This window comes from Azolla caroliniana, unplaced genomic scaffold (genome assembly GCF_043228905.1).
Source record: "Azolla caroliniana isolate FFs.n. ecotype wild unplaced genomic scaffold, voAzoCaro1.0.p SCAF_12, whole genome shotgun sequence".
In the NCBI taxonomy this organism is placed as follows: Eukaryota; Viridiplantae; Streptophyta; class Polypodiopsida; order Salviniales; family Salviniaceae; genus Azolla; species Azolla caroliniana.
The window spans coordinates 3,874,662-3,946,750 of record NW_028230447.1 but is presented as its reverse complement, the minus strand read 5'-3'; the positions used below and the strand labels follow the sequence as shown (position 1 = coordinate 3,946,750).

Below are 72,089 nucleotides of genomic sequence, written 5' to 3'. Positions count from 1 at the left end.
TTTTCTTTGTGACCGGCATGCTTTAGTAGAGAGATGCATATGCACGAGAGGCAAGTCAGTGTAACCGACATGGACAAGTTGTGTAGGTTGGTGCATTCAGTAATTGATGGCAGGAAGCATTATCAAATGGTGCTTCACATCACAGCATGAGATGCATCTCGGCCTAAATCTCTTGACTATGTCAGCATGCAGATTTGTTTTGCTCCACCGAGTACTCTTTAGATGTCTTTCTCAATTTCAAGCCCATGACCACAAATGTGGATGCTGATTACCCTACTTGCATTAAATAACATGGGGGTGAAGATGTGGTTGGGTACATTCTATAAATTGGAAACGATTAGATTCGGTTTGGGAGTCTCAAACCAAACTGTTTAAACAGAACCGAACCGAATCGCCAAACCCATTCAAACCTAGCTGTTTGAGGGATATTCCTACTACAGGAGACAATTTTGCCTTTATTTGTTTCTTATAGTTTGTTATTAGCATGCCAAGCTTGGGTTGGTGGACAATGCAGATCAATGTCCTCTACTTTCGCCATACACATGGACTCTCATCAAGCTCCCTAGTTCAAATGCTCTCACCTCAGTTCCAAGGAGCAGCATGGAGCATGTAAGATGTGGGTGTTTGGACAGCAAGGTGGCATCATAGGAAACCTTTTGTACCTTGTTGATGTACTTCCATCTAGAAAGGGGGTATACCTCATCCCAAACCTCCATCCGTGTAGCATGACTTGGATTACCAATGTATCAAATATTTTCATCAACCATTTTTAAGGTCACTGAGTATGCCTTTAGATTTGATATTGTTTGTCAAATCGTATTTCAACTGATTTTATCAACATTCTGTTCAGTAAAATTGAAACATTAACTTTATCCTACATCTCTCTACTTCTCAATGATGACTTCATCATACTAAGCAAGACTCAGTTTGAAATAATCATGAATATTCAAGTTTAGAAACGTTTTCAATTGTTTTGGGTTTTTCTAGGCATTTTACATCATGTATGCGAAGTGTTACACAAAAAATATAAGAAGGAAAAAAAGATATTGGATGAAGGCGATCTTCTTATATACAGGATGTTGGATGACATACAATGATATCAGATTGCAAAGCTTCGAAAGCCTCGAAGCAAGGAAAAGGCGTGTTCGGAAGATCCAAACTTTCACAAATAGTCCTCATTTGTGAGGCAATGTTTTGATTATCCATAGGCATAATACTAGAACAAGTTGAATGTGAAAGATGTTTATCTTTTTTCCACATTGCCTGTATATAATTTATATGAATCTCAGCCACTCTTTATAGGCTTACTAAGTGCAAGTCCCAACACTCAGCCCTTTAATCGTGGTGCTTCTATGGAGAATCATAATAAATGAAATTTTCTTTTATCTACATCAAGGGGTTCAGCTTTTTTTTGCTTACATTGATTGAAGCCATTGATGGAGATATTAAGGCTCTTCCATAAGCAACTGGTAGTGAGAGGAGCTTTTTCCACTTCCCCACATATGCACGCATCGTGAAGTTATTATAATCATTGGCCTCAATCGAATCCAAGATTTGCCGATACAAAATCAATGAAGCCCATACCTGAATTAAACGAAGCATGTCTTGTTTTTCCTCACACTTACAGAATTGATTTCAAGAAACTTTTCAACATAAACATTGAACCTTAAACAAAAACCTGAAACCAGGTTGAATCCAAGATTTTGTCTAACAATGTGATTATTCCAAGAGGAACAGAACATGAATTGATTTCAAGAGTTTTATTTTTTATTTTTTATTTAAACCCCCCAAATAAACACCGAAGGACCAAATGCTAAACCCTAAACTTGTTTTGACATAAATAAAATGATTTATAAACACAAGACATACCGGCCATCTACTGTCTTTATCGAGCTCAATTACACCTTTCTCAGCTTCGTTGAAAAACATGCGCGCCCTCTCGATTTGATTTTTCATGAAGGCCCTCCATTTATCTGTGACTTTGCCAGCAAAAATATCTTCCTCACCAATTCCAAATTGTGCTAGTTCATCCTTTGGGAGATAGATCCTTCCACGCCGAGCACTATCCAAGAACAAAAAAGAAATAAGTCTTATATCTTCAAGGTGGACTTCTCTTCACCAAACTGACTGATCATACAATTGACCAAAACCTCAAACGAGTGAATGAGTGCGCATACTCTTCTCAAACATCTTGAGTGAGTGAGCATACTTTTCTCAAACATCTCAAGAGAGTAATTCGTGAGTGAGAACATACTCTTCTCCAACATCTCTTAAAATGTTTGTAAGCTGGTTTGCGATTCCTAACATGAGGCCCGAATTGTAGACACTTTCTACACTTGCTTTTGACTCTGGTGCTATACCCATCACTGGCACACTCATCAATCCTACAGTCCCAGCAACATAGTAGCAATAAAGGTAGAGCTCATCGAACGTCTCGTATCGTGCTTTTACAAGATCTAGTCGCATGCCATCAATCATGTCACGGAATGGCTGCACAGTTCCCCAAAAACGATATTGATTTAATTATTATTTTTTAACCTCAATGCATCAATGCACTACGAGATATGTTAAACTTGTTACAAGCATATGTGGACTTATGAAATCATTTAGTCAATCCATCAGCTACATTAGATAAATTCATGAAGGACCATAGTTAGGTCCATTAGGTCAGTTAATGCATGTAAGAAATTAACCTGGATATCAATGGGGAACTTTCTGACTACATCAGCAAGGGCTGCATCAAGCATATCATATGGTTTACCCTCGAAAACATCCTCCAATCTCTTCTCCCACCGATCAAGTGCAGCTGGAGTTATGTGGGATGCATTTGGACCATCCACAAGCTCATCAGTTCTCCTACACCACACTAAACATTCATAGACACAAAACCAAAATCAACCAAAATCACACAACCCCAACTTCCTAAGATTGCCACATATCAAAATGAAATGCCCTAAATTCAGAAAGACAAATTTCCCTTGGGTGAGCAATTGCATATACAAAAGGCACATGTACATCAAAATGTCCTAGTACCTTAAATTCTATACAGAACAAGGAGAAAATAAATATCATCCACAATGACCAATCTATTTTGAGTGTCTGGAATTATCTACATAAAAGAAGTATATGTTCAAATGTTGTAAATCCTTACAATATTTTAAACCTAAATCTGAATCCATAAATCCTATACTCTTTACGTTTAAAATCCTTATTCATATATTATGCATTCACCAAAATGAAACATACATCATAAAGAATGCAGCAAGGCAAGCCATAGGGTTTTTACCATAGATAGCCCAGATTGCGCGTTGTCGCTCGGGTGTCATCAACATTGTACCTATTCACATAAAAAACACATATCAACAATCACATGTATATCATAAATGAAGGAGACAATTTCACATTTCCAGAAATATTCAGGGCCCAATTTTACATTTAAAGGGTTTAGGGTTCAGTACTATGGATTAGGGTTTAAGGGTTAAGAATTTAGGATTCTAGAAGTTTTAGGGGAATTAGAGTTAGAACTTAAAAGAAGAATGTTTACCCACCGAGGCTGAAAGTTTTGGCATACTCTGCGCAAACCTCTCCACATCGAGCATATGCATCATTCAGGACTTGAGCCGAAATGTCAGAGAGAGGACCCATGGAGCTAGCTATGGTAGTGGGATCATCGAGAACATCCTCTCTTCCCAAGATACCAATAGAGCTGCTATCACTGTTAGTTTCTGTTGTAGTAGCTCTCTTTGACAAGAGGGCAGCTTGCTTAAGGACAACATCATATACTCTCTCTTTGGCAGACGATCGGTTAATGTAGTTGGGCGTTGGGAGAACGTGGGCCCCGTCTGCGCTAACCGCCTTCACCACTGGATTGCTCCTTGATCTCTTGGTTATAATGGTTTTAGTGTGTTGAAGGAGCTTGATTGTACTTACACTTCCTCTGACATGGTGCTGAATGTGGGAGCAGGGCAGGACCTGGGCAGCTGGCATGGTCAAGAACCTTAGGTGGTTCTTCTTCTTCTTCTTCTTCTTCTTCTTCTTCTTCTTCTTCTTCTTCTTCTTTAGAAGAGAATGGATTCTCCACAATCTCAGGAGTTCAGTGTGAGTATTAGGGATTAGGTTTAAGGGTACTGCAGAGTATGGGTGTTTCTGTCTGTCTGTCTCTGGGAGAATGAAGAGAGGAAATGATGATAAGCTTTTATGGCTTTTCTCTTCCAATCACTCTTCTGTCTGTGTCTCTCTCCATATCCACATGGATTTCCCTTCTTCATTCTCAGCCAATCAAAGCCAAACAAAACACAAAAAGAAGAAGCTCTGCTCTGTTCTTCACCAAAACCTAAAAGCTAAAAAAGAAAAAGTGTCCCCCAATTTCCTTGGAAGCCTTTGGTGCTTTTTCGCTTTTTTCCTGCGATTTTCTTCGGGCGAAGGAGAAAGCAAAACAAAACTACGGTCGGCTGATGGGCCGCCTCCACCTCTCTTTCTCTCTCTCTCTCTGTGGGCCAAATTTTGGTCTTAGAAGACGTTAATATTCCTTTCTTTCTTTTCGTTTTATAGTCATATGTATCAATAATGTTGTATGGTCTTGGTCATATTTGAACTAGAGCCCTTGAGAACAAATACATTAAACACTTCAACTAACCAAATGGTTTGCTCTCTCTCTCTCTCTCTCTCTCTCTCTCTCTCTCTCTCTCTCTCTCTTTGAAGAGAATTGCGTCGATCCATTGGCTACCACACGTCTCTTTCACACTTGAGTCTCGTGTGGACAAGCTTTCCTGACCACCTCTCCTGTTGCTTTCAAGCCGCATCGCATTTTTATTTTACCCTTTTCTGTGGACCACAACACCCCCCCACACATTCTGCATCTTCGAAACTGTATTGCCCTCGTGCACATTTTCGATAGAAATCCGAGAGCAATGTCTCTTTTTTAAGCTAAAAGAAACACCCGTTTCTCCTCCTGTCTCATAGTCAAGTATCACGTGGACAACTGTCCTCGTTCACTCACCTTGCATGCGGTTTCCAAGCTAACCAAACGGTTTGTGGCCAAAACACCCTCACATCTTCTTCGCCGACTTCATTTGAAATTTTGTTGCCCATGAAGACATGGATTGATTCATATGAAATGTAGTTGGATTGATGAAAACCATTTTATTGCCTACTAGCCTGAGTAGTTATGCCGCTACACTTGCCCATTGTTTTCTGCTTAGGTATAATGTGAACAAACATTTTTATTACCTCTGGTTACCAAGACGGTCACATTATTGACACACACATACATTCCTTTAAATTATTATGATGACATATTTTCTTCCAATGTTTTTTCTTTTACTAGTAGACTATGTTCTATTGGATGAATATTAAAAAGGCAAAAGATTGAGCATGTTTGAACTACTTCACGTGGAGGAAATACTTGCCACATATTCATTTGCATTTTCTATCAAGTTGAGAAAAAGCGACATTGCCCACAAGCATCTACATGTCCGTTTTCAAGCCAATTATTATGAAGCAAAAGTTAGCCACAAGCTAAGGCCATACATTCCTTCAAGTGATGCCACAAAAAAATCGGTCATTTTCAACCTTTGGACGTACAAGAAGAAAGTTGCTTTCGATATGTTGCATGTTGTCAATATTCCGAGTTAGTAAGATTTAGTAATAGATGGATTTACTATCTACATATTGTTGGAGTTAATGAGAGTGAAGGTGTAAGACTAGGTAGTGAACACCCCACACATTGGCATTGCAACAAAACTAGGTAGGGTTAATGAGTAGTTTTTGCGGAACGCAAAATTTAAGTGAAAGAAAACAATGATGCATGATAGAGAAGCAGAGAGAAGAAGACCGGACAGGACAACAAGGACTATACCAAACCAACTACACAATTATTCTTATTAATACACACAAGACATATGTTATGAGACCCCTCCCCCATCTTAAGCCTTACTTTAGATCATTTTATAATAGGGCTGAAGGAGGGTACACAATAGATAGGTGTGACAATTATCCCCTCCACCCAATGTGCATTGATTACAACAATCTCCTATCAAAGGCCAAATAACTAAGAGATAAACCTATTATGCCTATCAGTGACTTAGATCCACCTCCTCAATTTGCTTAAATACAATCTGCCACCTAATTGGGCATGTTAAAAAGATTACAAAGAAAATGGGGTTTGTGCATATTCACATCACATCAATCCACAACAATGGGTCTATGAAGACCTCTTGGAGCAACGTGATGCGGCCGAGTAGTTGTTTAACACCGACAACAGAAAATGCACAATAGAGAAAAATATAGAACAAGCAGACGCAGAGAGTTTTTGGCGGCATAATTAGTTTTGCATCACCTTTGACCTATATACATCCTACTATTTGTGGGAATTACAATTTTGGCCTTTCACACTATGTAACAATCTCCCACTAAAGGCCAAAATATGGCAAAATTGATGGGAAGATTGTAGAAGATTTAAACCTCCTACTTGATGAACATGCTACACATATATGCACAATGGAAATTTTGTGTAACCTGAAGAACTAAGTGATTCCCATCAAGTGACAACAATGCTCCAACACATAATGCGGTAGAGCTTTGGACAATGCATCTACAACATTTTGTCGAGAAACAACCTTCTCAAGACTGATGCAACCAAAACTATGCATTCTTGGATGAAATGGTATTGCACTAGAATGTGCTTGGTCTTCACATGATACACCCGATTTTTAGCCAACACAATGGCACTTTGACTGTCACAAAACAATGTGTACAAGCTGAGGTATACCTATGTCGCAGGCTAGCCTATAAAGCCATACAACTTCCTTACATGCCTCACTAGTTTCAATATACTTTGTTTTTGGAGTGGACAAAGGAATACATTCTTTCAAGAAACAACCTTCTCAAGACTGATGGAACCAAAACTATGCATTCTTGGATGAAATGGTATAGCACTAGAATGTGCTTGGTCTTCACATGATACACCCGATTCTTAGCCAACACAATGGCACTTTGACTGTCACAAAACAATGTGTACAAGTTGAGGTATACCTATGTCGCAGGCTAGCCTATAAAGCCATACAACTTCCTTACATGCCTCACTAGTTTCAACATACTTTGTTTTTGGAGTGGACAAAGGAATACATTCTTGGAGGCGAGATCTCCAAGATATGGCGCCTCTTATAAACTAAAAGATGTACTCTAAAGTAGACTTTTGACTATCAAAACAATCAGCATAATAGAGTCCATATATCCAATAATAGATACATTTCTGCCACCCAAACATAGAAAGTTATCCTAATGCCACTTAAATGTCTCAATATCATCTTAATTTCCCAGTGTTTCTTACCATGGTTGATAAAAATCTGCTTAGAGCCCCCACTGTGAATGCAATGTCTAGCCTAAAGGCTATCATAACGTACATGACGCTACCAACGACTGACTGGTAAGGAATTTTGCCCATGAACTCCTTTTCATCATCAGATTTGGGGCATTCACTTTACTTAATTTTACATGCATAGATAATGGTGTACTCAAAGATTTTGCACTCTTCATATTAAACCTCTTGAGTATTTTGGATATATACTTAAATTGAAACAAATAAATGCATCCATTACTAGTCCTACCATGAGTAATACACATGCCAAGAATGTATTTTGCATTTCCCAAAATTTTCAAGTCAAATGTTTGACTCGGTTTTTTCTTTAGCTTGGACATGTCATACTTGTTTACCGACGATGATCATGCCATCTACATAGAGTATTAAAATCACATATGTGCTATCTAGATATTTCTTCATATATAGACATGAGTTTTCATTGCTTCTATTATAATATTGGGACCTCATAAACGCATCAAATTTTTTATACCACTTTTGAGGAGATTGCATAAGACTATACAAACATTTCTTAAGTTTCATACCAAATGCATTTTTCCATGAACCTTGCCTTGTAACCCTTCAGTTCTTCCATATAAATCTCTCATCAAGATATCCATGCAAAAAAACAGCTTTTACATCCATTTGAAATAAGTCAAAATCTTTTTTTCTAACAAATGAGAGCATCATGCATGACATAGTCATCTTGACTACTGGAGAGAAGATTTCATTGATCAACTCCTTGTTCTTGCTAAGAGCCTTTTGCCACAGTACAAGCTTTATACTTAGGAAGAGCATTATCAGATATATATTTGTACTTCTACACCCTTTTTATATGGCAATGCTAAATTCATACCTTTTGGTGAAGGCACCAAATCTTAAGTTTCAATCTTATGAATACTACCCAATTCACGATGCATTGCATGCTACCACTTACAATGATCATGAACTATTATGGCTTCATGATAACATGATGGTTCACCGACATCTATTAGCATTACAAAATCAGTAAATTTGCTAGGTGGTTTGGAGACATATTATCGTAATGTGGGAAGTGAACATGATTAAACAAATTAAATTAAATATATATAAAAGATTGAATGACAAGGCAAAGATATGACAAGAAGGACAATAAGATGAACTTAAAGAAAATACTAATTAGATCAATCGTCAAAGAGCTTGTGATATGAATGAAAGGGCAAGGGTTCAAACCTCATAATGGAAGATGAAGAGACAAAGTTGATCTATAGTAAACAATGTGTATGGTCATGATATGTGATAAAAATGAAAAAGGGAGATAAAGTTCCTCTGTAAGTTTTTTTTTTCCATAAAAATATCCTCCATTGGTATTAAAATGAAAGTGGCCAGGGGCATTATACAAATAGAATATAATCTATGCCATCTCAACAATTATAGATCATCCGAGAACGGACCAAAGATAAGTGATATCATTTGGCAAGATACCTTCTTGCCTGATTCGATCAAAGCATTTTAGTGCCTTGTCATGAACACCGTACTCTACATAGCCTTGTTGAGAGTGCAACCATCATTTTCTTAAGTGAGATAGGAAGATTTCTATTTGATTTATCCATTACATAGAATAACTTTGATGACCTTTCCCTTTGAAGGCCAAAATCACTATCTAAGAAAGTTCATGCATAAGTTGAGCCTCCACGTCATGATACAAAAAGAAACTTTCTGGTTAGGGCCCTCTTAAAACCTATAAAAGGGATAGGAGAGCTCATTGTTTGGGTTACAAATTTTGTATCAAGGCAGAAGCGTTGTTGAAATCTCAAACGAGCTTGGAGTAGGGAATCATTGATGATAAGAGGAAACAAAGTTGTCTTGATGGTCTTCTAAACAAAACTTGAGAATATCCCTCGGAGTCCTAAGTTCTACCACAAATCTTACATCTCTAAATTGCTTTTTCTATCTACTATTTCTAAGCCACTCATTGTAACGGAGTCGAGTTGTTACTCATTGTATGATTCTATTTCATGAGTCGTCACTGAACTTCGTCATTTGATTATTATATAATGTAGGTTCTATTAAAACTATGATCTATTATTATTCACTTTCAAACAAGGATTGTATTAGAGTTTTCGGTTTGTAATTTCAATTTCGAGGCAAGATTTGTGAAAATACGAGTCCTCAAATTACTACTTCGCAAAACTCACACCGTTGACAATAAGAGTTTGTAGTGAAGTTCGTGCTAGATCTTCCGGAGCGCGATTCTAATCATCAAGTCAAAAGTTAGTGAATTAAACATTCTACTCGTCCAACCTTATCCACCTCAAATCTTCTCCTCTTCCAATGTCAAGATTGAGAATAAAATAATAATATGTGTATATAGGATAGGCCTAATATGCCACATAGATGTATTTGTATCAGGAAAGATTTGACCACGTTTAAGATTTGAACCATTGTATTTACAAATAGAGTAACTATGATTAAGTGCTGCATTTCTAATAGATAGAATTTACGTATGAATACATTGTAAAAAACCCACTAAGGCAAACCGTTAGGACACTAAACCAAATATGTATAGGTGTCACAAGTTGCTTGAAGTTTCCAACACAAAAATTCAAGCGCACAACCCATCCTCTCTAGTTCAAGTCCCTAGTGGTGTCATTCACGTTTCACACACATGTGCATAATTTCACGACAATGCATAGATCTCCTTAATGTTTCCTAAGCTTGAATACCATCAAGTTGTGCATGGGAAACATCTATCTTAACATCACGATGGTGAGCATCATCATTCTAGGCATTATCATGCTAGTTAGCAATATTTTTACGTGGTTGACCACATATAGAAGCATCTACATTAGTGGAAATGTTTTTTTACATTAAAAAAATGTATAATATCCTTAAATAACACTTTTCTCACTTTGACTTCTTTTATGGGTTACTTATACTTTGATTCAAAACAACATCGCTACTTCTGACTATAGTATGTGTTATGTGTGTCAAGATCCCATAAGTGATTTCAAAGTGCCCATTTATTCCATAACCAAGAAGAATGCAATTTGTACATTTATAATCCAATTTCTATCTTAGTTATTTCGAAACATGCACATATGCTTCACATCCAAAGACTCTAATATGATCATAGTGCAATGTCTTGCTTGTCCACAATTCTTGTCCCACTTCTAGGTCTATGGGCCATGGTTATGTTCAATGATAGGGCCTTGACACAATGTGCTTCGTCACTTTCTTAGATGATGCCTCTAGGAAAGTTTGGGTCTATCTGATTAATGAAAAGTATGATGTATACCCTACTTTCATAAAATGCCTTGCTTCGGTAGAGTTGGAATAGGGTATAAAGCTTAAGACTTTAGGTTCAAACAATGGAAATGAGTATACCCACTCATCCACATAACCATTGGATCTTCCTCACACGGATGTTTATGCCCCTATGCCCACAAGATCTTCGGGTGGTGTAGTGTGCTTCATCACCTTCATAGATGATGCCAGGAAAGTTTGGGTCTATATGATTAATGTAAAGGATGATGTATAACCAACTTTCATAAAATGCATTGCTTCTGTTGAGTTGGAAAAGGGCATAAAGCTTAATGTTTTACATTTGAACAATGGAGGTGAGTATAACCCTCATGAATTTGGTGACTTTTGTAAGTTTAGAGACATTCAGAGAGAGTTTACAACTCCTTGCACCCCCTATCCAAAACAATGTTGTAGACATGATGAATAGAACCATCCAAAATAGGGTTGGCAAGTTTAAAGTGAAGAAGACAATGAGAAGAGGAAAATAAGAGAGAAATACGAGGAAATTGACAATGTATTAGCAATGAGAACAAGGGTTACAAGAATATGCCCAAGACTTGCATTGATCTGGAATGGTTCATCAATACTAGAATACATGCTTATATAACATGGTTTGGACACGTGCATGCTCGCCACCTCATGGGGATGCATGATCGATCGCCACTTGGCATTCATGCAAGTATGACACTTGGCAATCATATGTTAGCCCATGCGAGGTGGTGAGATTTCACAGTATTGTATATTTATTCTAATGATATAAAGAAAATTATAAAAATATTATGTATAATATAATCCATCCTAGTAGTTGAGGTTAAATATCTTTTTTTAAGAGGCCATTGGTTCAAATCTCTATTATGAGTTTCGAGTTTTGGTATATGTTTATAACACACTGCATCATCCAAAGATCTTGTGGGCATAGTTCCATAAACATCCATGTGAAGAAGATCCAATGGTTGAGTGGGTGAGTTGATGTGGGTCTTATGTGCATTTCTAGTTTTGCTTGCTATGTTGGCAAAGTTCACAAAATGCAAAATTAGAAAATGACAATTTAGATAAGTGGCCAAAATGGGAACGAATTCCTATGCCATTTTGTGTCATATGGCCTAAATGACCAATGCAAATACATGTCATAATTATTCTATGACAAATAAAAGATGTTCCTTATGATGAATGAGTAGTGGATATAGGGAACTGACTTTATTCCCCTGGTATGCAAAAAGATTGGGAAGCAAATATTACCTTACAACCATTGTCATCAACTAACCAACATATATCAAACTTTGTTGGTTGGGGGAAATGACATACATTTTCATGTTATAGTAAGTACTAAGAACCATCACTAAAACGTATTGAAATATCTCCAATACCAATCACATCACATTGATGTGAGTCTCTAAGTCTAACTTTGCCAAGTGACTTGGTTTCTTAACATGTGAACCACTCTCTATATTGAGTCACATGAAATGATGCATCAAAGTTCTATAGCCATATATGGGAGGCAAATAATACCATATTCACCCCAACATGTGTTCTAGCATCATCTAAGACCAAAATATCTTGTCTCATCACATGTTGCGTTTATTTCCTCTATCTCCACTGATGATGAGGATGTAATCATAAACTGAAATTTTGTTAATGTTGATGTAATCACACTTGCTATTCTCTCATTCCAAGAGAATTACCTATATATGTTACATGATACTTCAATTATTGAATTTGCCAAGAAAAAGAGAATTGCTCGTAAGAATTTTAATAAATCAGTTTACATTTTTTTACTTGTCCTTAATACATGTAGAGTAATAGGAGGATCACCAATAAGAATTTTGAAATGAGAAGTTTGCGTACATTAATGTTCACCTCCTTCTCCATTCATTTAACTATGTTAATTGGAGATGCCTTTGAAATATCTTACTCATTCTCCTATTCATTACTAGATTATTCCTAACTTCTATGTATAATTCCATAGATAGAGCTCTATCTAAACCTAGCTTCAGTTCTGTTCAGTGTTGATTACATGTTATCAAATGTTGATTATGATTTACTTTAACTATTATTTGTAGTTTTATTTTAATTTTCTCCATTTGTTTAAAGTACTTTATGTTCTTTGCTGTATCACCCTCTCTCTCTTCGTTGCAGCATATCTAGTTTTTAAATATTTACAAGATGTGCTTCAACAATAATTTACATCATCTAAATGCAGGCTAATGATCCCAATGGGTATTGCCCCTAGGTGCTTACATGGCCATGATATTTTTTTAAGAAGTTTGTCTCTTTTACCTAATGATTTCGCATCCTTCTTTTACTATACAGCACATAGCATAACACCTTGAAGTCATAAGTTAGAGTAGTACGAATGCATTACTCTTAATTTTTTCTTATACAACTATCATTTCATTATGTTATCCTAATTAATAAGTCAAGTTTCCTTTTTATTTATTGCTTATTGCCATGTTGACATAAATTGGGGTTCTAGTGAAATCACCACTGACCCATGATGTGTATTATTACTTTAGATCAGGGAATTAGAATTTTGGTTTGTCAAATTTTTGCATAAACACACATCATGCAGACATATTACTATATAGTTGCAAGCCCATAGGTCTCCTTCCCTGTTTAGTATACTTTAAATAAGTATTATTCATTGCACATCAAACATGCATTCCAGTTTTATGAATGTGCTTGACTGCAAGCCTCCACTTTGGAATTTTTGTGAGGCCCATCCCTACTCTAGTTTCAAGTATTAAGGTTCTTTCTAAAGAATTAGAAAGAAATAGAGAAAATGTATACTCTTTCTTTCATGTTCCTCACTAATTCCGTATGTTCTCTTTCAAAATAGTACTCAATATATAAAATCTTTCTGTGTGCTATCTAAATAATTTGGGAAACAACGCTATTATCACTTTATTTATACCTTTACAATTTGTTGACAAATGGAAGGTACAATCTTAGTTGAATGTGACAAGACTAAATCTTTTATTCATAGGGAAGCCATTCATCACCTTGGACAAAGCTTATGTCTACGAATGGTGCAGCCTCGGACCCATTGAGTTGATGAGACCAAGATACACGCCCTAATGTTTCAGAACCTGGACCAGTGCAATTGAACTCGCCGTAGTAAACCGTTCTACAAAGATGCACAACAAAGAAGAGATTAAATGCAAAGAATTATGTAATGCTGGCTCTTCTTTGCAAATGTAGTGATTGAATCAACCTTAGAAGCCTATAAGAATGACTTGCAGTCTCAAGTGGCAGAACATGAGATTCCAAATAAATTTGAGAACGGACAAACAAATGAATTTCCCAGGAAATAACCAAGTAGCAAGTTTTGTTGAGTAGTATATTTACTGATTCTACTTAATGTGAGAGCATACCCAGCTCTACTTTCTAGACCATTTTCCAAGTGAACAGTGAGAATCAAACCCTATAAAATTCAAATAAACATATTCCCCCATCAATCTAATTAATTGAACATGCAGAAGACCCTTTGGTTCTGTTCCACCATAGCGCAATACCAAAAGCAATCCATAACGATCCATATTGGTTTTACATGCTGCAGATCAGATTATACATTAACGAGTACTTACCTTTCCTTGCTTGAATCTCCCCAATTATGCCATCCATTAGGATCTATGTTTGCGTCCATGTAGCAAGAGGCATAGACTACCCGGGAGAAAGGCCCCCATGCTCTGCCCAAATACACGTCAATATCTTGATTGCTGCCTGTGATGTTGCATCCCACAAATGAGAATCCTGTATCATCGCTTGAATTTTGTCTCTTCTGTGCTGTTATAAAGCCAGATCCTACTGAATAAACCTCACATTCCTGCACTAGACAAGTCATTATCAAATGCCACCTCAAATAAATTATTCCTATTCCATGTCACTGGCTACCATAATACGATCACTACTAATTGCAGGAGGAGCAGAAAGATCAAATGCAATCTCTGAGTTCTCTCGTTAATTTTCGACCCCTTGTTTAAAAAGCATTACAACTCGAAAAACAACTAAGCTACCTTTTTACAAATACTCGAACTTCTAATTTAAGCGATCATAATTCAAATATTTATAGCTCTATTGGAAAGCTTAGTTGAAAGGCTTTAAACGTAGGAAACTAAGCTTCTTTTGAATGACTACTTCACAATCCTAATTTAATCATAGTTATAATTTCTGTGAATACTTTTTCTTTTTTCTTCTCTACTATGTTTTCTCTCTATAATTAGTTTCGAAATCATAATTCACCCTATGTTTGGAAATAAGAGGCAGTACATTACATTGTGATCCACTCTTTACTTTTAAGTAGATTCATATGCAGATTTATGGAGATTGATGGCACAGATTAATTACTCTGTATAGTGACAGTCCATCACCAAATATAAAATCAATCGATCCTTCGATGTAGCAGTTCCTGAAGTAATGGCGACCTCTATGATCATACAAGGTATCCTGTTTTCCTCTAAACTTGCAATCATAGAATGCCACTTGATCCCCTGAAACTTGCAATGCCACAGCTTGTCCACCGGTCATACCACCATCAGGAGCAGGTGCTGTGTTCTAATTGAATTAAGAAGCCAATATAAATATTTGTAGAGAATTGCAAAATTAAACCTACCATGTACAGAAATGTTCACATAATTTACGTGAAGCATCAATTTACTTCAAATAGTTTACAATCGGACAGGATGTTTCATGAGTAAAATATATGGCCCGTTTCTCAATACAAAATTTCGAGAACGTTTTCTACTTGGTAAAATATATGAACTGTTTCTCTATTCACAGAAGTAGAGGATGTTCCTTTGGAGATTCCCTACAGCTGTCCAAGTTTAAATAGATAACTTTCTGTTATTTTATTACATGGAGAAAGCACGCATGTGCGGTATACATATCTTAGGCTCGACGCAAGAAGATGTAGTTATTGTGCCAAATTGGTTATAACAGCATATAAATTCTGTTGCAAAACAGTAATAAGCTCTAGAAGTAGTAATGATATGGTGATGAGTCAGTACAAATAGTAAGCACTCAGGCTTAATGCAAACCAGTAATTAGCTATGGCAATGAGTAACTGGATTCTATCTAAAACAGTATATAAGGCTTAAACACACAGGCTAAAATGTAAGAAATGTCAATCAAACATGGAAGACAGTTGTAATGAAAACCAGGATGTCAAAGCCTCTAGAGACAATGTAATTGTAAGCTTGTGGAAGATGATATCATTTTTCACTATGGCCCATAGCATAAATTTTGAGTTAAACCGTTATAATCGAGTCACAAAAGACAAGGAAAGTTTTTTCAAATGCATTTAAGTTTAAGTATTAGGTCAATTAATGCCTTACTTTTTGTTCTATTAATCCTACGACTCCCAGAATCAAACAACTTAGGGAAGTGAAGTGTTAATAAAGTTGTTTGTGAGTGTGCCATGTAATCAATCATTGGTTAATGGCACATTACTTAATTGCAATGTATTCATTCTTGTTGTATGGTCTAAATAATATCGATCATGTGGCACACTAAATAAATATGGCGAAATTATTGGCACATTACTAAATCAGTGCCATTTTGCTTTACCAATGTAGATTAGCTAGGGGTTCATTACTCTTGATTAAGCAGCAGCACAATACTAATTAACACCTATATCTTGATTAATTGCAACACATTACCTGATTAAGGCATTTGATTTCGGTGGTTTCAGAATTAATTAACCAAGAAGAGTGGGATGCTGGAAAACACAACAGAAAGTGTGGGATTTTTGGCATATACGTTTAAAATAAGTGGCATTTCAAGAAAGTTCCCCTTAAAAACATTCCCTACCTGGAAAGTTAAACTTCTGGTGATGAGATTGACTCCATTGACGGCACAAATACAAAAGAATGTGTGGAATCTTGGCATGTTACAATTTTCCTTTATAAATAATAGAGCTCCTGACCTGGAAAGTTAAACCTCTGGCGATGAAATTGGCACCATTGACCGCAACAGTTGCACTGTGGAAGGTGCCTAGAGGTCGACCTGGCCCAAACTTTTGAGACGCGGCCGTAGCAGCAGTATCATGCCAGCTGATCGTTGTCTGATCACTCCCTAAACCTTGCAGCCTGATGAAAGGTTTATTGTGCGGGAAAACTACCTTCTCTCTGTGAAATATATATGCATATGTGAAGCAGTTTAATCAAACTGAGCAGAAAATTAGGTAATTTCTGGTGAGGTTTCTATACCTATATTAATTATTGTGATACAACAAAGGAAGATAAATTAATTAGGAATGAGTTAAGTACATTAACGTGACATTGGATTGGATAATCATCAGTTTAGATGAATGCGTCAAAAGAAAGAGTTCCAGAAAGTGTGACATTATATTGAATAATTAGTGGTTATTAAGTACGGATCAAATTTCCTAACTCCTGACTAGGTTCCTTTATTTATGTTAATCATTGAGGAACAACACAGGAACATAAATCAATTAAGAATCCACTATGCCAAAGAACTACACATATCATGACATCACATCGATTAATCACATGTTTAATATAGCTGAGCTGTAACTTTGGTAATTTCTGACTAGGTTTCTTTATCAATATGCGGCACGGATGACCAACAAAGGAAGATAAATCACTGCGAAAGACATGAACAGAAGGAACTAGAAATAGTGCATTTAGCACTGAAATGGGCAAGCAGTTAACAATGGAGCTCAAATTTGGTAGAAGAACAAATAGGAATGCATAAAAAAGGACTAGTACAAAATGCAATAAGGTTTTCTGTGGGGGAGGTAAACCACATTTTCTGTGTAAAATGAAGCAGTTTACAGTGGAGATCAAATTTGATAACTCCTGAGATTTCTTGATCTTTGCTAATTATGGAATAGAAATGTATTAAGAGAAAGAACTACACAGTACAGTTCGTATACATTAAAGGACAGGCGACCTTCTCTCTGTGAAATTATCAAGCAGTTTAAGATGGAGATCAAATTTGGTAGTTTCTTGATGTACTATAGAGCATACGCACCAACTGTCAGGAGATTGAAACCAATACCTACACTGAAGATGTCGTGGCTTATGAGGATGCGCAATAAAATCATGTTATACGAGATTTCCCTGCAAAAATTGCAAGATGATATATAGTATGTTGTATAAGGACCATACATCACTCTTGGTCCCCGGCCTAAATTCTTTCCTTCTGATTGCTTCTCAATTTTTCAAAAAAAAAAGTGATTTTCTTCAAGAATTGTCAATCTTCACATGGATATGCCACCAAATCCATGCACATCCTATATTAAACACGGACATGGATCAATGCATCGTTGTTAAAAACGGTGATTTGCTTCAAGAATTGCCAATCTTCACATGGATATGCTACCAAACCCATGCACATCCTTTGTTAAACAAGGACATGAATCAATGCATTGTTGTTAAAAACAGTGATTTGCTTCAAGAACTGTGAATCTTTACATGGATAAATCAATGAAGTTCATACGCATTTTATATTAAATACAGACGACAATCCATCCATATTATGGACATTGCAATGTGGAATTATTTCTACGCATCACAATTAACGCAGCTTGATTTTTCCATGATCAAATTTTCTCTTCGCATCTTTAAACCTTTACCATTGATCGGCCTTTTTCTGGAAATTTAATCTAAGATAATAGAATAGGAATGAAAGTGAAGAGTTTACATTTTAGAAATGATAATTAATAAGAGGGAAACTTACTCAAAGAGACCTCCTGCGACAAGAATAGTGTAGATATGTGTGTTGTTGATAGGAATGGAATTCACTGCTGCCTGAATGGTGCGAAAATGACCAAATCCAGACTGATCTACAATGATGAGTCGGGTAGCGTTGTAGAATCGAGCATCCATGGAAGCTCGAGAAAGACGAAAACCTGCACCTGAGTTGTGATAGAGATTATTACCATCAGTTCTCGAAATAGCACTAGACATTGGCGGTGCAGATGAACCATATGAGTCTTCGTCGCTGTTTTCTTCTGCGGGATATTCATTACTGTAAATATCGTTGCCAGAAGGCGGAGAAGCTATTGGCGTACTATTATAGTCAAGGTCGACATCTTCCTGAGAGGAGCTATGGAAGCTTGAAGTAGGCTTACCTATAGGAATGACGGAGGAGGAAGAAGAAGCAAACGATCCTGTAGGTTCTGCAACATTAGAAATGGCTCTTCTGTGTGGTGTAGAAAAGGAAGGTTTTCTTCGCGGATCAAGGTCAAGCCTGCGCGGATTCGATGTTAGAATGGACGAAGTTGACTGATTGATCTGCAGTTTCTGATGGATGTGGTGATGATGATGGCTATGGCTATGGCTATGGCTATGGCGATGAAGATGAAGATGAAGATGAAGCTGATGATGGAGATCCCTTGCAGCAGGTGGGAGGTCACGGAGAAGGAAGAGAGGGTGCAAATGCAGAGAGATGAGGACGACCAAGATCAGGTAGAGCATGATGATCGACATGATCGTCTTCGTCTTCGTCTTCTTCTTCTACTCCACTGTGTAATTTTCATCGCCAAGACAAACGAGAGGAAGAAGAAGAAGAAGAAGAAGAAGAAGGTGGTTAAGAGCTTCTGAAATGCTGCCATGGTTTTTTGCAGACTCACACTCTTTTTCATTCCTTCTTTGTGTTCGTCGTATCTTTTCCCCCGGGGAAGGAAGGTCTTCAGAGTTCAAAAAATGTTTATAAAAAAGGTCAGGTGTAAATAAGCCCCCTTTCCCATGAGACCCCCCCCCCCCCCTTCCCACCTAATTGCCATCTAAAACACACAAAACACGCTGGCCCTTCCCCGCGATTGTGAAGGGGTTTAGGGTTTTAGGGTCTAGGGTTGATCGTGATCGACCGATCAATCGCTTCACTCGTGTGTTTTGCAGCACGTTTTGGCTATACTCTTCACACGGCCAAATAAGAGCACCGATATGATTGATGATACAAAGAAGCTTATATGAGTGATGATGATGTAAGGACATGACGAAAGGCACGTGTTGATCATTCGTTTTCCTATCTTATGAATTGTCACCCTCCACATGGCCCGACAAATGAGATAGCTCGAGTAACATAGCAAAACCAATAGTAGGATGTTGATACGATTACTAATACAACGAAATTGATATATGCGATGATGTAAGGACATGATGAAAGTCAAGTGTTGATCATTCATTGCCTATGGTATGATTGTTACCCTCCACGTGAGATAGCTTCACTAACATACCATATCAATCGTAGGAAACCTTGTAGGTTCCTCTTTGCATGAATACATGAGTCTTGGCCTTGTCCCAATGACAACCCTTTGACCATTGTTGTGGCCGAGTTAACATATTTTGTCATTTTCTCCACATCAACTCATGTAACTGGCTTGTAATATGGACCAAGTATTGACGACCTTGCCGGCTCCATTTGGTCTTCCCTAGGACCCATTCTACTTTGTTTGGAGTTGGTGAGTGTTTTCCTCTTGCGAACCACTTGGAATCAACGGCTCTGTTTAGCTTGAATCGAACCATTAAACCAAATTTAAATGGTTTGGTAGTTCGGTTTAGTTTAGGCTTTGGTTTCCTTAAATGGTTTGAGCTCAGTTTGGGATGGCTCAAGTTGAGCCGAGCAAAACCAAAGCGATTCCTAAACCGATTAAGGCTTAATCGGCTTGGCTAAACCGGGCCCTAAACATATTTAGGCTTACCCGATTTCGCCAAACAGGTTAGCCTTAACCGGTTTAGGAATCTGTTTAGTTCATGTTTGGAAACTCCCAAACCTATTGGGACAAAACTGAACCGTTGTGTATTCCTACTAACCGCTTTTTTTTCATGTCCCCCCAAACCAAATCATATTAGTTGCATGTGCCAAGTATTTGATGACCTTATGATGCCATTTGGTCTTCCTTAGGAATCATTCCAGTTTTTTAGTGTTGGGGAGTGCTTTCCTCTTGATCACCACTCAATTTTATCTAAGCCAATTGTCAGTTCTTCCAAAACCACATAGCCTTACATAACCAAATTTAACCACAATGTACCTTTTTTCTCAACTTAGTTTGAGCTAAGTTTGCACGAAATTGCTTAAGCACATTTGGAGATTATTTAATTAGAGGACTTTTTCTGTTTGCAACTAGAAGTTCATCCACATATCTTCTTGAACTTGGATGGTGATCTTTTGAGATTTATCGCAACAACAAATGAGATCCCATCCTTACTTAAATGTTTGCCTCTTCTTTTGCAAGAATCTCTCTCTCTCTCTAACGCTCCCTAGCTCTCTAACAACTGTCTGTTGTCTGTCATTGCCTGACGCTGCCGTTGTAGCCGTCGGTGTCAGTCGTCGTCGTCGTTGCTGTCGTCAGTCATCTATCGTCGGGCAATGAAGAAGCTATTGGGGGTACACAAGTTAGTCTCTTACTCTATGCATACGACATCGTCTTGCTCTCGGAGTCTGAACACAACCTACAAAAGCATCTTAATGCCCTAGATGACTTTTGCACACAATGAGGACTGATAGTGAATCTAGCGAAAACGAAAGTCCTTATCTTTCATACATCGCCACAAGTTAGGAGTAAATGTCACCTACTCCTCTCTAATAAACCACTTGAGGTAGTCGGATCATATATATACTTGGGAGTCACTTTTAGTGCTCGTTCGGGTAAATTCTCGATGACCCAGGCAACCAAAGATAGGGTAACGAAAAGCTATGTGTCATGATATAGCAAGAATCGAACCCATGACCTTATGCTACATGGGTCGAGCTCTTACCATTAGACTATGAATTGTAATACATAGAATCATAAGTTAGCATTCCCACTTTCCCATCACCCTAACTTGATTTGGAAAGCATATAGGCATTCTTATTTTCATTTATGCTTTATCATAGAAAATTGATGTATATTCCAAATCTCTCTAGAACATTCTAGAAGCTTCAGGATTATTCCTGAGAACACTATAAAAAAGGGCATTAGGCATTATGTTGAACCAAATTGGTTCAACGCCAGTCTTAAGCCTTTTAGCCACCATTGTATATTCTCTTCACACAATACATATCTTTCTTATCATCACTCTCTCCCTCTCTCGATCTCTCTCTTTCTCTCCGTCTCGCTCACTTCTTCCTTCTCTCAAAGAAGTTCTACACCTCTCATAGTACTAATCCTTCGTTTAGTACTAATTCCTTCTCTGTCTTAGTATTGTTCCTGACAGTTTGAACCAATTTTCCTACCTTCTGTCTCTCTCATTTCCTACTAATCTCTTATTCCTCTTTTCTTTCATCCCATGGCCACTGTTAGCGCTGAAGAATATCAATCTGTTTTCTCGGAATTTCAATGCTTGAAAGAGAAGTTCCATGCTTTGGAACAAGAAAACCAATGGTTGCTGGGGGATCTTCAGCAAATCTCCTTAGAAAAGCAGCAAACGCAACAACAACATGGGGAACTTGCATTACGCGTGCAACAACTCGAAGCAACCATCGTAGCGATGCAACAACAAGGGCCCGGAACACACGGGATTCATAAAGAACCGAAGATTGGCCTTCCCATGAAGTTCGATGGAACGCGATCGCAGTTTAGATCCTTAACCAGGTACAATTAGTTATTCAAATGCATCCTTCCCGATATCCCACCGATGCATCATGAGTGGGTTTAGTAGGCACTTTGTTAAGTGGCTCAACGTTGGCATGGTTCGTGCCACTATTAGAGAAGGAATCTCCGTTACTCAACAATTTTGAAGAGTTTCTAGGTGAGTTTAAAGCATGTTTCGGAGATACTGACAGCATTAGGGCCGCAATCAACAAAATTCGGCGATTAGGCCAAGGTGACCGTCCAACCTCTGCATACGCTGCAGATTTTCGCCTACTCGCCGCCGATATCCCTTGGGATGATCAAGCGTTGATGGAGCAATTCCGTTATGGTTTACGCAACGAAGTCAAGGATTTACTCTTGACCTTCCCCGAAGAGCCAAAGTCCTTAACAGAAGTAATCAGTTGCGCGGTGAGATGTGACAACCGCCTCTTTGAGCGATGTTCGGAACGACAGCTACAGATGCCGAGGGCAAGATCAGAGCCCACCTACGCCTCAGTGGTAGCAAGACCTTTTCCGAGGGAGTCATATAATGCGCCTCTAGCGAATACTCCGACTCCGATGGAGATTGACACTACACGTCGTCGAGGGCCATTATCCGAAGAAGAAAAGCAGCGACGTCGTACAAATCGACTATGTCTTTACTGCGGTGGACCAGGACATATTGCAATAAATTGTCCCCATAGGCCAAGAAGACAAGTAAACCAAATAGTTGCTAGTTCTAATTGTACTAAACCCGAGCCTATTTCAGTAGGGATATCTGATAGTCCTAATAGTACTAATAGCCTAGATCTAGCGAACAAATTTGATGTCCTTAGTCAGTTAGAAGAAGAGTTAAACGACTAAGTCTAGCCAAAATAGGAGTCGTTTGGTTGGACAACCCTAGATCTGTGCAGCCCATTAGTGGTTCCATTCCCTCTAAGCAAGTTAGTGATGTGTTCGTAGCCCAAGTAATAGTTAGTACTAAAAGTACCCCTCGAGTACATGTCCTAGCACTCCTAGATTCCAGAGCTAACTCTTGCTTTATGGATAAGAAATTTGCTCAAGCTCATAAGATATCCCTAAGAAAACTCCAGTGTCCAGCCTCTGTAGTAGTCATTGATGGACGTCTCATTGCTTCCGGAAATATCATAGAAGAGTCAGAGCCCATTAATATTGTCCTAGATAACTTAGCATGTGTAGTATCATTTAATATTATTAGTATCCCAGAACATCCCATAGTTTTAGGATTACCGTGGTTCGAGTTACATAACCCAGACATAGATTGGAGAACAAGAGAAATCCAGTGTCGACAAACCCAAGGGTCAACTCAAAAGATGGCAACCATTTCGCTAAGTCAGTTGCGTAAAGAAGTGCTCAAGGAGGAAATGTTCATCTTTGCAATATCAGTAAACCCCTCCAGCACCACTAAAGAAGAATCCACCGCTCAACTTCCCGAGAAGTATCGTCATTACGCCGATGTGTTCGATGAAGTACAAGCCAACACACTTCCTCATCATCGACCGTACGATTGCCCCATCGATTTACAACCGGGAAAAGAGCCACCATGGGGACCGATCTACAATTTGTCACCAACCGAGCTGGAAGTCCTTCGGGCCTATATAGAGGAGAATTGGGAAAATGGTTTCATTCGGCATTCGAAATCTCCAGCCGGCGTGCCCATTTTCTTCGTCAAGAAAAAGGATGGATCGCTTCGTCTCGTTGTATATTACCGTGGCTTGAATAAGGTTACAATCAGGAATAGGTATGCTCGTCCCCTTATCTCAAGTCTTTTAGAACGGATCAATGGTGCCAAGTTCTTCACGAAGATCGACTTACGGGGGGAGCATATAACCTCATACGGATCCGACCAGGAGACGAATGGAAGACCGCGTTTCACACCAGATATGGGCACTTCGAGTATACGGTCATGCCGTTCGGCCTCACTAATGCGCTGGCAGTCTTCCAACACATGGCTAATGATATATTCCGAGATCTATTGGATGATTGTTTGATCATCTATTTGGATGATCTACTGGTTTATTCAAAGACCCAAGAAGAACATGATTCTCATGTACTATTAGTACTAAAACGACTTCGAGAACATGGTCTGTATGCAAAGCTGGAAAAATGTAGTTTCGGGTGCAACCAAGTGGAATTTCTCGGCTACATCATTTCGTCAGAAGGCATCTCCATGGACCCAGTTAAGGTCAAAACGGTGGTAGAATGGCAGACTCCGCGTTCGGTGCGGGATGTGCAATGCTTCCTAGGCTTTACCAATTTTTACCGGAAGTTCATACAAGATTACTCAAAGATCGTTCTACCTCTCACACAACTTACCAGGAAGGGACAACCGTTCATCTGGTCTGATGAAACGGACATGGCTTTTGAGAGTCTTAAAAAGGCATTTACATCGGCTCCAATTCTAGCTCATGTCGATCCGGAAAAGCGATTCATTATCGAAGCTGACGCATCGGATTTTGCATTGGGGAGCATTCTGTCACAACAGGGGAATGATGAGAAGCTACATCCTATGGCTTTTCACTCACGCAAGTTTGACGCCGCCAAAATCAACTACGAAATTCATGATAAGGAGCTATTGGCAATAGTGGATTCTTTTATGCAATGGAGGCATTTTCTGGAGGGATCCTCTCATCCAGTCATCGTATTTAGTGACCACAAGAACCTTGCCTACTTTCAGGATGCTCGTGTGTTGAATCGACGTCAAGCTCGGTGGGCCCACTAACTCACGCGTTTCGACTTCAAAATTACATATCGTCTGGGGAAGCACCAAGGGAAGGCAGATGCATTATCACGACGTTCGTATCTAACACCCCGTCCCGGCGAGCCAGCTTTCGATAACCAAAAACAAGTCATCTTGGGACCGGCACGACTACAAGCAACACAGATCTTCGACATGCCCATGGATTCCCGCGTTATCGATACCATACGTGAAGACTTGAAGACAGATGCGTTCGCCCAAGCTATACTAGCACAAATTGATCCCTCTCAAGCGTCGTGTTCACAGTCACAACCACCATGTACGGACTATCGGCAATTCAAATACCATGATGGATTACTCTTCTTTAAAGAACTTTTGTATGTTCCTAATGGTTCTTGCCGCCTCCGAATAGTACAAAATTGTCATGACACATATACAACTGGGCATTTTGGTAATACTAAAACATTAGATTTAGTGCAACGATCATTCTGGTGGCCCTGTATGCGACAATTTGTCGAGGATTTTGTTCGGACTTGTGATACATGCTGCAAAGCGAAAATGCCAAGGCATCATCCATATGGTTTATTAGAACCATTACCAATTCCAAGCAAGCCGTGGCAATCCATTGCTCTAGACTTCATCACAGATCTTCTAATCTCTAAGGGGTTCAATGCGATTCTAACAGTGGTCGATCGATATACGAAGATGGCTCATTTCTTGCCATGTACTAAGGAGATCTCCAGTGAAGACACTGCCGAAATTGTCACGCGTGAAGTATGTCGGCATCATGGACTTCCCGATAGTATCATCAGCGATCGTGGACCCCAGTTCGTGGCAAAATTCTGGAAGCACCTTTTTAACATGCTCAAGGTCACTTGTAACCTCTCCTTCGACTACCGCCCACAAACCGACGGCCAAGCCGAACTAACAAATCAAACGCTGGAGCAGTATCTGTGGTGCTTTCTCAACTATCATCAGGATGACTGGGCAAATATTCTCCACTTCGCCGAATTTGCCTATAACAACTCTATCCACGCATCCACTAACGTTACGCCATTTTATGCTTATACAGGATGTCACCCCCGGTGGAGTGTACTTGAAACCCCAGAGGTGTCCACAAATCCATGCGCGGAGGATCGTTTGGAGCGGTTACGCAAGATACAAGCGGATTTATCTACTCATCTCCAGCAAGCTCAACAAACACACAAGGTCTACGCGGATCGTCATCGACTTCCATCCAGTTTTAATATTGGAGATCGGGTGTGGCTGCTACGACGACACATCAAGACTACTCGCCCATGTGAGAAGTTGGATTATCGGCGATTAGGTCCTTTCCATATTATCGGAAAGATTGATGATGTTGCTTTTCGTCTCAATCTACCTCCTCAACTTTGGATACATCCGGTGTTTCATAGTTCTCTCCTCGAACCCTATCACGAGAGCACCATCCCAGGACATCTTATACAACCTCCACCCCCGATCAAGCTTGAAGATGGGCCGGAGTATGAGGTTGCCGCCATCCTTGATTCCAAGATTGTTCGCAACAAGCTCTACTATCTAGTCGATTGGCTAGGCTATAGTCCCAACGAACGTACTTGGGAACCGATCGAGAATGTGACCAATGCTCGTGCTCTTCTTGAAGACTTCCATCGTCAATATCCACACAAACCGGGTCCTCAATCCAAGACGACTCATGCCACTCGTCGTTTAAAGGGGGGAGATAGTGTCATGATATGGCAAGACTCAAACCCATGACCTTATGCTACATGGGTCAAGCTCTTACCATTAGACTATGAATTGTAATACATAAAATATTATTTTCATTTATACTTTATCATAGAAAATTGATGTATATTCCAGATCTCTCTAGAACATTCTAGAAGCTTCAGGATTATTCCTAAGAACACTATAAAAGAGGGCACTAGGCATTATGTTGAACCAAATTGGTTCAACGCTAGTCTTAAGCCTTTTAGCCACCATTGTATATTCTCTTCACATAATACATATCTTTCTTATCATCACTCTCTCCCTCTCTCGATCTCTCTCTTTCTCTCCGTCTCGCTCACTTCTTCCTTCTCTCAAAGAAGTTCTACACCTCTCATAGTACTAATCCTTCGTTTAGTACTAATTCCTTCTCTGTCTTAGTACTGTTCCTGACAGTATGCATCCCTCTCACTTTTAGAGAGACAATGCCACCATGCATACTTTCAAGAGCCACAGACTAAGGGATGGCTCTTCGACTCATTAGTGACCCCTTCCCTCATGTATGCATCGGTAGTATGGGTTCTAGGTCTACCACCTTTCATGTGGATGCAATTAGAGAGACCTTTGGTGATGATGCTATCACCTCAACTCCGAAGCAAATCGACAATACCACATGACGTTATTAGAGTAGAGTTCAGTTTGCTCCTGATGTTAGTAGAAGCACTTTTCCAAGTGGTAGTTTTTATTCATCGGATACATAGCCAACCACAAGATAGGATCTCCCGTCAAGCCTTAGAGGCATCCTGATCCCTATATGCGTATGGAGACACTAGCTCTTGGTATAGCACTGTAGTGAGTTGGTTACTTGCAAATGGCAAAGACATTAATAACCTACTTCCCCTTAAGTACAACCATGGTAAAGATCAAACTTTAATATCTCATGAAGATAGTAATAAAGTAATACGCTAATAAATATGGCAAATTTACACCCGATATACATGGATCACCCCACGAGAGCCACTCCCATCTAAAATGTTGTACTATAAGGAACACTTCTTGCACTTCTCTAAGTTAGGTTTTATTACACGACCAAGATATCTAGATACATTCTTATCAAATGCACTAAGGGTGGCCATTGGACAACTTAGGATATCATCTCACCAACTTGAGATTGAGAATGGTCGAGCTAATAGAGTCCCTAGAGAGGAAAGGCTATGTAGATTATGTCACATATAGAGATAGAGGATGAGTATCACTTTACATGCAAGTGTCCAACCTATGCTGAGATAAGGATAGAATACCAAGACATATTAGGACCCTCTCCCACCCTCTCCAAACTATTAGATACCACGTATATAAAGAGACTAGGTAGGTATATCTTAGAGCTAAAACAACATAGGGAGAATAAGCTACAAAGTGTTGACCATAACCCTTTTAATATTCATCAACATGTAAGTAGTGTAATTTTTCAAGAACAAGGGGAGATGAATGTGGATACACTTACGCCACTCGGCCTCTCTCTTGAGGAAGCAGAAATGCAAAGAACAACCAAACGCCCTCGGATGTTGGGCTTCAAACCAACTCGACATGGAGTAGAAACGATTAAGAAGATAAGGGAATGTGAGCTACGCCGACTAGAAGCTATGGTTGGGGTACCTTCTACATTGGGACCATGGGGGGCCACATCTACATCAAAACCCTTTGACCTCCCGCTTCTTTTCGAGAGACTTGGATGGAGATGAAACGAGGCCTAGTATAAACCAATTTCATTGTAGAACATGTTTGTTATTTTACTAGAACTATTTAGCTTAAGCTCTATTTTATTTTATTTTATTTTTACTTTCGATGAATGGGTAAATATCCCATTTTGTTGTAAACCAATTGTCTCATGGGCCAAATTTGGCCTTAGAAGACGTTAATATATCTTTCTTTCTTCTCTCTCTCTCTCTCTCTCTCTCTCACACACACACACACACACACACACATTTGGAGTTTCCCCAAGTGGAAACACACTTCAACAACTACACATGTCACAAGGTAAAGTGTCCTTGAGGGAAGTCTCAGACAATCATCTTGACATGGGCTTTACAAACAACTCTATCATCTTATTACAAAGGAAACATTTATAGACTCTATATAAGGGATAAATAGAATCAAAGAAAACATTAGGTTGGATAATTGGCCATTAGGATAGCCTTTGGAACCATCAAGCATGTTGAGATAACGAGGTTAAGGATACATGTGAACACACAAATGGTGGGGCACATGCGTATTAAACCCACCAATGCTTGTCATGAGTCATGACTCATAACGTGTACCCATCTTCCTTGTCATATATATATATATATATATATATATAGAGAGAGAGAGAGAGAGAGAGAGAGAGAGAGAGATTGCCTTCAATGACGAAAATATTTTGAGATTCTATCCACTTTACTTTATGACAAAGTGTACTTGGATTCCTATATAAACCAAATTCCTCCCCCTTTCATTAAGTAGAGTTCTTATTATTTGAATGTTTTTATTATTTGTTAATATAAGCTCTTGTCTTAGGTTCTCTCTCTCTCTCTCTCTCTCTCTCTCTCTCACACACACACACACACACACACACACACACACACACACATACACACACACACACACACACACACACACACATACTCATTAATTCATTTTCATTGCCTTATCGAGTTATTAACATGGCATCTAAGTGTGAGGGTTGCTCATTTATCTAATCTCACGGTTGCTTTTGTGGCATTTCCCTTCCTAGAGAACCACTCTCATGACATGTGGATCTACTTGATGCATGAAAAGTGTGAAGCATTCTTGCAAGTCCAAAAATTCAAGAGTCTTATCAAGAAAGTGAATGGCCGAAAGATTATATGTATTTGGTTCAACAACAACAATGGTCCAACAACAATGAAGAATACTCCTCAAATGAATTTATACCATTCCTCCAACAAAGAAATAGAGTAATGGAACGAAAAAACCATTCCATGGTAATAGAGGAACACATGTGCATTAAAATTGGGCAAAAGCGATATGCATGAACATATATGTCTTGAATCAATCCCTAGCTTCCAAAGCACACTATGTGACTTTGCACAAGTACTTATTTGGAATGAAGCTCATTTTGTCCTATAAAGAGTTTTTGATCATTTCTCTTATATGGTGATCCTTGATTATGTGTGAATGAAGCCAAACCTAAGGTAGAAAAAGTATGGTCTTTCCAATTACTTATTTGGGCAAAGGGGCATATGTGTTATAACCCCTCAATTGTTAATGTTCATGTAGAATTGGCATTGTGGTAAATTCCAAATTTTCTTGCACCTATGGTGACCAATGACAACACAATATCAATGTCGAAGTGAATGTCAAGCCAAGCTAAACCCAAAATGATCATGCCAACAACCCAACTTCAAACATGATGAATAACCTAGATGAACAATCAAGCCTCGACCAATAAGTCTTATTGTAATGCAACTAAAGCCTAACCCAATAAATTGCAAAGGTAAGTTGCCCAAGTATAAAGACGTTCTTGAAAGGTCCCAATGGAGATGAAATGCTCTCCATTGTCCTATGAAACTTCACTCCATCGATTGATGATGAGCTTAGATTGCTTATCGATAAGGACACCTCACTTGAAGAGAAACCTACTACAAACAAAAATGATTATAGTGCTCCACACTTGTGAAGAATCTAATGACTTGGTTTGGCTACAACAATTGCATAGCACAACATTATACCTTCATAATGAGGTTGGTGGTTGACTTTGAGCTAGAAAGCTTTGCTAAAGCGGCCCATGATCCTCTATGGGTGAAAGCAAATGATACAAAGATGCGAGCTCTCTACAACAATGAGACATGGGACCTCATCTAATATTTACCACACAAGAAGGCCATTGGTAGTTGATGGATCTATAAGGTAAAGCCCCACATTGAGGGCCTTGTCAATCAATAAAAAGCTCGATTTGTTGTCAAATGTTTTGCACAAACCCACGGCATTGCCTTTTCATTACATATGGTGAAAATTACTACTTTGCAAACTTGGAATTTTGTCATGTATTTACTAGCATGTTTTCAGCTTTCAAGTTATTGCGCCTAGTTCCAATCACGTGTTGAACAATTTTAAGTGTCAAAATAGGGGAACTACAAAAGTTTTGAACCTAATTAATTGAAATCAAAGGGATTTGATGAGCATGTTACCCACTTGAGTGTTGAAAATGGAAAATATTCCAAGTCCCTTAAATGATAAATGAGTGTAATTTCAAATTGAGTGTGATCTCTTGTGACTTTTGAAGAATCAACCTTTAACACCCATCCATAAGGCCAAAACCTAATATGAAATAACAACTCAAGGCACAAAATCATAGAGTTTAGCGGCTTAGGTGGTTGAGGGATAACTTCGCAACTATGTCTTGCTCGGGTAAAATCCTAAATTAAAGTTAAGGCTTTCAAGAAGCCACAATGCCCAATCATTTTGGATAATGCTTGCATCTCCTAATAATCTTTGTTGTCATTAAGAACCATCCAATAGCCTCTTTAATGCTACTATTAGATTGAATTTGCAAGGCATGGCCCTTCCATTGGTGCGCTTTGTAGACCTCACACTTTGTGATTTCCATAAGTGTATTCCTCTCAAATATTTCTCTAAAAATGCACAAGTTTTCCTTGTTATGGTTGATAGAATGTCTTGCACCTTAGGTCTACTCAATCTATTCTTGGTTATACTTGTTGACAATGTCAACACACATGGGATCTCCAACATTGACAAATGTGCTCACATGTTTACCATCCTTGGGTGGAGGAAGTGTGGTTGATTAGCATGTGATCTATCATTGGTGAATGTGTTTAAAGCTGGTTCTCTATCTCGAGACGTTGACCACAAGCCATTGTACTTAGGGCTTGCAATTCCACATTTCACCAATAGATGCCATGGAGTGAAAGATGAAAAGAGATGTATCATCCCACCTTGCTACGAAAAAGCTAAGATGTATACAAATGAAGTGGAGAACCATTTGTTAATTTTTTCTCTAAGCAACGATGTTAAAGAAAATTGGCAACATTTGAAGGATACCATCCTTTAAGGTTGGGTATCAATACTTTAAGAGACATGCGGGTGGGCATAAGATGTGTAGTTTTCCATATAATTCTTGGTTCGACGATGAATGTAAGATGTATCTCAAATGGTTTAAGTCCATAGAGGGGGAAAATGAAAAGATTGTTACATGATACCTATATAAGAAAGTAGTGAGGAGAAAGAAAAGAAAATATTTCCAAATGCAAGAGATGAAAAAGAAAAACTTGTTTAAGCTCAAACCAAAATTAGCATGGGGACAACTCAAGGGTAAGAAAGAAGATGTGAAAGGCCACTTTACAAATGAAGAGATGTTAGACTATGTACAAAGGCTATATATGCATGAAGGCGTGGTTCCTGTGGTTGTGAAAATTGAAACACCATGCACTACATGTATCGATATTGATGTCAATAAGGGAATAAAGAAGATGGCGAGTGGGAAAGCAGCAGATGCAACCTACATCTCAAGTGAGTTTTTAAAATGGACAATGCCACATACTCGTCATTGGATAATGACAATTATAGTGCAAGCTATAAAACAAGGATTTCCAAATGATTGGCTTATGAAATGGATTAAACCAATATTTTAAGCCGGAGATAAGAATCAAGTATCAAATTATCGTACAATAATGGTGAGCTCAACTATTGCTAAATTATATAGCATTATTATGGAGCAAAAGATAAGCACATGGGCCAAAAGTACAAGCAAAAGAGCACTTGGGCAAGCATGATTTAGACCAAAACACTCCAATGTGGATCATTTGGTCACATTGAGAGTAATCATGGAAGAGAGTCGACTACAAGGAAAAACACTTTATTGTTGTTTTGTTGATTTTAAGAAAGCTTTTGATACTGTACCCCGAAGTGAGCTTTGGAATAGAATGGTAGAGATTGACATGCCATTAGAGTACCGAGTTGTTGTTGCATGCCTATATGAACAAGTTAAATGCCAACTAAAAAAGGATAGTGGATTCTCAAAGCACTTTTTTAAGTAACATGGGGTCAAGCAAGGATGTCCACTATCACCCACACTCTTTGGCTTATGTATTGATAAATTAGAAGAAGTGGTGAATAAGGTTGCAAGAGAAGAAGGATTGAATGCCCCCAAATTGATGCAACATGTTATCTTATTGCTTCTATATGCAGATGATGTGGTACTCTTCTTATATGATGTTGATATATGCAAAATTGACTTGGGATATTACAAGAATTTTGCCATAATAGTGGACTAGCAATGAATGTGGAGAAAACAAAAATGATGGTAATGCAAACCATCCAACCTCATCCTTACCCTATCCTCAGATATAGAGGTGAGCATATACAATTTGTTTGAAGCTTTAAATATCTTGGTATTGATGTACTTGCCACAGATAACTAGAGTGCATGCCTTGATTCTAGGCTCCAAGCCAGTTGGAAATCGTATTACCTTTTATGGAGTAGAAGTATGGGGTGGCACCATCTCTTTTAATGCATGGAATGAGATTGAGAAAATTCAAAAGATGTTTTTAAGGAGGCAATTAGGAGTTAATGCACTACCTCTTACCAGGTTATGCTATTGGAAACAGGTGTTCGACCCATAGAACTATTGGCACTCCAAAGAGTATATAAATACATTACAAAAGTCAAGAATATGCCAAAACATCGATTGCCACATCTTGCTTGGAATGCTGGATATAAGCTACAAAAGAATCATAAAAGTAAGATTCTCTCATCCGGTTGGGTTGCTGACATAAGGAAATGGTTTAGAAGATGGGGTTTGGATGATCCTTTAGAACTTTCGGGCAATGTTATGCAATATGTAATGATTGAGGAAAGGCTGGTGGAATCATTAAGGATGAAGTGGGAAGATGCTAAGAGGACAAAGCTAGAAAACTACATTGCAAATGTCAACCCTGAATGTTGGTCTCAATATATAGCAAGAATGCCTTTTGATCATATCCAACCTTATCTCATTACCAAAAGGCATAGTAATGCTCGTAGAGCCCTTACACTACTTCGCACTCAATCTCACAAGTTAGGTATTGAAGTTGCATCATGGTATCAAAATGTAACTAATTTGAAGACATGCAAAGTATGCACTGAAGGCATGGTAGAGGATGAATGTCACTTGCTCTTCACATGCTTGACATATAGTGCAATTCATTCAAGACATGCTGACATACTAAGAGGGAGTGATAACTTAAGTGCCATACTTAAGACACCACCAAGAAGGTTGACCTCATATGTGTATGCTTTATTCACACATAGAGGCATTGTGCTTCAATGTATGAATACCCCTTCTTAGGAAGGAGACACATATCAAGAACACATGTATACTCTAGAGTCTAGTCCCATAGGTCAAATTTGGCCTTTTTATGGACAATAAAAATTCTAATTCTAATTCTAATTCTAATCACACTGAAAAGCTTGAGGGCAACATGGTAGCCAATGTTCGTAGTCAGTTGTTTCAAAATTCTACCATATCCCACTGCGGTCTACATGAAATGATCCACCGACAAGATCTGCATTTCCAATCTCAAAATCTCTTCACATAAGCAATAGCGCTAAAAAACAGACATAATTTTCCAGCAAAAAGCTATGTCGGGTAAAAGTCCACCTGACACCCTCATGCCAACAGAACCCTTCATCACACTGTTTACTCTTTTGGACAATCAACTAAGCAAGATAAGATATGATTATTATCATATTTGAGGAGTAACTTAATAACACCTTTGTATTCTTAACCTATTTAAATCAGAAATTTGACTTCATAAAGAATTATATGAAAAAAAAACTTTCAATATACAAAACCCTATATTGAATCGTTATATACTGCTATTATACATGCAAACCCCATTACTCAAGAGGTGGCAAAAAAATTCAGGTATGTCAATCTTCACAAGTTTTCTCAGAAACTGCAGAATTCTTGTCATTCGTGGCTTTCATCTCCTCATCGCGATACTCCTCAATAATGGATCGCTGTCTCTGAGTTAGATTCCTGATTGATGCATATATTTCAATATCTAGCGTTCAATCCAAGGATAATGTCAAAAAGAAAACAAAAGAAAATCCATATACTTACATTGGGATCATCACTTGAAAATGAACAAACTGGTCTCCAGAATATGGGGAGTTCAATGCTCTTATGCCTAGTCAGTAATAAAATATGAAGACATAATAAAGCCATATATCGCATACATAGTAACGTTCAAGTCCGCCCCAAAGATGTGTAAAAGACTACACCGTCGTACATACCTTTTCCTTTGAGAACTTCTTTCTCCCCAGGCTGTGTTCCAGGACGCACCTGAAGCAAAAATAACAGAACATGAAATGAACGTGGATGTGTCAAAATGGATTTCTCATCAAAGCATATCTTCATAAAATTTTGTTGTGTATGTATACTTATTTACCTTGAGTAGCACATCTCCTGTCAGAGTTGGCACTTGAGCTTTTCCTCCAAGAATAGCCTAAAACACTTTTAATGTTATTGAAAGAACTGTGCATGGAACACTGCAAGCTAATATGTGACTGGCTTTACCGTTGTAAAACTGATAGGAACATCCACATGGACACTGGTTCCCTCTCTCCTGAAGACTGGGTCTGGTAAAACCTAGAAAATGCAAATTGTGGCCTCAAAACCAAAGGTCAAATAACTTCCATGCCAAAATTGAAATCTACACAACCTAAAGTAGAGAACTAACTTTCAAAGTAACATAGACATCTCCAGCTCGGGGTGACTTGGCTGAAACACCTCCTTCACCAGGTACTCTAATAGTGTTATCATTGTCAACCCCTGTACATACATAGATGAAAATCAGAACAATCCTCTGCCAATAAAATAACAATCTGCAAAAAGCATTATTCATGCTTTTCTTACCAGGCGGTACATTCACTGTTACTGATTTCTTCACTTTGACAGTTCCCTTACCACTGCATCTTGCACACTTCTCCTAAATGGAAAGAAGTAATACTTCAACTATAAGACAACTTCAATGCCATAAAACAATTCCCAAATGAAGTCAGACTGACTTCACTATTTGACCCAAACATCCACATTGGCCACAAGTCATGTTTTTTAACTACAACAAACTTACATGCTGTAAAATTATATGTTACCTTCACTACTTGACCGGACCCCCCACATTGACCACATGTTGTCTGAAATATAAAGCCCAATTGGGGCTGTTTCATACTCTGGAAAGAGAAAATTCAGCTAAGGGGATATTCATAGGGTACCTCAGTGTGATAGAAAGCAGTATAAAAAGTTACCATTCCTGTCCCATTACAATTACTGCATACTTGAGGCCTTACTCCCGGAGGCATGCCACTTCCATCTGCATAACAGCAGGAGATACAGATGGTCGCAAAAACATGCAACCAACCAACAAAATAAACACAAGAGTGACCGACTTACGGCAAGAATCGCAACGGGAAGCAGCATAGAAAGTCACATTTTTTGTGCATCCATCCACAGCCTCCCTGAAAGAAACATCTAAAAGAACCTACACGTCCAAAGTTTGGAAATAGCAATATTACCACATGCTTGAATTGCATAGACAAACTCTGAATGAAAGGACAAGGCACAACTTTTTACCTTTATATCCTCTCCACCTCCACCCATTCCACCAGCACCCTTCATCATTTTGAAAAACTACATAGGAAAATTATAGCATTGAATATCAAGCTACATTATATCAATATTAATTTCTAGATTATAATTCTATTGCCTAAATTCAAAGCTTATTCAGCTTCAACACCAAACCTTCAGCTCGCAGATAACCAAAATGGTTTACTAATCTACATTGTAAATCAAACATTTTTCCCATTTGCTATGTTGCCCAGCTCCTGAAGACACATATATGCTGATCTGCAAATGAGAAGCCCCATTCCCAAACAGAGAGAATATTGGCTTTGTGCAGAAGAAATACGAGATAAGGGAAACCCACCATTGTATGAATAGTAAACAATTCTAAAACCAAAACATTTATCATGAGAATGGCCTGTTAAACCAACAAAAACTGAAGTATATATACTATCACTTCAAATATCAAAAGCAACAACTTAATAAATTTGGAACAATCTTATAGGGATGATCACTTTTGCCAATCAGATCTGCGTGAATGTCCATTCCACTATTACATCCCTGGCAATAATTTTGCCACAAACAATACCTCTTCAAATACTACTGGTAAGGTCCTTCTAGCATTAAGTTCATACAGAGATAAACATGACCTAACAAAGCCTTCCAGATTCGATGTATTGAAACAAAGCTTTATCCTAGTGAAGAAAATATTAAAGCTGAATCATCTCTACCTAGCGTATGTTTTTCTAACAATTGACAACTTCATAAGCAATATGTAAATTCTTACTTGGATAAATTCAGGTGCACCTAACCCTGGGTGCTTCTTATTTTATGTTAATGACTTTACACAATATAGTATAATATACTTAAAGAAGAAATGCCAAATTGATCAAAATGCTAACCTCGTGAAGTGGCAGGTACATACCTCATCAAAACCTCCAAAGCCACCAAATCCTCCAAATCCTCCAAAGCCACCCCCAGGCCCACCTCCAGTTCCCATTTTCTCATAATTTTCATGACCTAACTGCAACAAGAAAGAGAAAAGGCATAAGCCGCTGCAACCTATTCCTCCAAATAAATACAGACCTACAATTGAGCAGAAAAATGTATATAAACGTTGAAGTATGGTCAGCACTATCTTTGTGGAAACTCATACATAGCAATATAAAATAAAGCTCAAGTGCATTAGTACATGAACATTGACATGGTAAAATTATCACATGCAGTTACCGTAATGCATATGCATGATTTCACTTATTGCTAAAGGTATAACAGTGCATACACACATGTATAGATATTAGAGCCTTGGAACCCAAACATAGAATGTGGTTGAAGTATTTTCACATCTTGCCGGCTTCAGGTATAATTATAGCACATCATCACCAATGTCATACAATGACCCCATGCATGTCATATGTAAAGCAATAAGTCAGGCTAAAGCTTGAAACGGGCATTTTTCCAAAACAGATTTTTTTTGCCTTTAAAAAAAGTAGCACTTTAGGAAACTTATATGCTGCAGCTGATAATTGCCTTGGGTGAGTGGGATGGCCAAGTCCGGTTCTATGAGAATGATACAATCATACATTCATAGAGTAGTCGTAGGCTAGAACTCTAGCATGTTCAGGCAGTATATAGGCCCAATATATCATCAATGAACCCTCTGGTTGCAATGGGAGTCCCAAAGCATGGCTGACCACGTATAGGCCCAAGCATGGGGGCAGTCTGTATATTGGATGGTTATGCGGTGAAAAGATGTAGTTATTCATGGACATAGTAACCGATGTATCGTCAGTCACATTGTATTCAACAACATTTTCCTAACTACTCCAGATCGAGTACACAAGTTAGAAGAGCAATTTTCATGGACACATTGTGATGATAAGAGATGCGAAAAGTCACTCTGCGCACAATGGCATCCTCAGTATATTATGAATGACAGTGATAGATATAGAGGATTCTTTCATCGTTCAGATATATCTCAAAAGAAGAAAATAACCAATGTATCATCAGTCGCATCATATTAAAAACATTTTCCTAACTACTCCAGATAGAGTAGACAAGTTCGAAGAGCAATTTTCATGAATACATTGTGATGATAAGAGATACGAAAGTCACTCTGCACACGTTGGCATCTTGAATATATTATGAATGACAATGATAGATATAGAGGATTCTTTTCTCATTCGAATCAATGGCCTGATATTATGTACGAGTTTAAAGTACATTCAAATTCACATGTAATAAAACTACATATCATATATAAAATATTTCATTATGTCTAGAACTTTATTTATGTTTATTCATATCACCACTGTGTACCTGGTCATAAGAAGAACGTCTTTCTTCATCTTTCAAAGTCTGTAGCACAGAATCAAATATAAATCAATGAAAATATCGTTTACATAAATGCATGTTCTCCATATATAAATCAACTAGTTCTCTATACCTCGTATGCCCGTTGTATCTCTTGGAATTTCTTCTCAGCATCTGGATCCTCCTTGTTAGTATCAGGATGATGCTTCTTTGCCAACTATTAATGAAAAAAATCCAACAAAAAATGTTAAGCTATAAATATGCAGTAAAATCTGTAAGATCTAGATTTGAAATCCAATTATACCGCATAGTATGCTTTCTTGATTTCAGACTGTCCAGCACTTCTACTGACACCGAGCACTTCATAATAATCCCTGCTAGCCATGGCTTGTCCTGATAAAAATCAAGATCACGGAAATCCCTAAAAGCTCTACATAACATGAATGTTAAATGAATCAACCTAATGTCTTAACACAAGGATAGTCCAGTCTGACTATAAAATAAATATAAGGATGAAATACTAGAGAAAGACTAGAAACGAAAAAAAAAGTTAAGCATAAACCTAAAGCAAAGATTAGAAAAAAAGGAAATGGTAAATAGAATATGTACTTAAGTTCTGTAGTTCATCCTTACAGACATATGCTTATGAAATACAAGAACTTTGGTTGTAGACCAATATTTTTCATTCACAAGATTTCAATTTTTTTAACACATTCCTAGATGAAATAAAACTGAGAACTTCATTTTTGGATAGTTTGACTCACATGTGAATGAATACCTGTAGCATGAAAGCAACGTATGACAGTTTGACCAAGAGAAACAGAAGATTTCAAAACTCTGGATCCACCACATATCATCAAAGGCCCGAGAAGGCATGAATTCACTGTCTTATAAGGAGACATAATGCATTCAGTTCCACGTTAAGATGGAGAATAAATGAAATTTTTGACCTCTGAATTTAGTTAATATCACAATCTGAAAATGAACCTTGATTTATAATGCATAATCCGAGCAAATCTTAAACTATCGCAATAATTTCATCATCTTACAAGGAGACATGATTCGTTCAGTGGCATTTTAGGATAGAAACTAAAATATAGCCTTCAATCCTAATTTTTAATGCTTATCTAGATGAACATAAATCTAATGGAACAAAGCTGACCAAATGAATCTTAATCAACCACAACAATTCATTGCAGTCAAATCTTAATGTACAGCAATAAAGTTATCTTAACCAACAACAAGTTATCTGGAATGAACGTTAATCAAGTTATCTAAATAAATTTCGACTTTAAATCAACAAATTTCATCATACATTTTGGTACAGAATTGATCCGAGGAGAGATAATGCTATGAAAAGACGCATTGTGGGCATGTAATGATGGCCAATCTATAAAATCCTGATGCAAAAAAAACAAAAATAAATCAAAATCCCTAAACTCTTTCTGAATGAGAGGGGGAAAAAATCATGAAACATTTTCCAATGTCAAGAAGGAGGGTTTTATTTTTCTTTTCCATATCATACAGAGCAATGGAGAGGTGAGGTAAACAGCTGTGACAGTAAGCAGGAAATGGAAGCTTCTGGATGGCGTCTCCTCCATTTGCACAGTCGAAACATAGCTCTGCCTTTCTGCGAGATTTCTTCTGTCCTGCTTCTTTCTCGACTGGAAGAATCAGAGAGCTTGGATATGGTTCAGGGGTGTAGCAAGAGGCAGAGAGGAACAGAGACCATGCAGTGTGTTATTTCCATTTCCTAGTGTTTTTTTTTTTTTGAATGGAAGGGCCTCCTCCATTCACAAGAGAAAGACAAAATATACAAAAGCCATTCAGTACTTGTGGATCCAAATATTGAACCTTTGGCACACTTTCTGGTTTTTACCCGAATCCGATAAAAGCTTGGAACAAGGCTGAATCTCCGGCATTGTTGATATTGCATTCTCCATAGAGGCCTCGAAAACCCGAACTCATGTATAAAATTTGTGTGCGCCGAATTACAGCGATGATTCACTCGTGCCTTGGGGCGTGCGAATCTGAAGAGTTGTGACTCTTTTGTCATTCCTCTGCTCTGAAGTCCTCGAGGATTCTTGTTGATGCTCCCCACGAGGCTCTACAAGGGATGGGGAGATTACCCATCTCAAAGGAAGTGGAGGTCTGGAGATTCGTATCTCTTTGATTGAACTGAAATTTCTCTCGCTAGAAAAACCAAATCCATCATGTTTTGATATGGCAAGGGCAGTTGATTTTGGTTGTCAGAAAGAGACCCCCCAAATGTGAATGATGAAGGCTAGAGTATGCTTGATCAACTGACAATGTCAACAGTCTAGTTGCACCTAGCAGACAATGTCTTCTCCCTAGTTTCAAACTATAAAAGCTTGAAGGAATTGTGGAAGAAGCTAGGTGACACTTAATGAAAAGAATACAACCGTCGAGATATTTGCACCGTTTATTCCAAATTTTATTAGGAGTTTTTCTCGATGACTTTGTGTTGTTTGGAAAGATCATCGATCGCATACACTAGATGGTACAAATCCTTACATGATGTCAAGAAACAAGTTTAAGCCTAAATCCAGCCAAGTGTGCTTTTGTTGTATCAAGTGGGATGTTGTTAGGACACATTGTCAGCAAAGATGGAATTACCATCGACCCATCAAAAGTTGGCAATAATGGAAGCACCAAGTCCAAAGAATGTTAAGGAACTTGGTCGATTTTTGGGTAAAGCGTGTTGGCATAGTTGAGTATTGCGATACTTGGCGGATGTAGCGACACCGTTACACATAGTTGTCCATAAGGAGAAGTTTGAGTGGATAGTTGAATGTGAAGAAACATTTAGGAATTTGAAAGTTCTACTTTCAAGGGCAGCAGTGGTTCAGTTGCCCGATTGGTTGAAAGACTTCCATATCTTTGTTGACGCATCAAATATAGCCATCGGAAGCATACTCGTGCAAGAGTATGAGACAAAGTTGTTCCACCTAGTGTTCTATTCTAGTCAAAAGTTGAACAAAGCAGAACAAAACTATTCAACCACCAAGGAAGACGCGCTCGACATGATCTACTCGATTAACAAGTTTAGACACTAATTGTTGGAGAATAAGTTCACTTTTCATGTAGATCATTGGACTTTATGTACTTAGTAAGTAAACTAGAACTAATAGGCAAGCTAGCATGGTGGATGTTGCTCCTGCAAGAGTTTGAGTTTACAATAATCCACACATTGAGAGTCTTGTGTGTAACCCGTAGACTAATTTTCAAGAATCAAAACAGGAGAAGCAACAACAAGAGTGCTTGATGACTTCCTAGGTGGTGGCATCTTGACGAAGAAATGAGGATCAAAGGACCAAACGTGTGGTACGAGGAGATCAAGTACTTCTTGACTCAAGGAATTCCACCACCAGGTCAGAAAAGAGATCAAAGGAAGCGACTCGCATTGCGTAGTCAAAGATTTAATATCATCCACGATGCTCTATACAACTAAGGAGATGTCACAACATGGAGACTATGTGTCTAAGAGCATGAGAAGCTCGCCATCATCAAGGAAGCTCACGAAGGAGTGGTGAGTGGACACTATTCTGGCGAGGTAACTACTTGTAAGAGTATGGATTGGTGGCTTATGGTATCCAAGGATGTGCACCTATACTCAAAACAATGTGATGTCTGCTAGAGGTTAGGACAACCTACTAAGAAATCGAGAATGGCACACAAACCGATGTTGCCATTGGAACCTTTTCAGAAAGTGGGGTCTGGACTTTGTCAGACCATCCATTCTAGCAACAACTCAGACCAACAACATGTGCATTATAGTAGCAACAGACTACTGTACAAAATGGGTCAAAGCAAAGGCAATAAGGGATAATTCAACAAAATTGGTAGCCCAATTTTTGTATGAAAATATCTTGACTTGATTTGGTTACCTAATCGAGCTAGTAAGTAATCAAGGTGGTCACTTCATTAAAAAGGCTATTTGGGAGCTCACAACCAAGCATATGATTGTGCACAAAAATAACACCGTATACATCCACAGGCAAATGGATTAGTAGAATCCTCAAACAAGAGCCTGCAACGAATCCTGAGGAAGATGGTGAATGAACAACGAACCAATTTGGATCGTAAACTACAATCGATGATATGGGCGTATCAAACTTCCTTCAAATGAGCAATCGATTCGACGCCGTTTCGATTGGTCTACGACTTAGATGTCATTTCACCGACAGAGTTTGTCACAAACTCTTTACAGATTCAGGTGTAGGAAAGGCTAGACAAGGATGCATCAGTTAACATTCGAAAAATCAAATTGCTAAAATTAGGCAAAGAACATATTTGCATCGAAGCAATGCACGAGGCAGTACAAAGACAGAGAGAAGTGTTTATCAACAACCATCGACGAAAGCGTGATAGCGAACTGTAGAAGGGCAAGGCAATTTTAGTTTTCTAGACAAAAATGGGGATTAAACCACGAAAACTGAAACTATGATGGGCAGGGATTGTACTGGATCATACAAGTTCATCAATGATAGAATCTTTGAGCTCGGCACAATCCAAGGAGAAGTTGTCGGAAAGCAAGTTAATGGCTATTGGCTCAAGCCGTACTTACTTCGGAAAGACGCCATGGAACCCATTCTCAAGTCCCAATGAAGAAACCTTGACGAGAATCTCAATTGCATTAATGACCATGTCGAATCAAAATTTTTTGGTGGCTTGAATCATAGACCCATTTTTGTGATTCGATAGGTTCAAATGGATTTCATCTCCATGCTCACGAGCATGTCATGTGTTAACAACATGATCATTCCTAGCATTAATTATTAAATAATATTGTAATTTCTAGCATCGAATTAAATATTCGAACGGTTACACCATTTAGGATCTTGGCAATTCATCTTGTAGAACCAATATGTATAAGAATCAATACATTGACATATATTTGAATAACAAAATTTGTTTTCTGACTTTATGAGCTTGACACTGTGGTGAATATCCTGGACGTTTTTCTCAAAGCAGAAACATGTCCCTATAATAAGGAAGTGGATTTATTCGGATTGGCAAAAACCCATTGTTTTTAATGTGTTCAAACATTTCAATGCATATTCTCCCCATTCATTATATGGATTACTAAATATAAATAATGCAAAAAACACCTTGTTACATATATAACCATATAAGGATTACAATGATTGTAGACCGGCTCGTGTTATCTATATGATTGTACGTGGATGGATAAGTGTGAAAGTCTTTGTATGAAGTATTGTTGTAAGTGTATGTGCAAATGTCCACAAGAGTAAGTGTGAGTATGTTCGTATATGTAGGAACACATACACATGTGTGTGCATGTGTGTAGATATGAAAGAGTGCGAGTACGTTGTGTGTGTGAATGGCTAGATGGCTATGTACCCCTTCTTGTTGATGTGTAACCCTCATGTAACTATATAACCCCATATGGGGCATGAATGAAAAATAGAAGAAGTTTCCTCTCTAATCTGAAAAATAGAAGAAGTTTCCTCTCTAATCTAATGTCTCTCTCTCTCTCTCTCTCTCTCTCTCTCTCTCTCTCTCTCTCTCTCTCTCTCTCCTTCATGCTCAACCCCTTAGGTGGGGGGGTGGAGCCTATAAACAACAAGAAAGTACATCCCATATAGAATAGGTGATTGGCGTTTGCACTAACACAATGTCAAATGCTCACCAAATGTCCCAAGGATTCAAGTGAGGATGGCTCGAAGGACATCATATCTCATGTGCTCAAAACATGTAAGTGCATATTTTCCTCTTTGGGGTTATCATGCAATGAGTGCACAACATGAAAAAATATCCACGATAAGAAGCTCCAATGTACTTCTTATGCTTTCTCTAGCATACCACATTATCAAATTCATTGCTACTTCTAGAAACCCTTTATTGATAGTCGTGCTTTCCATGATTAACTAGTTGGAGTCATACAACCACCTACTTTCTTGGTGCAAAAATAACATGGATATGAAAGAATGGGCAACATTTTGCATGTACTCAAAAAGAATAAGTGGTGTCGTCACTTTTGTCCATGTTGAATATAGCATTCAAACAATGCATTGCAAAAGACTGAATCTCGCATAATGTCATTACACCATAGCTTGTACTTTTCGTAGCCCCTCATGCAAAGCATTACCAATTACCACATGTGGTTCTACCAATCCTTCTTAGGCAATCTCCCAAATGAACCTCGTTGCCCTTGTTGAGTGTTTTTTAATGATGACATGGCAGCAAGATTCACTGAAGGTGACAACATCCATTCTCAAAGTACCATCGTGATGCATCATCCATCTGGATCCACCTACATAATTTTACACATAAAAAAATCTTATACCTCGTTGCCCTTGTTGATTGTTTTTTAATGATGACATGGTTGCAAGATGCAATTAAGGTGACAACATCCATTCTCAAAGTACCATCGTGATGAATCCATCTAGATCCACCTACATAATTCTAGACAAAAAGAAATATCGTACCATTTCAATTAAGTGATAACGAGTGCCAATGAAACTTTGTAGAACTTTCCCATTGGCATGAGTCTTCTGTGACTTCCATTATTTCCCCATAGATTTAATCTTACAACTCACGAAAGTGATCACATCATCTCCATGAAACCCTATACCATCCTATATAATGCACAACAATGCTATGGACAATAGGTTTGTGACATTAGTACAAATTGTCCGAGACCTGTGGTAAAAACAATTGGAAGTCCAAACATTTTGGCCTTTGAACGGGCCGAAGCATTGGAACAAATTACAATATGATAAGATATCAGAACAAACAAAAGAGTCAAAAGAGCACGTCGGCAAATTTTACACACAGCGGTAAACCTTTCCTAACTGTGTTTTGAAAGACTTTTATGTAGCTACATTTTATCATTTACATGTACTCAGTTTTCTCAAAGCACAAACAATGTGGTCTACGCCATAACCATCGGTTGTCACTATGAATGGACTATCCGAGGGTACAACATCATCTTTTGTGTAAGTATGTGAAGAACGAAGGAGATGTTCCGATCCCTCCTTTACAGCTGCTTTGAGGATAATTGTTTTGTGGAGTCCAGGGATCAATTCTTCATAATCTGTGTCCCCTGTCTCCCCAACAAACATTGTCATATTCGCAACATCTACTCCCCACCTCACGAATAGATACCTGTTAGAAAAACAAAACTCAAATCATGTCTAGAATCATTTTGTCTTCGACTATAGGTGTGCTTGTCCAGATTCAAGATTTGGTCATATTGTTATCCATCAATTTTATTATTATATAGGCATGCTTGATGTTTTTCTAATGACTTCTGACGAATACACACAGCACAAGCATTTCACCGCAATTTATATACCCAAATTCAAATACACAAAACATCAAATCCCTTTATGCACAACATTTGTATGACCAAATTCAATTGAATTGTATGCTTAATCACTTCAGAAGATTAAAAGAGATATCCAAACCTCAATCCCTTAAACTCGTATACCTATACATTGTTTCTTATTATGCTACGCTTGAACTTAAAATCATTCCTTGAAAATGCGAGATACAAAGATCCAATCCCCCTATATTTTTGTGCCCATATTTGATTATATTAAAAGAGATCCAAACATCAATCCCTTAAACTCATATACCTATACCTACATTGTTTCTTATTATGCTGTGCTTAATGCTTAACATCACTCCCTGATAATGTGAGATACAAAGATCCAATCCGTATATTTTTGTGCCCGTATTTGATTATATAAGTGCATGGATACCTGATCACTTGGGCACGGCTTGCATGCAGTGGAACAATGTGTAATTTTGTCGAGTTTCTGCAATAGATCACATGACATCGTGAACCTCGACCTCTCAACCTCTCACGAAGCTCTTCTACTCTTGGAATCTGAGGAGGATCCCATATAATGCAGCATAAATTCCGTCAGAAAAAAAGTTAGTAGTCTTTTTGAGAAAACAACTCCGACAAAAACAAAATACTCACATTCGATGCATCCTTGACAATGTATTTGATGCAATATGAGTGGCCTTCAATATGATCTTCTTCCAAAGCAATCCGTTTACCAGACTCTCCACTAACATTGATTAATTTGTTGATTGTCTTCTGCAATCCTCGCTTGCTCCATCGGTAATCTATGTGGGTCTCATAATCAAGGTCGGGACCCAGTTCGAGCTCTTTACCACTCTCATTGATACTGAATGGATAATATAGTTCACTACCACTGCAACAAACTAGAGCATCAAATTCTACGAGCTTGATACTGTTCCGTTCAAGAAAAGATACAATCTCTGATGCCGAAAGGGCAGTAGAAAGTATAAATCCAGACATTCTTGCACCACCCTCACTTCTTACTGCATTAAAGATCGACTTCAAGATGCTGGCAGTATGGTCTGTGAGTTGCCCATCTCTCCCATATGAATCCAAAGAGACAATATATACCGACTTCCTCTTCCTTAAGAAGGCCGATTTACTGAGAGAGGTGGTCCTTACAATATTGGATTTATCATCAGTATCTTTATTGGGATTATGGTTCTTCATCATCTTATCTATGAGCTTTCTTAGATGTTCGGAAAAACCATCCTCCTCCCCATCTCCCACATAACCATTTTGTATCCTCTTCTCTATATCATTCAATCCATTCAAAGAACCTCCACCATCAATCGACAAGCGTAACGAGTAATCATGAGCATCTTGCAACGAATCATTTAAATTTTCGAGTTCAATATCCTCATAGAGCATATCATCTGTTTGCCATTGCGGGTGCCTATTTCTACAGAGTGCTACCCTTGAAAGATATACCCTACAATGCTCTGGCCATGAATAATGGTGGATGTTTCTCAAACCATTACGCCTGCATTCACTCCATAAATGTTTATCGGATACCAGTTTATATAGTGCTGTGGAGATGGCGTCAGAATCATGGGGATCTATCAACAAACCATTGTTAAGAACCTTCACAATACAAAAGGAAAACGTTGTTAAAGCAAAAACTTTACTACAAGATACCAATAACCATTGCTAAAAAGCTTCACAAAATAAAACAAACCATTGTTAAAAACCTTCACAACATATAGACAAAATATGCGTCTTTTTGGCATTTGACATGGTATATAACATCATTCATTTGACATACGCTGAAGTATATATACCTGATGAATGTCAACTGGGCCGCCATTAGTAGTTGCAACCATTGGCAAACCATGAGCTGCAGCTTCAATCAGTGTAAGACCAAAAGGCTCCACGAGAGCTGGATTAATGAATACTCCCTGTCAGAAAAACAAACAGACACAAACTTATAGACTTGAATAGCTTTTTGTTTAAAAGGTTCTTTCCCTCCAAAAGTTTTTCCAATGAAAAATTCCATGAATATTTAACCATAAACATGCTTTTTTCCCATGAAATTTAACCCTTCCTAATTTTTGATACCTTTGTCCTTGCAGCTAGACGATATATATCTGAAACCTCAGATTGCTTGTGATGCTTTGGGTATGCTACCTCACCATATAAATTGTATTTGTCGATAAGCTTAAGCACAGTAACTAACACATTAGCATTAGCAGTAGGCATCCCATCTATTTCATCCCTGTTCCCCATGATCAGTGTCTGCCCCAACACAATTCACAGTGTTAACAAAAACTTTAGCTATCGGATCAGTATCGATATAGTTCTGATATTATAACAGGTGAATGGAGAGATGAATGTTTCCCACCAGATTTGCTAGTTTCCTTAAAGGTTTGGACTCCCCAAAAGCTTTCACCAGAGTCTGAATGTTCTTCTTTGGGTCTGGTCTAGCAAGTGCTAGAATCATTGGCTTAGCAGGGTTTACAAAGAAGCGTAGAATCTGCAGTTACCGAAAACCATGTTTACTATAAACCTAAATCGATACTTTGGAATATATGAGAAAGAAACAAAAAATCTATTTATTGAGAGGGAGTCCATTTGAGCCTTGGACTAGAACGATGTACCTCATCCAATATTGGAGGCTCTGGCTTGGATGTTAGTAAAATGGTGTTTGCATCTATTCCAGTGGTGACTGCAGTATCACCATCTTCAGTTGCATCACCAGTATCTGGTACTACTATGTTGCTGAAATCCATCCCTGGAGCTATCACCTGAGGCAATGCATCCAATCAATCCGATCTAGGGTCTAGAATGATCATATTTCATAGCTTGGAAGTTTCCCACTTTCCACTTGACAAATGCATTAGACACTCAACATACAATGAATCATTGGAATGAACTTGGATGACTAGATTGTAGACAATATCCCCTCAGAAGTGCTTTACAATTTTCTGTACTTAAAGATGTTTTAGAAAAAATGCTACCAGTCACATTCTCAAACCTTACCGAAGTCTCCCAAATGATCTAAAACTGTGATTTGTAAAACATTATACAAAAAAACAACTTTAGTTTAGGGTAACTTACAGCCATGGTTGGCATGTGGCGTCCATACGAATCTATTCCTTTCTTGGCACGTAGCCGGAGAGTTCTTTCAAGTTTCACACTAAAACCTGCATATAATCCCCACTGTTGATCTATTTCTTGTTTTGTGCTAGTTATCACAAGTTCCGCTGAATCCAGAGAGAATTCCTCTGCTTCTATACGCCTCATGATTTTGTATGTTGCATTAATATCCTCTTTCGACTGGCGTCCTTGCTTCAGAAGTTGTTCAAGCTTATTTCTTCCGAGAGAGTGTCCAGTCAATACCATCGGCACATTTAAAGCACCAGATAGGAGAGATGCGACATTTCCAGCATCCGCATAATGTCCATGTATTAAATATGGCCAAACAGGTTCACTGTTCCCAATTCTCTCTCCAAGAACTTTTGATATATGAAGGATGTGGCTCAATGCTCCATCTACGAATTCTTGGATATATGGCCAGAGGATCTCTTTCCTGAGATATTTATCTCTTGGGCCACATGGTATACGAACGATATACGCACCTTCACTCTGGGTCATTCCTTCATTTTCATGATCATACGATCCACTTGCAAGCATTTCAGTTGGTTCTCCATAACTCCAATGGACATCCGGTGCACAAATTTGCCTTGTCAGCAGATCCACACGGTAGACCTCGGGCAGACTTGCTAATGCTCTCGCAAATTCTACCACATATTTCACCTACACATCCCTCAATTGAGAGGATATTACAACTGATGTGACAATACAAAGAAAAATAAGGAAACCAACAGTTGCATCATTCATTTGGAGATTACAGTTACTGAATAGGAGATACAATATATATTTATATTGAGACTACTAATACGTGCATTGCCAAATGAATAGAAGATCCAATGCATGGATTGCAAAACAGAATAGAAGATGTAATATATGCCTTGTACGTGATTCACTGAAATTATAGCTAAACAGAAGTCCCACACACGAACATGTGGGAAATCAAAATTACCCCATTCATTATGATTACAACTGGAAGAAGATACAATTAATATTAACTAGAGAGATGAGAAACCAAACTTACTTGACCACCAGTGTCCGAATCTCTTCCCAACTCCATGTTTTCTCCTCGAACAAGCCCGTGTAAGCTGCAAGATCCAAATTAACTAAAGTCACATAAAGCACAAAACCTGTGAAGCGAATGAAAGGAAATCAAATTTATTACCTGATCATTACAATGTAAAGCCGGCGTTCTTTATGATGTTCAATGTTATCTATACCATATGGAATACCATTTTGATCAATAGAAAGCAATTTTGGAGATCCACCTCCTCCATTTGGTGTTAGCGGTTCTGAAATATTCTCAGCTTCAGAAAGCTCTTCTGACAAGTCACCCGCGACATCCTGACGGCATTGCTCATCTTCAAGGCGGCGATGTGCAATTCTCTGAGCAGCATCACACTCCATCTGTGCATAACCAATATAGACATAGACGCTTCTGGTTTAGAAATTAAATGAGCCCCCTCCTTACTGCTCCCAAATATGCGTGGCATCTCAATTAAAATGTCTACATCCTCTAGATTCTTCACTATGAGGATGCTGATAAATTTTTTCGCCGAATCCTTGTATGATGAAAGTGAAGCAAGTCTAGCAATATTGTTTGCCCAATCTTTGTATCATGAAGCTAGTTTAGTATCAATTTTCCTAGCCCTTTTGAACAATTTCGGGATTAACTCTGCCTAATCCTTTTAAATATGATGACCATATTTCCACAAAATTCGTACATCATGAAAGTGAAGCAAAGTCTTAGTAACAAGTACCTTTTTCTTCATCCTGTAGAGATGCCAAATCCTCCAGCACAGATTCTCCATGCGACTGCTTCTTTCTCGTAAGTTTCTTGTTGCTGTGGCCTGTGAGAGGATACACCCAATAGAAGATCATACAATAATTACCCTGATGGAACAGAGAAGGAATCGAGTGCATTAAGAAGAACGGCAAAAGATATCATTGAGAAAAACATGATGAATTACATATAGGTGCTAATGAATAAAGAAATTTATTAAAACAAAGAGAAGCAGACATAAAATCAATGAGAGGATAGAAACATCTGAATCATATGCATTTACCCTTCAGAAGCCAAAAAGTAAACACATGTATCCTTACAACGAGCCCAAAAGAGGATAAAACAAAGAGAAAGCCAAATAAAATCTTTAGAGGATGACAAGACAAAACAGGATATTTAATAAACAGAATTGTCCTAATGATTAAAATGGAGGAATTAGAATAAAGAAGAAACCAAATCAAATCAATGACAGTAAGATAGGATTAACATGAATCTACCCTAATGAGTTAAAAGAAAACCAGATGTCATAACTAAACACATAATTAATATATGGCATGCATTTTACCGTAATAAATAAAAAGATAATTAGAGGAAGAGAAGATTCAGATATAAGAAAAACAAGATTATTGTATTAATATGCATTCTGCCGTAATGAATTATGTCAAAAATAAGAGGAAGAGAAGGACCAGAAAATTAAGGAAAAATATGATTAATGTGACGTAATAATATGCAGTTGGATTGAAATAGAATCGAATGGAAATAGATCATGACATACTGAAAAAATGGACGTAGAAAACACACACCAATGAAAACGAAACAGAAACACGTACCATGAGCCATGTTCTGTGAAGCGAAGCCTCGTCGGTCGCAGTGACGACCTCGTCAACAAAGTACTTCGCAGGGCTAAAATCTCCTTTCTTGAGAAGTGGAGGAATGGGAGGGGACTCGTCTAAATCCTGAGCACCATCTGCGAGGATAGCTTCAAGGTATCCATTGATCCATTCATTGGCAGCCATTGAAATGCAAGTGTGTGTGTGTGTGTGTGTGTGTGTAAGAAAAGATGACAAGAAGAAGAAGAAGAAGAGAACTGGGGATTAGGGTTAAGATTTGGGAGGAGTTTTCAAACAGGGGCTTTTAGGGATTTCTAGGGTTTTAGGGTTTTAGGGGGGGGGTTTTTTATTGGAGTGGGGGAAGGGGTAAAGAGGCATGCAAAATTTGTGGAAGGTATTCAGAGTGAATGTATCTTTAAATGTCTGGAATCGATTTTTTTTCTTTTCTTTCCTTCCCTTTTCCAAGTAGCAGATAAAACAGAAGGAGATGGCGATGGAGAGCTCTCGCACAGAGACAAACAAAAGACAAGACAAGACAAGACAGAGAGATTTGTTTTGTTTTGTTTTGTTATTTTGGGGGGGGGGGAAGAGGAGGAGCAGAGCATCTGCGAGTGTGGACCGTCGGATCGTCTGCTGAGGTGGCACCGCCTGAGGCCGTCGATGTCTCCCTCCCGGAGCGCATGCACGCCTGCCACGTGGCCGCGAAACGCGGGAATCCTGACACGTAGACTGGGGAGCAGGGCGCCACGCGTCACGCCGTGGAAGAACGCCCCGATCCATTTATTCCATTTATTTTACTATTGAATTTTTATTATTTTTATATTTTTTGATTCTAAGTTCTAACTCTCTCTCGGGGGCGGTCCCTTTTCATTTGCTTTTTTGTGTTTTTTTACATGAAATGCTTTTTTGTTTGTTTGTTTGTTTGTGAGTGAGTGAGTGAGTGAGTGAGTGACAAGTGTGTGTGTGTGTGTGTGTGTGTGTGTTTGTTTCTTCATCTACATCATATCTCTTGACTCTTGACTCTCTTGACTCTTGACTCTATTGATTCCATTGAGAGTCAAGAGTCAATGGGCCCCATCTACTATGAACATTTGCATGCTTCTCAAAATGGGCCTTCCTTCTTTGCCCTCTCGGAGATCCCCTCATAAGTCGTCGTCATTGGTATGAATTTATTTTTGTGTGTGCGTGTGTTTGTGTCTGTGCATGCGCACGCCTGTCTGTCTGTCACCTTTGGCACACGGTTTGTAAACATGGACTCTCACCTCTACTTACACGACACAATCTTCCATGACGGCATGCATGCACTCACTCTCAACACAAGAGATTCCATGGTCCATGACGGCTGCAATGTAATGCACTGATCCTCGAAACATACCGCAACCCTATAGCCTCACACGTGTATTAGTCGACTGGTGTTGTTCTGTCCCAGGAATCATAGAGATTCGTTCGTCGTCACTGCCTAAGGCAATAGTTATGTTTTCAAACCCTCGTGTTTATAAGAGGGTTGACATTCCATGAAACTAAAGAAGTATATACTCTCAATTGCAAATGTGGGGACTTGAAAACCATGACATTAAAGCTTCAGTAGTATTGATAAGTTATAAAGTCAAATGTATTTAATTATATAAAAGCCAAGGCCCAACAAGATTATGCTAGATCAAAGACAACTACTATATGAAGTATAAAGTCGATGCTTTCATATCATGCTTAAGTGTGTACAATTTCTTGTTTTACATTGCCTTACACCCAGACAATGATGTGAACATTTTTCGAGACATGTTCATATCTATGACACGATGACACGTTTTGCTCTCCGACTGGGAGACTGATGATGATATGTGACATGACATGTCTTCATTATGTACAAGTTACAATTTTGAAATTGATATTGGCTTTTAGTAAAAATTTGGTTCATTGAATACGTGTCTTGGCTTCTTTTGAAGAGGCAAGTGTGTGTTTCCCCTCAATTTACAACACGTAGATTGGCTTGTTCTCTTTTAGTGCATTGAATACGTGTCTTAGTTTCTTTTGGAGAGTCAAGTATGTGTTTCCCCTCAATTTACAACACATAGATTAACTTGTTCTCCTTTCTAAGTAGTAGGCCCTTCTCACATTAAAATAGATGATGTTATTCTATCATATTCAATTTGAAGCATATGCTTTAGCCTATTTCAAATTGCAAAACTTTTGCCCTTTAAGATTCTCTAAATTTTTCACTATATGAGAGAACAATTTTTGTAACATCCACGTAGAAGACCAAACTACAATCCCTTTTAGTGCAAGAGATACAAATAGAATATACACACACCAACTTATCGTGAAGTATCATTCATGTCTATATGCTAAGTTGAGCACATAAGACATACTACCAAGTTTACATACAAATAACATTTGAAGTTCTAACCCTATCTATTAAGTTTATTGCACGATCGTTACTAACGACTGTAGTGAACAATATAGTTAGTGCATGGAGCTACTAAACAATCCATTCCTAATTGCTTTAAAAACCTTGTCCATTGATCTTATCATTTGTGCCCCTAATTAACAAATTACGCTTCAAATTTGATCAATTGGGTTGAGCTCCCTTGTGAATTAGGTTGGAATTATTAATAAAAAATACTTTGTCGCTAGCAAAACTCATTTTCCTATTGTCTGTAGTTAATATTCATAACTATCACATAAAAAACATTTAACCATGTCAATGATCTAAATTGTGTTGTGAATGGAACCTAACTTTAACCAACTATATGTATATGTGGGATTTTTTAAAACAAGAAAATTTAGTTTATTATTTATAAGTAAAAGACTAATCTAGCTATTTTCATATCACCAATTTCCCATTCCTTAGATTAATCACCAATAAACAATATCATCGACTCATAAAAGAAAAACCCTCATAAGATATGATAATATCCCAAGTAATGTGCAACATATATATTATCTTATAGATTTGTGTCCACGTTGTAGACAAAGATTGCACAATACAAAAATATGGTAATTACATCCACATGTCCCCACAATCGTGGTCCATCAACAGTTTCAAACACTTAGCAAGGCTCCATTCCGTGTTATTTGATTTGTTATAAGCATGGTGGTATAGACTAATTTGAAACATTAACGATGTGGATTCAAAACCATTGAAGTTGATTTGATTTTATTGTTTTATTGCGGAAACTCTTGGTAATTTTGCAACTTGAGAAAATGCATAATAATAGTCTGGCTCCTATAAGTAGCTTAAACAAGAGATGGAAAATACCACAGACAGTTTTCTGATCGACGAGTTTTGGTGTTTCCCACTTAATTTGATCTGAGTCATAACCAGAAAAGAGTGGTGAAAACAACATTCCAAGAAAAAATAGTATTCTGCAACAAACTGAGATCAAATGTAAAATAAAAAGAACAACAATAATGGAAGAATCTTCTACTTTTACAAAATATACCACACTGTATGCCACTAAGATCATTAATTACTACTTTTCGTATCACATCAAATGAATAAGCGATTAATTGTTACAAAATGTTTTCGTGTGATAAAGACTTTTGATAGTCTAACATATGACCTTTAAAATACTGCCATTTCAAGCATCATATATGCATGAATACTGTCCAAAGAAAAGGGTAAGAGGTTCTCTCCACTAATAATAAAAATATATCATGAATTTAAGCAAAAGCATTTGGCTATCAATAGCAAAAGAGGAAAGGGAAGAGATACGAAAGTGTGGTTTTGCACAAATATTTACTTGATTTTACATGAATTTGCTCGCTTGCTTTCTTTATGCAAATTGTCAGTGGAGCTTTATTTTCCAGCTTAGCTCACAATTATATAGACAACCTAACCAACCAAGAATTTCGACTTACAATCATAATTGGAGTTTCTTCTCTAGCTGTTTAGCTGCTCTAAGCGCATCTAAAGCTTCAGATTGCCGTCCCTCGCGTTTAAGGTGCACTGCACGAAGCTTTTCTGCCTTTATCTTTCTTTCAAGTTGTTCTCTCTCAACATTTTTGTCAACTGGATTCCTCATAGGTATTATATTCGATTTCTTCTCTTTGACCTCTTGTTCCACTCTTGGCGCCACATCAAGCATCATCATATCAGAGCCATTAAATCCTAACCCTTTCAATGCTGCGAGAAGGTGAGGATCAAAGATGTCATCAATGTCATTGATATCACCGGAAAGTGATGGATTTGGCATCAAACCATGTGATGTTTCTCCATTGCTTTCCAGCTCTTCCATCTGCTTCTCAATAGATTTTGCTAGCTCAAATTCTGCATCAGCGGCTTCTATATTCCCTTCCCTGCGTAAAGCCAGAGCCTTCCTCTTATGGGCCAGAGACTCTTGTTGTAGCTTCCTCTTATCCTTAGCAATCACATGCTTCTCAGCATTCCCATGTGATGATCGAACTGAACTTGTTTCCATATGACCTCGTATTAATGAAGCTTTTTCTGGTGAAGGCTCCGATGGTGTTGGTTCTGGTCTTTCAACTTCAATAACTGGATTATCCAAACACGACTGTTCAAGATCAAGTTTCTTCTGAAGCAATTTTGCCTCACGAAGTTGTTCTTTAGCTTCAGCAAGCTTGCCTTCTCGTTTGAAAATCAAGGCCTTCCTCTTCAATGCCAGAATCTCCTGCTGCAGATTAGGACCCACAGAGCCACTACTTTGTACAGACATTACATTATCTTGAACACTTTCTCCTTTCCCCTGTCTCATTTCACTAGAATCAAAAGCTCCATTAAGGCCAATTGCTGGAATTCCTTCATGTACAATATCCTTGTGAGTGTCATCTGGATTGTTTGACATCCATCTCAAGGACACTGAATTATGGGGTTCAGAATCCCGACTCGTTTCCCTTTTGGTGACTCCAACATCTCCATGCATTTTGTCATCATACTCACTTGCTGCATCACCAGCACAAAAGTTTCCATTGTGATTATTTTGATGAAAATACAGCACAAAATTACATAACGAAAATTATGTCAGTAAATTGCACGAAAATTTATATCAAGAATGCACAGAGAGAGTGAGTGAGTGAGCTCACATAATTGTTTTCCTAATTCAACGCTCCCAAAGTCTGACAAAGTAACCATTCCTTGATCTGAACCAGCATCTTGTGGTATCTTATTATTTTCCTTTTCTGATACCTTGGCATTCTCCTCGACAACATTTACCTTTTGCTCATTGACACGTTTCGGAACAGCCAATGACTCTTCCATAAGCCTCTCAATAACCTGAGCTTTCTTCAGTTCCTCCTCAGCCTCCTCTATTTTACCTTCCCGCCTCAATTTCAGAGCAGCCCGCTTAATACCCAATAACTCTTTCTGCAACTGAGGTCTTGTCTTTGACCTATGCGTCGTATAAAATACCTCCTCAGTTGGTTCAATTTCATTCTCTTCAAAAACAGGCATTTCTACCTCATCATCTTGCCAACCTAAAGATTTTAGTGTCTTTGCAAGGTCTGGGTCTCCCATGTCCTCTTCAGTTACAACAACATTATCGACGTAGGAATCCTCATGAATATGGAAACTCCCTGGAAACCCAATTTCTACCTCATTTCCATGCCTCTCTTGGATTACAGAAAATGCTGCCATAACGTCTTCTTCGGTATGGCCTGACAAAGAATCTTTGAGAGCCTTCTCCAATTGCTTTGCATGTCGGAGTTCCTCTTTAGCTTCCTGAAGCTTTCCTGCCCGCTTTAGTGCAAGCGCTTCTTTCTTCAAAAAGGATATTTCCTGTTGCAAGCTCTCTTTGTCAGATTGTTTCCCGATTGAGGCTATAACAGAATCCATAGTCTTAGAGGGTTCATCATCTTCAAGCCCCATGGATTTTAGAGCTTCAAGAAAATGGGGGTTCTTCAAGTCGTCATCAGTGGCTTCTACTTCATCAAAACTTTGTTCCATATCCAAAAAATCTAAACTGCGGCCAGCTTCTTTCCCAGAAACTTTGGCATTGCCCTTTCCTATTGTAAAAGCATCTTCTTCCCAGCCTATTGACCTTAAAGCAGCCAACATTTCTGGATCATTTATGTCCATATCTGTCACTTCCATCCCCTCTCCATCATCATGATAATCAAAGTCACCAATATTGCTAATAGTAGACAAATCCAAATCTGCAATACCAACTATATCCATACTTGCATCTTTGTCCAGGCCACGCATTAGAGCAGATAGCTCATCATCAGATTCATCCCCTTCAGTGCCAAATATCTCTTGTTCTTCTAATTGTCTTTCCATAAGCTTTGCTTTCTTTAGCTCCTCTTTCGCTTCAGCCAAATTACCTTCCCTCTTCAAAGCAAGTGCCCTCCTCTTATGTGCAAGCACTTCCATTGATGTTGTTGGTTTAGGACGGTTATTCTTCCCTTCACTGTGGTGTATTGATGATTCTAGCTCTGCCAACTCACTCTCTACAGTCTTTGAAGTGTTTTTACCGATTCCTCCATTTAGATCATCATCATTCCATCCGATTTCTTTCAGAGCACTGGTTATATCATCCTTGTCTTCAGTTTTCTTTCTGGATGCAGACTTTGTTTTTGATGTCACATCAACCATTTTAGATTGTTGGTCCATTCCAGCATCCTCCCGCTTTTCTTTCCTGGCAATGGGGTTGGTTGGTTTTCTCATATTTCGTCTCATTTCTAATTTAAGACTCTCTGCTTGTCGCTCCAGCTCCTTTGCACGTTTGAAAGCTTGCAAGGCTGCATCACCCTTGCCCTCCTTTTTTAAAGCAAGCCATTGTTTCTTTTGTTCCTGTGCTTGTAAAAGAAGTGAGTCAGGAGTCACTGAGGAGCTCTGACTGGTATCATCATTTGCATCACCCATCCCTGCCGCTAAGTGCCCCATTGATGTAGGCGGAATTTTCCTTGACCCAATCACTTCATCAACGCCCTTCATTGGATCTGCTTTTGCAGGATATTCTGTGATTGTGTCATGATCAAGTAGTTCTTTCAACAACGAATCAGTTTCCATGTCCTGATGTGCTTTTGAATTTCCACCTATAGTATTGCAGGAATGAGATACAATGTAATGCAAAATTACAAAAGAATATTCCACCATTTGGAGATGAAAACCACAGTACTTCACTCATGCTCCGTGAAATAGGAAGAATAGTTTTAGGATTTATCCATTGAGAGAGTATACAATAAACTGAAGTAAAAAAGGATATCAGTATATCAGTTTCCATGTCCTGATGTGCTTTTGAATTTCCACCTATAGTATTGCAGGAATGAGATACAATGTAATGCAAAATTACAAAAGAAATTCATATTCTACCATTTGGAGATGAAAACCACAGTACTTCACTCATGCTCCGTGAAATAGGAAGAATGGTTTTATAATTTATCCATTGAGAGAGTATACAATAAACTGAAGTAAAAAATGATATCATATATGTATATCAGTTTCTATGTCCTGATGTGCTTTTGAATTTCCACCTATAGTATTGCAGGAATGAGATACAATGTAATGCAAAATTACAAAAGAAAATCCTATTCTACCATTTGGAGATGAAAACCACAGTACTTCACTCATGTTCCGTGAAATAGGAAGAATGGTTTTATAATTTATTCATTGAGAGAGTATACAATAAACTGAAGTAAAAGAAGATATCATATATGTATATCAATTGCTAAATAAGGTTTCCTGTGGTAGCTATAAGCCACAGAAACAGTAGCTTCACACTTAGGTACATGACTTGAAAGGTTAGTTTATTAAATAGAAAGTTGTTTTAAGTACTTCAATATATAGCCGTGGAAAAACTGCTAACGGTCTATTTCTTCACTCAAGGACATCCTAATTCTGAATACTTCTTCTAGATAGTTTAACCCAAGTGATTCCATTTTTCTCAATTCATAGATCAGTGCACCAAAAACCAGTCCATCTCAACCAGCTGGAAAGGTCATATTAAGTTATGGAACCTAAAATCTGAATATCAGAACTACAAGCTCAAAAGATTGATTATGTATATGCTATGAATCTTTATGCTTGCTTTCCCAGTATTGTCACTGACAAGAATTCTTTGAGCTGGCTAAATCATAACAATCTTGCAAAAAAGGCTTAGAAAAGGAAATCCAGTCAATGTCAGAATCATATCAACAGCATTGGATTATAGACGCAAGCTAGCAAAAACTAAGAATCGGTGCCTTCAAGTGAAACCACTTATTTTGCGTTGTTTCAGATTCCAAGAGTTTGAAATAGATGTAACCATCAGAAACCCTATGAACTGATGAGAAAAATAAAATCTCAACCATAAGAATGGCAATACAGGGAACTGGTTCCTTTGTTGAGCAGCAAAGTAGGTGACCCTTAGTGTTGCATGCAGCACACAGCATAAAGACAATGATTGATTTTCTGCAAGTGAATTCCAGCATTGCTGTCTACATACAAATATTCACATGCACACATTACTTGTGCATACTACATACACATGCACCTTTATGATACCCAAATACTCTGAGAAGCATGTATGAGAAGCAGGATACCATGATTTTGAAGAAATCAAGATAACAGTTCCAATTCAGCGTACATCAAAGAAAACAACCTACCTTTAATAGCTTTGTTTTTAGGCCCATGACGCAACTCAAATCTTGCAGCATCCTCCAATTTCTTACATGGATCACAAACCCGTACCTGCCCTTCACCTTGCCCTCGTAAATATATCTTTTGCTGTGTACAAGTTCCACAAAAGATACCTCCACATCTACGACAATGATGCTACACCCAACATAGGTCCACTGTTAACATTATCATGAGTTGTAGACCTCCCTCCCTCTCTCTCTCTCTGTTTCAACAATTATGCTACACTACCGAATATCACTGCAATGCAATAAATTCTAGACTCTAAGTGAACTGCATTTTGGAGACAATGACACAACAACTTTCTTAATAGCAGAAAATTTGAGATCTATTAGCAATAAGGTTAGACAAAAAACTCCCATAATGTACCTTTAAAATAGGTAAACAAATAAAGGAAGTGGAAAATGTAAGTTTTCAATTGAAGTGACAAAACATTAAGCACCCAAGCTGTAATATGCCATACACAAATGGCACAAGAAACTATGACCTAGAGTATATAAGTATATCCAACTGAAAAAAGTTAAGTAAAGCTCTCACTCTCTGCATTGGATAAAGAGATACAAAACATAACAGAACCATGCTACTGATGAGATTAGAGAGAGAGAGAATTGCCAATCAAGATGAGACTGGGAAGGTGAGACAAAGGAACTTGAAGGCAGCACGAGGATTATGGTTTAGGTCAAAAATAGAGAGGGAGAGAGTCTGACTGAGAGACAAAGGAAGAGAGAGAGAGAGAGATGCACGCTGTCTGGAGTACAAAGAGAGTACCTCTTTTTTGGTTTTTAGATATTATGTATATACAAGTCAAAAGTGTGCTACGAGTGTGTTCACACTCATGCACTAATAAAAGGCACGATGGCCCTTTATTCCCAACAACCTCCTACCTAAAGGCAATGTGCCGTGAGAAGGAAGAAAAAAAGAAAGTCAGCTAAGTCCAAGTATGTACATACAAAGCTGAACTACATACATCTATCCAACTCCCATCATCTGTCGGCAATGAGCAAATCGCTCAGCTGGAAGACCCTTCGTGAGAAGATCTGCAGGATTATTATTTGTATGTACTTTGACAAGCTCAATGTTCTTGCTGTCAAGTACATCTCTGATGAAGCGATACTTCACCTCTATGTGCTTCGTCTTTGCATGAAAGACGGGATTCCGAGCTAGCATGATAGCACTCTGGCTGTCACAATGAAGAATAGGTAACTTTGTAATGCCAAGATCTCTCACTAGATATGAAAGCCATAAAGCCTCTTTGCATGCCTCGGCGGCAGAAACATACTCTGCCTCTATAGTAGACAATGCAACACACTTCTGTACTCTGGAGATCCAAGAAACCGCTCCTCCTGTGAAAGTAAACACATACCCAGAAGTAGACTTCCTGCAGTCTGCGTGACCAGCATAGTCCGCATCCGTAAAACCAACAACAAATGCCTTTTGCTTTCCAAAGCAAATGGCCAAGTCCTTTGTGCCTTTGAGGTATCTCATAATACCTTTCACCGCTTCCCAATGCTTTTTGCCGGGATTTGCCATGTACCTACTAACCACTCCCACAGCAAAGGCAATATCAGGGCGTGTAGCAACCATCGCATATATCAAACTGCCAACGGCTGAAGCATATGGAACCTTAGCCATTTCAGCCTTCTCATCATCAGATGTAGGGTTGTCTTCTGCACTGAGTTTCAAATATGGAGGCAATGGAACCCCAATCGTTTTTCCCCCCTCCATATTGCAACGCTGTAAAACCTTGGAGATATACTCCTGCTGAGATAGAAAGAGTACCCCTTTCGACTGGTTTCGGAGTATTCGCATGCCAAGGATGTGATTTGCATCACCAAGATCCTTCATATCAAAACTGCCATGAAGGCTTTGCTTCAATGAATTCAAGGCATGAACATCCTGGCCAGCAATCAACATATCAACATACAAAACCAAGATAATCAGGCTGCCATCTCCTGCCTTCTTGGTGTACAAGCAATGGTCCACTTGACTTCTACGAAAACCTTGAGACTGCATAAATGCATCAATTTTATGATACCATTCTCTTGGTGCTTGTTTCAACCCATACAAACTCCTTTTGAACTTACAAATCATCTTCTCTTTGCCTTTAGCCACAAAACCTTCAGGCTGCTGCATATATATGTCTTCATGCAGATCGCCATGTAAAAAGGCGGTCTTCACATCCATCTGTATGAGCTCCATATCTTCAGCTGCAACTAAGCCCAAAATGATTCTTAATGTAGTCATCTTGACTACATGCGAGAAAATCTCATCAAAATCAACTCCATATTCTTGCTTGTATCCTTTTGCAACCAATCTTGTTTTGTACTTTGGCGAGGAATCAGAAATGACCTTCATTTTATAAACCCATTTGCATGGAAGTGTTTTCTACCCTTTAGGCAATTGCACCAAATCCCAAGTGTCATTTTTCTCAAGAGATTCCATCTGACAACATGGCTTTATACCATTTCTTATTGTCATGTCTGTCCATTGCTTCCTTGAAGCAAGTCGGTTCGCCACAATCAGTTACCATGACATAATCAGCCACATTGTTTGCATCAGGAACAAATCTGCCAGGCTGTCTAGTAAATCTAGACGATCTCCTAACCCAATGCTCATTGTTTGGTAGCTGTTGAGCCTGCAAATCATCATTTTTAACTTGCTGTCCAGGCATTTCAGCCTGCAAATCAGCATTAACAGCTTGCTGTTCTAGCTGTTCCTGCACATTTGGTGGCTCATCATTATTGGCAAAGGCTGGCTGATCATTTCCAGCCTCTTCTGCATTTGCAGGTAAGTTTACAGCAGGTGTTTGCTGCTGTACAGCAGGCACATTTTTCTGTCTAAAAAGTATTTCTTCTCGGAATACAACCCTCCATACTTCCTTGGTCTTTTCGGGTTGTTTATGCATGCGATTATCCCGGAAGATAACATCATTGCTGCGTACTATTTTTCTTTTCTCGGGATCCCACAATCTATACCCCATTTCACCCTCGTCACCGTATCCTAGGAAAATACATTTGCAGGACTTTGGCTCAAGTTTGTTGCGTTCTTCTTTACGACTGTGCACAAAAGCCTCACAGCCAAATACTCTCAAGTGAGCATATGAAGGTGGCTTGCCCGACCACACTTCCTGGGGTATTCCCCCTCCCAAAGACCTGTTAGGTGAACGATTAATCAAGCGAACAGCTGTCATAACAGCCTCTGCCCAAAAACCATGGGGTAACGCAGCATGAGACAGCATAGTACGAACCTTATCTTGAATAGTCCGATTCATATGCTCTGCAACTCCATTTTGGGGTGGATTATAAGGGGCAGTGAGTTCCCTCTTTATCCCTTTGCTGTCACAAAATGCTTGAAAGGCCTTGGACACATATTCCCCACCATTGTCAGAGCAAAGACACTTAAGTGTCTTATCAATTTGATTCTCAACTAATGCCAAAAATGTTCGAAACTTGTCGAGCACTTCATCCTTGCCACAGATACGGTAAACTCATAACTTCCGCGTAGCATCATTGACAAAAGTAACTAATTATTTCTTTCCCCCTAATGATAGCCCTGGCATCTGACATACATCTGAATGTACTAACTCAAGTGGGGCCGACTTCAGCAAAAGAGACTTTTTATGAGATGTTTGTACATGTTTACCATAAATGCAATGATCATAATGTTCAAAATCAGCATAATGAAGACATGGCAAGTAACCCAAACGAGACAATACTTTCATAGCAGTTTCACTCATGTGTCCCAACCGGCCATGCCACAAAGAAACACTAGGCTGCTCGGTTATGGTAACAACATGGTCACTAACACTAGATACATGGAGAGGATACAAAGTATCACTTTTACTACCCTTGGCAATAACTCTAGATCCCTTACAAATCTTCCATTTCCCATCACCAAAGGTTGTGTGAAATCCATCATCATCTAGCTGTCTTGTGCTAATCAAGCTCTTCTTGAGCTACAGTACATGCCGTACATGCTGAAGTGTGAAAGCAGAACCATGCTGAAACTGTAATTGCACAGTGCCAATACCTACAATTTCACATGCATAGTTGTCCCCAAGATGGACAACACCATGTCGACCCCCTGTGTAATCTGAAAACCACTCACGATGAGGGGTGACGTGAAAAGAAGCACCGGAATCAAGTATCCAAGTGTGCATGTCACCATCCGTATCTGCAAGTAAAGCATGTTCTCTATGGCATGATGAAACAAAGAGTACATCATTTCCGCTATCACTATCATGAGTGACTACATTCACCTCTTCAATTTTAGTATTGCCTTTCCTCGGTTGAATGTCTCTCTTTTCTTCTATGAAATCATCTATCTTCTTGCCCTTTCCTTTCTCTTTCTTCCATTTGAAACAATCATGTTTAAAGTGGCCCTTATTGCCATAGTGATGGCATTCTACACCTTTACCACGTGATTTACTACGGCCCTAACTATCAGATTTGCCTCTCTGTTGTGACCTACCCCTCACATGCAACACACTAGAGGACTTATTGGATGCATTGTTTTGTCGATTTATCTCTTCCATGAGTAGAGAACTCTCTACATCGGCATAAAGAAGCATCGCATTTGAATTGCTCATAGCAGTCCTAAAAGTATCCCAATTTTCTGGCAAGGTGCAAAGTAAAAACGTGGCCTTAAACTCATCATCAATGATGAATTTCAATGCAACCAGCTGGCTGAAAAATGGAATTGAACTCACCTTGTGAGTTGTTGACACAGCATCAGCCCAATAAATGTAGCATTCTTTTTTATGTCATCATTGCTCTTGCCACCTCAGCAATATATAGATTCGTTCTCCCCACAACGCCATTTTGTAGTGGCATAGACCAACATGTAAACTACTGGATTTGTGTTTATATAGAAAATATGGAAACTCCTCTGAGATACACTGACTCCTCCGTCTGATTTGGTGCACCAAATACGCTGTCAATCTCATTCTCTAATAGACTCTTGAATTTCTTTAAATGACTAAACACTTCATTCTTCCTCTTTATAAGGTACACCCACACCCTCTGTGAGTGATTTTTTATGAGCGTCACATAAAATTTGCATCCTTAATGGATGATGTTTTTGTCAGGCCATAAAAAATTGAGTGAATGAATATCTTTTACCTTAGGTTTTGCAAAACCGAAAACCTTACAAGAGAAAGATCCTATGAGAAAGCAAGCATATTCCCCACATCAACACAAGAAACACATAGTTTGCATATTATCTTGGTATATGTTACGGAGGAAATATCTTATTGGAAGCAAGCACATTTATCATATCAACAAGAAACACAATTATGACAAATTATGTGGAAAAATATATTATGTCGGAAGCAAGCATATTGCCCACATAACACAACAAACACACAATTTGGTATGTTCAACAATATGACTATACATGAGGAGAAAGATTCATAGAATACTACATACAAACACACATATTCACACATTACTTTTTCGGCAATGTTTTGTATTACTGGTGAGACATCTTGAAGTGAGATGACACCCTACAAAGAGCATCTACAACATATCAGACTAGAAAATATTCAAGAAACACACAATTTGGTATGTTCAAGACATGTGGGAAAAAAGATTCAGAGTATACTACTTACATACACACGTAGATATACATTCGCCTACTTGGCAATACGTTGTATTACTGGTGGGACATCTTGAACTTAGGTGACACTCTTCAAAGTGTATTTACAACATATCAAACTAGAAAACATTCAATCATAGGGTACACATATACCCTCCACAATCATGAGACATAAGAAACAAAAAGGGATTTTCATGGCGAAACATAAATAACAGATACAGTCAAGGAGCTGATTGCCCGAAATATCTTCTCATTGCGAAATAGTAGCCCACTGAACCAATATGCATATACAAGCTTTATTAAATGGCATACACAACCATATATACAAACACACATATGTATGTCGATGTATATATGTACATGTATAGGAACTTTACAGCCAAGATATTTGAAGCTTTTCACAGATTCAAGTGGCTCATTGTTGTACATAATGCATGGTTTATCTTTCTCTTGGCTCTTCACAAGCATAATCTTTGTTTTAGGTGTGCATATATATGTACGTATATATATGTGTGTGTGTATATATGTGATAGGTATAGATATAAAGCGAATGGAGAAAAGAAAGCTACCTTGCGGTTGAGAAAGGTGAATGCAGATGTACATCCTTGGCAATGGGATGCATCGAGTACCCATTCATTTCCTTTGAGAGCGGGTTTGGGTGGTAATCCCAGCTTCTCTAACATCCTTCAGCTTCTCAAACCAACGCAATCAACAAATACAAGCAGAGAGATCCGATCCTGTGGCTGAATTATGGAATAAAAGGATGGAACAATCCAAAAGCAATCCTTTGGTTTAAACACGGGAAATATATCTACGTACATAAACTCTGAGAGAGGAATTCGCGATTACTAACCAGATGGGAATATCCTTGCGAGCTCTGTCTCTGATTTCAGGAAAAACTCCTCCCTGTCAAGGAACAAAGAACAGACAGGCCCCGGCAGAATTTGTCGGGATCGAGGTTTGAATGAGCACGCTGCGGATGGACGAAGGTTTTCTAGATTTATAGGCGTCTTGTTTTGACAGGAAAGACTCTGCCATTTTTTCTCGAAATCAAATTGCGAAGGCTACCCTCCAGGGGCATGGACTGTAATTTCTAGAAACCATCTCATGCATGCTCTTTTTGTGATTTTTTGTATTCTATGAAGATGGATGGAATGTTAGCCATCGGCGACGGTTCGGCTCGGTTCGAGTGTGTCAAACTCAAACCGTTTAAAACCGAATTGAACCAAACCATATGTTTTCTAGAAGTTATCTCATGTACTTTTTTTTTGTGTTCATGTTTTCTTGTTTGTGTTTTTTCGTTCATGTTTTTGTATTCTATGAAGATGGATGGAATGTTAGCAATCGACGACGGTTCAGCTCGGTTCGAGTGTGTCAATCTCAAACCGTTTAAAACTTAATCGAACCGAACCACATAATTTCTACAAGTTATCTCATGTTTTCTTGTTTGTGTCTTTTTGTTCATGTTTTTGTGTTTTATGAAGGTGGATGGAATGTTAGCAGTTGACAATGGTTCAGCTCAGTTCGAGAGTGTCAAACTCAAACCGTTAAAAACCGAATCGAACTGAACCACATAACCATTAAACCGAACCGTTACAAAAAAATTCAAGCTCAAAGCAAATAGTTTTAGAGATATTCAATCCTTCAAACCGACAAACCATTAAAACCGTGGTTTTGCGATTCAATTTTGATTTTCAAGTTAGGACAAAATTCAAATTTTCACATTTTAATTTTCAAATTTTCAAATTTTGATTTTTCGAAATTTAAAGAATTTTCTTAAAATATCAAAATTAGGCTTAAAATGTTTTTTTTTTTTTTTTTTTTTTTAAAGAAGATATCCTGTCATTAGTATAAACAAATTACAAGATTTTAAACCTCTATGTAATCGGCGGGGGAAACAACCATTTCGGTGGCTGAAAATGCCAATAAGGAGTAGTGTACCTGGATGTCACAAATGGAGTTGCTGTCCAGATAATAAGAAACTCATGCCGTTAAGCAATTTTAGCATCAGAATCTCCCACTATACCATCCCATTGACCCTTCAAAGCATGAACTATCTCTAACCAAATATTTGAAATCACTTCAGCAGGTGGTGTTTTCAGATTATGGAAAACGAGAGAACACCGAGCTTTCCAAATGTGATAGACAGTGGTACTACTCAATATCTCCCATATTGGCTGAACTTCCTTCCTTACTCCTGAAAACTGTAATGACATCAGTGATAATGTACGAACACTTCCATTTTTAGTGTAAAACCCATGGTCCATAGATTCGATGTCATAATGGAACACATCACGGGCAAGTGATGTCCAAACGACCATGCCCCAAGTGAGAACCAACGGGGGAAAATAATTAGCGAAAATTCTAAGGAGCCGTTGCCATATCTGTTGAGAATCAATGCATTCCCATAAACAATGTTTTTGAGTTTCCGTTTGTAAATGACATCGAGTACAACATGAAGACACTCCCATCCTATGCAACCATGTGCCAACCGGCAACGCCTTGTGTACAACTAACCACTGTACATGTAATATTTTGTGTTGCTGTTTTCTTGCCCATAAGATAGCCCAGAATTTTGCAAGGAATTGGGGAGTAATACCTTGTTGATTCCAATATTGAGATGCAGCTGGTACCACATCACGTGTATCTGAAAGTACATGTCTTCCCAACTGTACAGAATATTGGAAGAAATTGAACTTGTTACCCGTGTAAGGATCTGTCCAATGATAGTCAATTGGGTCCCAATCTAATCTGAATACCGGTCTTTTAGCTAACACCCACAGCTTCCAATGTGTCCTTATTTCCTCTATCATTGGATCAATATACCATTTACGATCGGCATATCCAATTATCCTTATCTTGTGCTCAATGGCATAGGGGTAATCTATCACCATTTCCCCGGACTGAGACAATTGATTTGTTTCATCCACCTCAAACAACCGGTATGTCTTATCATTTGAATAACCCTTAACAGCCAAGAGTACTTCCAATCTTGAAAAAACCCCAATCCATCTATGGTTAGTGTTATTGGGTGGTATGGGTTGTCTACTCATAGCTTCTTGAATTTGTTGGTACATTATATGTCCGCCATGCATATTACGTAAGATTTCTTTTTGTTCTTCCAACGATCGCGATAAAAATTCTTTCCAAGTCTGAACTGTTTTCGCGGGACCTTCTGTCATTTTTCCCCACGATAACCATTGTCTAGAACCCAACACAAAACCATCTGATGTTGTAAACAACGGGTTCCAAACTATCTTTTGTCTGAGATACTCAAGATAATGTTTGGGGTTCGGTTTATTGCGAAGCAAACCAGGTAGTACTTGTTTCCATGCTGCAAATAATGTCCTAATAAATTTGTCTTCCCATCTAGTGGCTGAAGGTACTCGGAAATTTTCCCTAAATATCCAATTCACATCCTTCGACCAGGGAGCACCTAAGCGAGGAAAGCAATCTGAGCAACGGTCAAGCAATAATACTTTCCATATCTCTTGCCCCGGCATAAATCCTCTAACGAGCAACTTACTTAACAATGCTCTTGATTGGTCCACTGGATCAATAATACCTAATCCTCCTTTAGAGCGAGGTAAGGTAATAACATCCCATTTCACTTTGGACCGAGCATTGCCTTCTGTTTTACCGGACCACAAGAAGTTACGAACCAATCTACGTATTTTCAGAATACATGACTTGGAGAATATCCAACATGACAAAACATACCATGTTGAAGCCAATAAAACCTGATTAGCCACTACAATCCGACCAGCAAAAGATAGCTTGGCTGAACTCCATAACAACAACTTTTTCCGCAGTGACAATAGGAGGGGTGCCACTTGATTTTCCATTGAAAGATCAATACCTATCGTACACCCTAAGTATCGAACTGGACAACCTGATGGTATCCATCGAAATTGCGGGTGTGGACTCCATAGAGGAGGCTCTACATCCCCCACCCAAAATGCAAAGGACTTGTTCCAATTAACCAGTGCACCCGAAGCCTTACAAAATGTGGATATGGTCAATTCTGTTTTCTGCAGATTTTCCAAATCACCTTTTAAATATAGGGCAGTGTCATCTGCAAATTCAGCGTCCCTTACTTCTATATGTGAGAATGGGATGCGTATTCCGCGTATACCAATATCACCAGCATTCAAAAAGGAAATCATTGCCTCAGCAAAAAACAGAAACAAGAAAGGAGCTAAAGGACAACCCTGTCGAACTGATCGAGAAATAGTAAACAAAGGTCCATAATTCCCAACCAGTAAGACTCTGCTTTGTGCCGAATTATATAATGAAGAAATACCTTTTATCCATTCTTTCGAGAAACCAAAACGAGCCAGTACACCTTGTAAAAATTCCCAGTCAACACGGTCATAAGCTTTCTCAAAATCAAGCATAACAATGGCCAACTTTTGATTAGATTTGGCTGCCAAGGCAGCAGATTCCCAAAATGTATACACATTATCCAATATGCTCCTTTCTTGAATAAATCCTGTTTGCGACGGATGTATAACTATAGGCATTATAGTACCAAGTCTTATACTAAGTGCTTTAGCTAGGATTTTATACACCGTATTCAGTAATGTAATTGGGCGCCATTTCTTGATGTCCAATGAAGGGCCTTCTGATTTAGGGATAAGGTAAATTATTCCTTCTGTAAAATGTGAAGGCATAATGCCCTCTCGAAGAATTTGTTGGAATGCTGTACATAAATCTGATTTAAACAAGTCCCAATATTTAATGAAAAATGATGGGGTTAATCCATCCATACCTGGACAACTATTCTTAGGCAAAGCTTGGAGTGCTTCACTCAATTCCTCATGAGTAAGAACGTCTTGAAGACTGGCATTCATATCCTGTGTTATTCTTGAACTCATTTTATTCCATACACAAGACCGACTTATTAAATCCTCATCGGAGAATGAAATAGCTGATAGTAGGTTGGAATAGTATCGTGTGGCTATTTCTCTCATCACTTTAGGGTCAGATGAGATGGTCCCATTCTCATCTTGTAGTTGTTTGATTGAAACCGCATTATGATTGGGTCTCATTGCATGAAAAAATTCAGCTGTACATTTATCACCCATTTGGGTCCAACTAGATGCCCTATTATGGTATTGAAATTCTGCACGCTTTTCTAATAGTACAGCAAGTTCTTGTTTTGCTGACCCAATTTTCTCAGCAATCCAAGTACAGTGTGGATAACGTTCTTGTAATCGTTGTAGAGAAACAAGAGAAGTACGAGACCGTTTCTCCTTTTCTTGGATCATAGAGAACCTCTCCTTAGATTTACCCCTAAAAAATACTGAAATACATCGTAAGCCATTAGCTACCCGCACCGCCATTGATTCGTGTACAACATCCTTTTGTGACCATAATTGAGCCACTTGTAAGGAAAAGCTATTGTCTAACATCAGATTTTCAGGAATCTTCATATTGGAGAATTCTTTAAGGTTTTGGGTTGATATTGAAAGAATCACTGGAGCATGATCAGAGAAGGTAGTCCCTGGCATTATATGTATTGTACCAGTTGCTGAAATAAATTTGCCAGATACATAGAATCTATCCAATCGAGCTAAGTTAGTACCATTTACACGTCTATCTGATCTTGAAAATAAAAGAGAGGTATTTGTATGAACCATCGAAGGAGCATGCCAAGCATCTAAAATTTGTAAGGAGAACACCAATTGTTCCCACATTGCTAATTCATGGCCATGTATCGTAGTTGAGCTACCTCCCATTCTATCAATGGGGTCCTCAAGCATATTGAAGTCACCAGCGATACACCAATGATCAAGGGGAGGCAGATTCTCTAATAATTCTTTCCAAAATTGTTGCCTAGCAGAAGCAGTATTAGGAGCATATATATTCAAGAGTCCCCATATAATCTCCCCCTCTTGCATAATAACATATTGAGCCCTTCCAGGAATGATCACTTGTTTTTGTATAATGGATGGATAGGCTTAAAATGTTTCAAAAAATATCTAAGAAAATTATCAAGTGTAAATCCTAAACCGTTAAACTGTTTAACCTGTTTAAACCAAAAACTATTAAACAAATAAAGGCTCAAACTGAACCATTTAAACTGTTAAGCGGCGGTTTCATAGTTCGGTTTGGTTCAAACCGAACCGTTGTCAATTGTTATGGACATTATTAATGAACCCTTGGCACAAAAAATGTGACATATCATGCACTTGAAAATGAGGAGGATGCAATTGTTTTGAAACTCTAACACCCAGGGAAAATCAGGCATCTCCTCTACCCTAAGATGATGAGTAGATACTGCAAAAATACAACATAATATGAAAGGCATCATGAGTAATGATTGTGCT

The 72,089-nt window shown here is 38.4% G+C and overlaps 5 protein-coding genes across 6 annotated transcripts; all 5 read right to left on the bottom strand.

Annotated features, from left to right (window-relative positions):
- Positions 1 to 1,025: 1,025 nt before the first annotated feature.
- Positions 1,026 to 4,202, bottom strand: LOC147856868 (phytoene synthase 2, chloroplastic-like). Its single transcript, XM_087328366.1, has 6 exons — positions 3,549 to 4,202; positions 3,287 to 3,337; positions 2,694 to 2,866; positions 2,255 to 2,490; positions 1,870 to 2,062; positions 1,026 to 1,584 (listed from the first exon to the last, which is right to left on the bottom strand). The coding sequence occupies exons 1-6, from the start codon at positions 3,985 to 3,987 to the stop codon at positions 1,387 to 1,389; spliced, it is 1,290 nt and encodes a 429-aa protein (XP_087184492.1). The 5' UTR covers positions 3,988 to 4,202; the 3' UTR covers positions 1,026 to 1,386.
- Positions 4,203 to 13,285: 9,083 nt separating this feature from the next.
- Positions 13,286 to 19,246, bottom strand: LOC147856867 (putative pectinesterase 53). The gene is made up of 5 exons (XM_087328521.1): positions 18,341 to 19,246; positions 16,563 to 16,764; positions 14,987 to 15,193; positions 14,227 to 14,465; positions 13,286 to 13,766 (listed from the first exon to the last, which is right to left on the bottom strand). Exons 1-5 carry the CDS (start codon positions 19,090 to 19,092, stop codon positions 13,616 to 13,618), a joined length of 1,551 nt encoding a protein of 516 aa, XP_087184647.1. The 5' UTR covers positions 19,093 to 19,246; the 3' UTR covers positions 13,286 to 13,615.
- Positions 19,247 to 34,312: 15,066 nt separating this feature from the next.
- LOC147856866 (chaperone protein dnaJ GFA2, mitochondrial-like) lies at positions 34,313 to 40,268 on the bottom strand. 2 transcript variants are annotated; one of them, XM_087328878.1, is made up of 18 exons: positions 40,056 to 40,268; positions 39,846 to 39,930; positions 39,309 to 39,413; positions 38,835 to 38,923; positions 38,664 to 38,747; positions 38,537 to 38,575; positions 37,143 to 37,241; positions 36,230 to 36,286; positions 36,050 to 36,137; positions 35,905 to 35,969; positions 35,752 to 35,829; positions 35,513 to 35,585; positions 35,337 to 35,428; positions 35,174 to 35,245; positions 35,046 to 35,102; positions 34,891 to 34,939; positions 34,718 to 34,784; positions 34,313 to 34,633 (listed from the first exon to the last, which is right to left on the bottom strand). In XM_087328878.1, exons 1-18 carry the CDS (start codon positions 40,146 to 40,148, stop codon positions 34,525 to 34,527), a joined length of 1,401 nt encoding a protein of 466 aa, XP_087185004.1. In that variant the 5' UTR covers positions 40,149 to 40,268; the 3' UTR covers positions 34,313 to 34,524. The 2 variants fall into 2 exon arrangements, with proteins under 2 accessions (XP_087185004.1, XP_087185005.1); XM_087328879.1 differs by lacking the exons at positions 39,846 to 39,930; positions 40,056 to 40,268 and having other exon boundaries at positions 39,295 to 39,415.
- Positions 40,269 to 45,233: 4,965 nt separating this feature from the next.
- On the bottom strand, positions 45,234 to 51,904 carry LOC147856865 (putative sucrose-phosphate synthase 3). The gene is made up of 12 exons (XM_087328347.1): positions 51,594 to 51,904; positions 50,741 to 50,830; positions 50,146 to 50,387; positions 50,005 to 50,068; positions 48,948 to 49,646; positions 48,488 to 48,634; positions 48,232 to 48,363; positions 47,949 to 48,125; positions 47,672 to 47,788; positions 46,506 to 47,474; positions 46,282 to 46,409; positions 45,234 to 45,682 (listed from the first exon to the last, which is right to left on the bottom strand). Exons 1-12 carry the CDS (start codon positions 51,777 to 51,779, stop codon positions 45,406 to 45,408), a joined length of 3,228 nt encoding a protein of 1,075 aa, XP_087184473.1. The 5' UTR covers positions 51,780 to 51,904; the 3' UTR covers positions 45,234 to 45,405.
- Positions 51,905 to 55,100: 3,196 nt separating this feature from the next.
- On the bottom strand, positions 55,101 to 66,500 carry LOC147856864 (phosphoinositide binding protein). Its single transcript, XM_087328345.1, has 4 exons — positions 66,327 to 66,500; positions 60,132 to 60,300; positions 56,634 to 58,583; positions 55,101 to 56,493 (listed from the first exon to the last, which is right to left on the bottom strand). Exons 1-4 carry the CDS (start codon positions 66,438 to 66,440, stop codon positions 55,454 to 55,456), a joined length of 3,273 nt encoding a protein of 1,090 aa, XP_087184471.1. The 5' UTR covers positions 66,441 to 66,500; the 3' UTR covers positions 55,101 to 55,453.
- Between the last annotated feature and the right edge of the window lie 5,589 nt (positions 66,501 to 72,089).

Coding starts and splice junctions, on each gene's coding strand:
- LOC147856867 (XM_087328521.1), bottom strand. CDS start 19,092: ATGTCGATCATCATGCTCTACCTGATCTTGGTCGTCCTCATCTCTCTG. Junction 15,194..16,562: donor CCAGAGGTTTAACTTTCCAG/GTCAGGAGCTCT, acceptor TAATTCAATTAG/AACACAGCACCTGCTCCTGA. Junction 13,767..14,226: donor GGAGATTCAAGCAAGGAAAG/GTAAGTACTCGT, acceptor GCATCTTTGTAG/AACGGTTTACTACGGCGAGT.
- LOC147856866 (XM_087328878.1), bottom strand. CDS start 40,148: ATGTTTCGACTGTGCAAATGGAGGAGACGCCATCCAGAAGCTTCCATT. Junction 36,138..36,229: donor GAGGTGGAGAGGATATAAAG/GTAAAAAGTTGT, acceptor TTGGACGTGTAG/GTTCTTTTAGATGTTTCTTT. Junction 35,970..36,049: donor TTCCCGTTGCGATTCTTGCC/GTAAGTCGGTCA, acceptor GCTGTTATGCAG/ATGGAAGTGGCATGCCTCCG.
- LOC147856865 (XM_087328347.1), bottom strand. CDS start 51,779: ATGGCTGCCAATGAATGGATCAATGGATACCTTGAAGCTATCCTCGCA. Junction 50,831..51,593: donor TTCACAGAACATGGCTCATG/GTACGTGTTTCT, acceptor ATCCTCTCACAG/GCCACAGCAACAAGAAACTT. Junction 45,683..46,281: donor AGCCGTGCCCAAGTGATCAG/GTATCCATGCAC, acceptor TTTTTCTAACAG/GTATCTATTCGTGAGGTGGG.
- LOC147856868 (XM_087328366.1), bottom strand. CDS start 3,987: ATGCCAGCTGCCCAGGTCCTGCCCTGCTCCCACATTCAGCACCATGTC. Junction 2,867..3,286: donor CGCAATCTGGGCTATCTATG/GTAAAAACCCTA, acceptor ATGAATGTTTAG/TGTGGTGTAGGAGAACTGAT. Junction 2,491..2,693: donor AGTTCCCCATTGATATCCAG/GTTAATTTCTTA, acceptor GGAACTGTGCAG/CCATTCCGTGACATGATTGA.
- LOC147856864 (XM_087328345.1), bottom strand. CDS start 66,440: ATGTTAGAGAAGCTGGGATTACCACCCAAACCCGCTCTCAAAGGAAAT. Junction 58,584..60,131: donor TAAAAACAAAGCTATTAAAG/GTAGGTTGTTTT, acceptor GCAATACTATAG/GTGGAAATTCAAAAGCACAT. Junction 56,494..56,633: donor TGAATTAGGAAAACAATTAT/GTGAGCTCACTC, acceptor CTGGTGATGCAG/CAAGTGAGTATGATGACAAA.